Source organism: Nycticebus coucang, chromosome 12, assembly GCF_027406575.1.
Source record: "Nycticebus coucang isolate mNycCou1 chromosome 12, mNycCou1.pri, whole genome shotgun sequence".
NCBI lineage: Eukaryota > Metazoa > Chordata > Mammalia > Primates > Lorisidae > Nycticebus > Nycticebus coucang.
The window spans coordinates 105732592-105785202 of record NC_069791.1 but is presented as its reverse complement, the minus strand read 5'-3'; the positions used below and the strand labels follow the sequence as shown (position 1 = coordinate 105785202).

The 52611-nt window shown below is 48.3% G+C and overlaps 3 protein-coding genes and 1 non-coding gene across 5 annotated transcripts; 2 read left to right on the top strand and 2 right to left on the bottom strand.

Moving 5' to 3' along the window:
* The first annotated feature begins 1414 nt into the window (after positions 1–1414).
* CARHSP1 (calcium regulated heat stable protein 1) lies at positions 1415–16988 on the top strand. 2 transcript variants are annotated; one of them, XM_053557343.1, is made up of 4 exons: positions 1415–1519; positions 11859–12023; positions 12988–13110; positions 14817–16988. In XM_053557343.1, exons 2-4 carry the CDS (start codon positions 11866–11868, stop codon positions 14977–14979), a joined length of 444 nt encoding a protein of 147 aa, XP_053413318.1. In that variant the 5' UTR covers positions 1415–1519; positions 11859–11865; the 3' UTR covers positions 14980–16988. The 2 variants fall into 2 exon arrangements, with proteins under 2 accessions (XP_053413318.1, XP_053413317.1); XM_053557342.1 differs by lacking the exon at positions 1415–1519 and adding an exon at positions 9876–9940.
* Positions 16989–18964: 1976 nt separating this feature from the next.
* Positions 18965–46937, bottom strand: PMM2 (phosphomannomutase 2). The gene is made up of 8 exons (XM_053557341.1): positions 46806–46937; positions 40412–40523; positions 37500–37576; positions 36176–36267; positions 31735–31834; positions 31519–31594; positions 30173–30288; positions 18965–21471 (listed from the first exon to the last, which is right to left on the bottom strand). The coding sequence occupies exons 1-8, from the start codon at positions 46890–46892 to the stop codon at positions 21370–21372; spliced, it is 762 nt and encodes a 253-aa protein (XP_053413316.1). The 5' UTR covers positions 46893–46937; the 3' UTR covers positions 18965–21369.
* Positions 19535–19671, bottom strand: LOC128563001 (small nucleolar RNA SNORA2/SNORA34 family). Its single transcript, XR_008373678.1, has one exon. It is a non-coding gene; the product is annotated as a small nucleolar RNA SNORA2/SNORA34 family (small nucleolar RNA).
* On the top strand, positions 46221–49635 carry TMEM186 (transmembrane protein 186). Its single transcript, XM_053556662.1, has 3 exons — positions 46221–46292; positions 46737–47135; positions 48508–49635. Exons 1-3 carry the CDS (start codon positions 46221–46223, stop codon positions 49156–49158), a joined length of 1122 nt encoding a protein of 373 aa, XP_053412637.1. The 3' UTR covers positions 49159–49635.
* The last annotated feature ends 2976 nt before the right edge of the window (positions 49636–52611 follow it).

The window sequence follows — 52611 nt, the reverse complement described above, 5'->3', positions numbered from 1 at the left end:
GAACCTGCCACCCTCAGTATATGGGGCCAGTGCCCTGTCCACTGAGCCACAGGCGCCGCCCCTAATGTATGTTTTAACAATCTAAACTTACATCTCTATGGATTTGCTTGTTCCGGATATTAAATATTATTATAATATTATTGTGGATGGAATCATACAACATGTGTGTGTGTTTTTTTTTTTTTTTGTAGAGACAGAGTCTCACTTTACTGCCTTCAGTAGAGTGCCATGATGTCACAGGACTCACAGCAACCTCCAGCTCTTGGGCTTATGCGATTCTCTTGCCTCAGCCTCCAGAGCAGCTGGGACTACAGGTGCCCGCCACAACGCCCAGCTATTTTTTGGTTGCAGTTTGGCCAGGGCTGGGTTTGAACCCGCCATCTCCAGTATATGGGGCCGGTGCCCTACTCCTTTGAGCCACAGGAGGCACCCAAAACATGTGGTCTTTTGTGTGTAACTTCTTTCACTTAGCCTGTTTTCAAGGTTTATCCTCATTGTAGCATCCATCAATACTTCACTCCTTTTGGCTATTATGAGTAATACTAGTATAAACATCTTTGTGCAAGTATGTTTTTGTGCAGACGTATTTTCACTTCTCTTGAGTATGCCTATATACCAGGAGGGGAGTTGCTGAGGGGTTTGGTGACTGCAAGGGGTTAGAGGTCGTGCTGTTTTACCTTCTTCCCAGGCGTGTGCGAGTCAGGGGCTGCTTTCGACATGCTGTGACCGTGGGTCGTCACCTCTCTCACGGTTTCCTCTCCTGTAAAATAGAAGTAACATCACGTATCTCCAGAAACAGAAGATACAAGATGGGCTAGAAATAAAAATTAGAACAAAAAATAAAGAAGGAAAAAAAGAAATGAGAACTCCACAGGGCCCCTACTCTTTTTTTTTTTTGTAGAGACAGAGTCTCACTTTATGGCCCTCAGTAGAGTGCTGTGGCCTCACACAGCTCACAGCAACCTCCAACTCCTGGGCTTCAGCGATTCTCCTGCCTCAGCCTCCCGAGTAGCTGGGACTACAGGCGGCCCCTACTCGTTTTTTATGTTTTTGCACTTTTTCCTTTTCCTTCTCTCTGTTTTTTGTTCGTTTCTCTCTGTCTCTCTCTTTATTCCTATATCTCTTTCTGCTTAAGTGGAAGCACCCCGGGCTTATTCTGGAGCCGAAGGTAGGTGGGAGCTGGACAGATGCCGTTGTTTAGAGGAGGAATCTGCATGGGAGCAAGGTCTCAATTCTCTCACTTTCTGGGGGAGTTTTCTGATCGCGGGTTCAGGCACAGCCCTGAGCCCCTCCCCCGGTCCCGCATCCCGCGCTCCGGGCGTCCCGGGGCGGACACAAAGGTCCACTCAGGCTGTCCCGCCGCCCCGCCCCTGCCCGCCCGGCTCCAGCGCGCGGCCCCATTGGCCGGGCGCTCCAGAGGGCGGGGCCGAAGCGCCCCCGCCCCTCGGGCCACGCCCCTTCCCCCGCTCGCCTCTCGCAGTTGCAGAGAAGCAGCTGGAGGAGCAGAACCCATCGCCAGGTAGGTAGCCTTTCTGGGGATCCCCAGGAGGGGCGTGGTGGGGTGCCCTCGCTCGGAGGCCCCTGGGGATCCCCAGGAGGGCCAGGTGGGGCCCGGCCTCTTGCCGCCGGTGCCCGTGTTCAACCCCCTGGTGCGAGGTCTCCCAGCCCGGCGGCAGGGGGCTCCGGACTGAGTTTCTTTAGGCCCCTAGGAAATGCCCCACCCGCCGTGGCCTGTTTGGGAAGCGCGGGTTACTCATCCAGCAGGAGGGGTTTGAGGCGGACGTCGAGTGGCACTTCCCGCCTGGCCACCTGTTTTCTGCGTGCTTGGAGACCTCCCGGCTTTTACCAGGTGCCGCAGGCCGAGGCGCTGGGGGCGCCGCGCGCGGGAAGTGGGGCCAACACCCCGCCTGGCCTGGCCTGGCCGCGCCGGCTGTGGGCTCGGCGGTGGGACGGTGGCCAGGCCTGGCGGGGGAGCGGTGGAGGGACAGTCCTGGCGCCGCGCGATTAGCCCCATCCGGGGGAGGAGGAGCCATGGGCGCGCTCGTAGTGGGTGGCGGCGCCCGGATGAAGGGGTGGGGGCGGAGGGGAAAAACTTCACCCGCGCCCACAGGTTCCCTCTCCGCGGGCTGTGCTAGCGGCCCAGGTTTGCACACCGGAAATGCAACATTATTATTTTTTTGATTTTTCTAAAGGAAACCTCTGGCCCGACAGCTTTTTGGGGGTCGGAGTAGATGTGTGTTCCGGGAGCGGGGTGCCTGGGGAGGAAAGTGATATCGGCCCGCTCTAGGCAAGGCCCCTATGTTCATGGGTTGAGGTGTCCTTGCAAATTAAGAGGCCTCTGAAAGCCTCAGTTTCCCCATCCGCGGCAGAGATATAACTTTTTCCTAGGTTCAGGGAGGGGAGGCGTGAGAATGAACGGCGATGGCTAGCCCAGTGCCAGGACAAACATGAGCTACTATTTTTTTAACTTGCTATTTTGATATTTGTCAATCTCTTTGTGCCCCATCTGCCCCATTAATCTGTTTGCCACTCCTGAGTCAGAGAGAACTTGTAAAAACAATGGGTTCAAGTGAATCCCTGGCTTCAGATCATCCGCTGATGTCCCCATTGTATTTAAGTCCTGTTGTCTTCCTCTACGACCTGCTCCAGCCGCTCTCGGCCTCCGGTCTTCCCGCCCCGGCTCTGGGCCACGAGCCCTCTCCCTCTCCCCCGGGGGCGGCCTATCTGCCTCCCACCCCCACTGGCCGGGGAGCCCTTCCAAGGCTGAAACAGAGTCCCCGGTGTGTGTGTGTTGGGGGGGGGGGGGTTGGGAATGAGCTAGGAATTGATGCTTTGAGAGCCAATGAGCTGAGCTAGGCCCTGCACGGTGCGGGTGGGGTGTGCTCCTGGGGCGGGATGGAGGGTGGGCTCCTTTGGGAGGGAAACAGTCTTTGTCCCGCTAAGTGGCAAAGTCAGGACTTTTGGTTTGTGTCCCATCAGCATGGGCAGGAATGGGAGGGAAGGATTATCTCTGATGGCCCCATTCCTGACAGTTCCACCCTCAGCGGCACAACTATTGTTGGCTGAGCCCACCGCGTGCTTGGCATTGTAGCTGGCACCGTATACATCCGCGGCCCTGGAACGCTGCACCATTCCAGTCCCTTTGGTCAGATGAGGAAACTGAGGCTTGGAGAGACGAGGTTGCTTGCCAGGGATCACAGACAAGAGTAAAGAGCAGAGTCAGGCTGGAAAGTCCGAGTGTGACCTTTCGCATAGGAATGACTGAATGTGGGGAGGGCAGAGCAGGGTCCTTGTTAAGAGCGCTAGCTTGGGCTCCAGGGCCGTCAGGCTAAGGGCTGGGGCAGGTGCAGGGTCCCTGGGCGTCATGGCGGTGAGTGACTGTCTCTCTGCTGCTAGGAGCGGCTATCCAGGGGTGCTAAGGTCTGGGGGTAGAGGGTCAGGCGGCAGCGGCAATGTTGGAGCGGCCCCCTCGGTTTCCGGCCTTCTCCCAGCAATCCCGGCCCTCGAGGGCGGGAGAACTGTTCCGGCCAGGCTGGGTCTGGAAGGAGCTCTGGCCAGACGCGGGCGCAGCGGCTGCACCCTTCCCGCAGGTGCCGCGGGTCGCTAGCTGGGGCGGCTAGCCGGGCTGGTCGCCCCCGCCCTTCCCCTGGGCTCTCCCTTCACTCATCCCTCCCTCACTCCCTCCTCCCTCGCCAGACCCCGCTCTCCCCGGAACAATGGAGGGGAATGTGGCGAGGCCCAGTCCCAACGCTGCGTCAACCTCTGGCTGGTTCTAGGCCTCTGTCGCTTGCAGGACCCCTCTGTCCAGGCTCAGCTGACCTGCTCCGCCCTTTGGCCCACGTTCCCTCAGTTCTGTTTGGCTGGGGCTCAGTTACGCCACGGTGGGGGATGGGGGTGGGACCGGGTCTCTTGTCTCCGTTTACAGAGCAGAACCCAGGTGCACTAGGCTAACTCTGATTCTTCTAGAGCAGCGTCCCCAACCCCTGCCCGGTTTCCCTCGCATTCTCCGGCACTGACGAGCCTGCAGCTGTTAGGTGGGTAAGTCGGGCCACCGCCCTGCCTGTCCAGCAGAGGTCGCCTTCACAGGAGCTCCCGGGAAATGCAGAATCTCAGGCCCCACCCTGACCTGCTCAATCACAATTGCCTTTGAACACAATTGCCGGAGATTCCCGACACTAAAAGAAGCAGAAGCGCCTAAACCCTCTGTGCCTTAGTTTTCTCATCTGTGAAATGGGGACACAGACATCCTGGGTGGTGGGTATAGGGCAAGTAGAGGTTGCTCCTCCCTGTCGCCCCCTCCAAGGCTGGTCCTCCGCAGCCTGCCCTGTCTCCTGTCCCCTTCCCTTAGTGTGAGCTAGTCTAGCGGGCCTGGCCCTCTAGCGAGCTGTCCCAACACAGTGTCCAACCCTGGCCTTCCTCAGCCAGAAACCTGTGGAGGGCTCCATACCCCCAAATTGCACACCCCTTCTCTGTCCCTTCTCCGTCTTCAGATTTTTCTTTCTTTTTTTTTTGAGACAGAGTCTTACATTGTCACCCTCAGCATCACAGCTCATAGATTCTGTGGCATCACAGCTCATAGCAACCTCAAAGGCTTAGGCTTAAACGATTTTCTTGCCTCAGCCTCCCAAGTAGCTGAGACTATAGGTGCCTGCACAATGCCGGGCTATTTTTAGAGACCGGGCTCTCCTCTGGCTCAGGCTGGTCTGGAACCTGTGAGCTCAGGCAATCCACCCACCTCGGCTTCCCAGAGTGCTGGGATTGCAGGCATGAGCCACAGCGCCAGGTCTGTCTTCAGACTTTCAAAGAAGGGTCTGAAGCTACCAAGTATGGAGCCTCCTGAAATGCTTAAGTGGCCTGGGAGTGAGCTCCTGGCTTCTGGCTCCTGAGGCATCCCTGCAGTCCTGGAAGGCTTTCAGGCAAAGAGGTCAGGAGAGGTCAGGGTGGGGTCATCACAGCCTAGACAGAGGGGCTCTGCTTGATGGGTGCTAAGTGCCCACATATGGGGGTGGGCTGAGGAGGGTTGGCAAGGCCACAAACTGGTGCCCACTGAACTGGAACCTTCCAGGAGTTTCTGCAGAGCCTATGGAAAATTCCCAGGCTATTTTGGGCTGAGGCCCCTTCTCCCTCCAGTTCTCAGGCTGAAGGCCCTGCAGACACACCCATCCCTGGGGGCAGTCAGGGTGGGAATGGCTTCCTGCCTTCTCTGCCCTGGACCCCCTCCCTTGGCCTGGCAGTCAGCAGACAGAGGGGAGAGGGCACATGGCCAGCTACTTACCTTCTCAGCCCCCCTGCTTAAGAAGTGGAGCCCTTCTCCCTGGGCCCATCTCCCACTAGCATTCCCCACCACATGGCATTTCCATTGTCTAATACACAGTATTTCACCAGTTTTTTATACACTGGGTGACCCTGACAAGGTGCTTGACACTTTGTGTCTCAGTTTTCCCCTCCGTCTGGCTCTGGGAATAGGGGACTGCATTTGTCAGGGTCCTTTGGTGCCAATGCAGACCCTAGCTACATACAAGTATGAGGTTGTCAGATGCACAGCGGTGTGTGGGCACATGCATGTGCTCCCACACACACGTAGACATACCTTGTGTAAATGTATACATGGGAGCACACACCTACATACACGTGCACACACAACCTAGCCATCGTGATGTGCCTTGGGCATGACATTTGGTCTGAGTTGGTTTTCCTGGTCTCACCCAGGGCCTGCTGCCAGCCTAAGCTTTGAGGCCTTTTTTCAACCCTCCCCAACTGTGGGGAGTTGAGGGCTGCTCACAAGGGTGGACCCTGCCTTCTCTGGGATGCTCCAGGGCCATGCCTGGAATTGCTAGGAGAGCAGTTTCCAGCTGGAAGCCAGGCCCGTGCTGCTGCATGGGGCTGGGGCAGCAGGGGTGGGGTATGGGAGCATTCAGAACTGGCTCCTGGGATTTTACCAGCCCCCCCTTTCCCACGCTGAGACCATTTACTACTTCACTCTAGCACCTGCTCTGGCCACCCCAACTGCTCTCCAGCCCAGATGGCTAAGGGAGGCTGGCTAGGTGGTGGTTAAAGCTCCTAGGTCTTCCAGGTGGCACAGCCCTTGCCCACCAGTCACGTATGTTCTCTGTGCCTCAGTTTCTTTCACTGTGTGGTGAACATGAATGCAGCCATCTCCAGCAGCTCTGTGCAAGGTGCTTAGTGCACAGCAGATGACAGCCAAGGCTTAGATTCTAATACTGGTTAAGACATTAAGAATACTGGGTCATTCCCTGGACTGTGTCAGCCCCTGTGCTGGGTCCTTGGGATGTAGAGGGACCCTGTGCTGCCTCAGACCACCACCCCTGAAGGCCATGGGCTTCCATTGGCATCTCTGAGGGTTAGCGTCTGTGGGGTGAATTGAGGGGGCTGGAGTGGAGGGAGAAGGGCACTCCCATTTCGAACCTGCCTCATGAACCCCAGGGAAGTGGATGTTGTCAGGGATGTGCAGGCACAAAAGGAGGCAAATGGATGGGAAAAAAGAAAGACCTAATGGTGGTGGTGCAGCATAACCCTGGGGCTGCCTGCCTCCTTTCATCTCATGTCCTGTCTGTCAGCCCTCTGTCCCCGCCTCACCCCCCTACAACACACTTGCTGGCAACCCTTTGCATGGGCTTCTCCCCCACACCTGGAGCAGCTTCTCTTTGCTTTCCAAACGTTGACTTTTTCTTATTGTTGAAGGCCCGGCTGGCACCTTCATTAGAGCAGCACCCAATCCTGCTACTTCTAATCTCTATTTCTTTTTCTTTTTTTTTTTGAGAGAGAGTCTCACTTATTAACCCGCGGTAGAATGCCATGGTGTTACAGCTCACAGCAGCCTCCAAATCCTTGGGCTTAGGTGATTCTCTTACCTCAGCCTCCCGAGTAGCTGGGATTACAGGCGCCCACCACGACGCCTAGCTGTTTTTTTGCTGCAGTTTGGCCGGGGCTGGGTTTAAACCCACCACTCTCGGTATATGGGGCTGGCACCTTACCCACTGAACCACAGGCACCACCCTCATCTCTATTTCTTTTTATTTTCCCCAACTGAATCTTAATGATTTAATCTGTTTATCTTTAGTGTCACAGAAATAAAAGGCAGAAGATAGCTACCCTTACTTAGGTAAATGTCTCCTCTCAAAAGAAAGCATACTAAATTGCCACGTAAAATTTTATAATGCCAGAGATAAGATACTTAAATGGAAATTTAAAAGAAGGATCTACTAAAACAAAGTAGTTTTTAGTACTTTACCAGCTTAAGACTGGGTTAAGTCAGCAGCCTTGAGTTCTAGTCTTGGCTCTGCCACTTACTATCCTAGAATCCTGTGACTACTCTGACCTACTCCTCTGCTTACAACAGGACAGCCTAGGTACAGATGATCTCTAATGGTCCTTCCAGCCCGCAAGTAAAAATGACTCATCATCTAGGTTGCCCAGGATGCAGGACTTCCAGAGCTAAAACTGGGAAAGTTCAGGATTCACTAGCACCATCGCAGTGAAGAGAGAGTAATTTTCACAATACCTGAGAAGCAATACACAACCACAACCAGGAAAATTTGTTCAGAGTGAAAGGGACTAGAATGTTCCTACTCTAGTTGTACACAACCATTTACAGAATCAGTCTCACTAGATATTTCTGTGTCTCACAAAGTAATTATGAATATCTGGAAAGAAAGATATACTTTTATCAGTGGAGCTGCCGTTACAATGGCGGCGGCAGTTGCTGCAGCCACAGTTGTAGCCGAGTCAGTCCCACTGGGTGAAGTTCTAGTGTCTTGAGCAACAGCATCCTTTTCTGTGACTGCGTCTTCTAAAAGATGTACTTTTACTTCTTTAAAAACAGGCATGCTTTGAGCTTTTTGCTTTAAAACTGTTCTTACAGGGCGGCGCCTGTGGCTCAGTCGGTAAGGCGCTGGCCCCATATACCGAGGGTGGTGGTTCAAACCCGGCCCCGGCCAAACTGCAACCAAAAAATAGCCGGGCGTTGTGGCGGGCGCCTGTAGTCCCAGCTACCCGGGAGGCTGAGGCAAGAGGATCGCTTAAGCCCAGGAGTTGGAGGTTGCTGTGAGCTGTGTGAGGCCACGGCACTACCGAGGGCCATAAAGTGAGACTCTGTCTCTACAAAAAAAAAAAAACTGTTCTTACAGCATCCTTCTGTTCTGTTGTGTACTGAGAAAGACGTCATTTGCTTTTTGTCTGTTGCTCTCTTCTGTTCTATCCAAAGGTAATCCTTGGATTGCAATGTCTTTAGAAAAATCACTTTCTGATGCAGTGGGATTTTCTACCGGAGACTGGTGATAATTTCTAGCAGTAGTTAAGTCTGATGAACCACATGATGTTCCATTTAAGGTAGTCCTTGTTCTAACAGGAGATGTTTATATGCAGACAATGCTGGAGGAACAAAGGTCAACTCATCTTTCAGCAAAGCCAAATTATCTCCATGATTTGGAGAAACTACCTCACGAAGTCTTCTCGCTGGCACTATAACCCTTTTCTTTTTTTCCGGGCTAAACTCAGAGAGCCTTTCATAGTGTTGGTAACAAAACTAGTCTCACAGTTTTGATGGAAAGAACGTTCTTGTACGTCTATAAGACTTTGAAACAAAACTTCCTGCTCCTTGAGGACCGAGGGGGACAGCCTTCTAGATGTAACCATGGGACACCTAAATTCACCCCCGTGGAACTCCTGGACGCCCAGCAACCTCCCGGTCCCAGGTCTCATCTCCTCATTTTTTTTTCTTTTTCTTTTTTTTGTAGAGACAGAGTCTCACTGTACCGCCCTCGTGTAGAGTGCCGTGGCGTCACACGGCTCACAGCAACCTCTTAACTCTTGGGCTTACGTGATTCTCTTGCCTCAGCCTCCCGAGCAGCTGGGACTACAGGCGCCCGCCACAACGCCCGACTATTTTTTGGTTGCAGTTTGGCCGGGGCTGGGTTTGAACCCGCCACCCTCGGCATATGGGGCTGGCGCCCTACTCACTGAGCCACAGGCGCCACCCCTCATTTTTATTTCTTAAAATCCCTTTTGGTAATCTGGAATGATTTTCTTTTCTTTCTTTTTTTTTTTTTTTTTTAAGAGACAGAGTCTCACTTTGTTGCCCTCGGTAGAGTGCTATGGCATCACAGCTCACAGCAACCACCAGCTCTTGGGCTTAGGCAATTCTCTTGCCTCAGCCTCCCGAGCAGCTGGGACTACAGGCGCCCACCACAATGCCCAGCTATTTTTTGTTGCAGTTTGGCTGGGGCTGGGTTTGAATCCACCACCCTCGGTATATGGGGCCGGCACCCTACTCACTGCAGTGTCCTACTCACTGAGCCATAGGCGCCACCCCAATTTTTTTATTTTTATTTTTTTGAGACAAAGTCTTGCTCTGTTACCCAGCCTGGGAGAGTAGTGGTGTGATCATAGCCCTGGAACTCCTGGGTTCAAGTGGTCCTCCCATCTCATCTCTTGAGTAGCTGGGACTATAGGCAAGTGCCACCTAGTTGATATAAAGCATTTTTTGTAGATGTGGGGTCTCACTGTGTTGTCCAGGCTAGTCTTGAACTCCTGGCCTCAAGCAATCCACCTGCCTCATTGCCTCAGCCTCCCAAAGCTACAGTTGTGAGGCACTGCACTTGGCCTGTAATGATATTCATATGTTTACCTGTTTATTCTCTGGCTCCAGGCTCAGCCCTGTGTCTCCAGTACCATGAACAGGGCCTGTTGAGTGATTTTATGATGACAATTATAACAACAGTTACAGTGATGGTTATTGCTCACTTGTTTTGGGCAGATGGTATGCCGGGTCTTCGTGTATATTATCTCTTTTCTTTTTTTTTGTAGAGACAGAGTCTCACTTTATGGCCCTCGGTAGAGTGCCGTGGCCTCACACAGCTCACAGCAACCTCCAACTCCTGGGCTTAAGCGATTCTCTTGCGTCAGCCTCCCGAGCAGCTGGGTATATTATCTCTTTTCAACTTTGTGATGATAGTGTGAAATGGGGACTATTACAATTCCTATTTTCCAGATGTGGAAACCGAGGCCAGAGAGGTTAAATAAGTGCCCAAGATCACATAGCTGGCAGATGGTAGTATTTGAAATCAGATGTGCCTGACTCCAGAAGAAAAGGGGAACTCTGGGCAGAAGTGAGGAGGGGAGTACCCAGTCTCACCCTGTTGTCACCAGGCCCCCGTGGTCTCGCCTGCTGTTCTGGAGGCCTGGGTTGTGGGTGAGAGGGGTAGGTGGCTCCCCTCTCTGGGGCAGCCTCCTTCCCAGAACCCTAGTCCTTGGAACATTCTAGGACTCTATGACCTGGGCTGGTGGGTCACGCTGGAGCCCTGGCCCCCAGGTGAGCAGCTGGGGCCTTTATGAGCTGGGGGTTCCCTGGCCTCGCGGTCCTCCCTGGCCTCGGCTGCAGCTGAGACAAGGGTCAGGAGGTAGTTATGTCACTTCCTCTGGAAGGCCAGCCGGCCACCTCCCTTCCCAGCCGGACAGAATCAAGTCCTGACAGGGGAGTGTGGGGACACATGGGGAGAGAGGTTTTGTCTTTCTGGGGGAGGCGTTGGGCCTGGTTCTTGGGTGGTGGGGGTTGGAGGCAGAGGTGGCCCTGCTGGGTGCTGGAGGTGGAAGGAGCCCATAAATGAGGAAATTGGGGGTAAACTGGGGGGCAGGTTGCTAGAGTGTTTTTTCAAGAATAGCTAGAAACTTTGATTTTGAGGCAAACTCCTGGGATATTTAAAAAGATAGTTGGTATTTTAGCTTTGAAAGCTAAATCAAGTCCCCCCACAGTCACTTCTGTCCCTTACCATGTGAACATGTGTGACCTTCTGAGTCTAGACCTCCCCTTTGGCCTTGCTGGCTGAGCCTCCTCTGCAGCCCCCATCGCCAGCCCTGAGAAGGTAGTAGAGTGCCCACTCAGCTGCCCCACTTTGCAGGTGTGAAGACTGAGCCTGTACAAGGAAAGGACTCGCCTGAGGGACTTTGCCTCCAGCTGTTGCTCTTTCCCCTGGGCCTTGAGCGGAGGCTGTGTTAGAGCTGACACCTTCCTCTTCCACGTTCAGGGTTTGCTGGGCACAGCGCAGCGTCCTACTCCTGTAGAACAGGCAAAAGCTAGGCAGCAGCTAAAGAGTCCCTCCCTCCAGCCTCCAGCTGGGTCTCTCCCACATTCTGGGTCTCTCCCACATGCTGTGGGTCACCGAGGGAATTTGATTTCATAACAGTGACCGGAATTCACTGCAAGAGCCTGGATCCGTGGACTGGGCCAGACGGCCGTGCAGCCTTTGAATTCCCTTCTTCTGGGTCCTTCGGGCTTGCCCACCAGAGGCAGGCTTGTGACAGCCCGTCAGGGATCCAAACTGGGAGTTTGAGCTCTTTTTGGTGTGTGTTCTGGAATTTCCTAGAGGTAGATGCTGTGTGAGACTCATGTTTTTGCCCCTCACCCCCACCTTCCGCGTGGTGTTAGGCACGTGACACAGCCACGAAGTGTCTGTGGGGTGGCCAGCGTTAAAGGCTGTCTGGCTGATGCCTTCCACTTGTTCTCTAGCCCTGCCTCTCTCTCTCACAAGTGTTCACTTACTGTCCCAACTGTGCCAGGGTTTATGCTTTGGACTGGGGACATAGCGGGGACCAGTGCTGTCTTGGTTAGGGATGACCTGGCATTTTTATGTAGAGCTGTGAGCAGGGGAGACCCACAGCTGCTGTAGGAGCCCAGAGAAGGAAACTGACCCAGCTGGGTATGTTCCCAGACAAGGTGACCTCCCTGATGAGGGGATCTCAGGGAATGTTCCCAGATGGAAGACTCAGACCTGGAGGTTGGTATGCATCAGGGTCCTGCTTTGCAAGGCATGAGCCCCTGAGAGCCCCCCATCTCTTTCCAGGTCAGCCATGTCATCTGAGCCTCCTCCACCGACACAGCCCTCCACCCAGCAGGCTTCGGCCGGGCTACTGGGCACCCCTCATACCCGCGAGCGCTCACCATCCCCTCTTCGGGGCAATGTGGTCCCAAGCCCACTGCCCACTCGTCGGACAAGAACCTTTTCAGCGTGAGTCTGGGCTAGCCGGGGACAAGTCTCAAGATGGTAGCCTACCTGAAGCCAGAGATGCACCGTGTCCCTGGCTGTCAAATAGGGAGACTGGGGGCTGTGGTGAGGACTGCAAAGGCACCTTCTGAACTCTGAGGGTACTGCCCATGAGAACTTGTTACGTACGAGCTGGGAGTGGCAGTGAGTGGGAAATTTTGAGAGTCTTAAAATCATTGGGCTTTAACCACAAATAAGCTTCTTCCACCCTGATTAACTCAGCTATAAAACTGAGAGAGTATCAGGGTGGCCATGGGACTGCAAAGGACCCACACGATGCAGATCTCAGGCCAGTGAGTGTAGGTGCTGCTGTTAATAATAATTAACAATTAGTGGGCACCATGGCTCATGCCTATAACCCTAGCACTCTGGGAGGCTGAAGTGGGTGGATTGCTTGAACTCAAGAGTTTAAGACCAGACTGAGACATCGTCTCTACTAAAAATAGAAAAACTAGCCAGGCGTTGTGGTGAGCACCTATAGTCCCAGCTACTCGGGAGATTGAGACAAGAGGATCTCTTGAACCCCAGAGTTTGAGATTGCTATGAGCTATGACACCACAGCACTCTACCCAGGGTGATAGAGTGAGACTCTGTCTCAAAAAAAAAAAAGTAATAATAATAATAACAGTTAGTCTCTGGAGGCATGCTCAGAGATCTTTTACTTCAACTTTTCTATTTCTAAGCGGGAAAACAGCCCTGAGAAAATTCGGCAGGGTCATCCAGAGCGTCATTTTTGCCAACGTCTGTGTGAATGGCTCCCAGAGTTGTGCAGTACACAACCTGTGTGACTATAAATGATGACCCTGGCCAGGACTCCCTGAGGCACGGTTGTGGGCAGGGGCCAAGATGAGTTGGGTGTGCCCCAGAAGAGCGGGTGGCTGTCCTGGAGGGCTGATGGGAGCCCTTAACATCGCCTTTTCTCTGTCAGGACGGTGCGGGCTTCACAGGGCCCTGTCTACAAGGGAGTCTGCAAATGCTTCTGCCGATCCAAGGGCCACGGCTTCATCACCCCGGCTGATGGTGGCCCTGACATCTTCCTGCACATCTCCGAGTGAGTCAGCGGCAGGTCTGGGCGGTCTGGAAGTGGGGACAGCATGGGCCTGTGATGAGTGCTGGGTATGAGCCTTCGTGGCTGGACCTGTATACTCTGCTTTTGACCAGCGCTCTGTGATGGGATGTGTAGGAGGTAAGGGTGTAAGATGCCCCTTGCCTGTGTTGGGGTGTGTGTGAGGCTGTAAGTAACACTTATATCTGACTGATTGTGTCTTTATGAATGATTGTATGAAATTTCAGGTACACTGTACTATGGATGCCTATGAGTGTCTGGCCCTGCTTATGGGGGACAGGGTGGTGGCACATTGTGTGTGAGAGAGAGTTGAGTACTACTTGGGTGAGTCTAAGCACCCACAAGTACCTGGCCAATGGGAAGGATGCCCTATGAGTTGGGGAGCCTTGTTTGTTCTGGGGGCTGGTTTCCTGCCTTGCTTTGGGAAGTGCCTGGTGAGACTAGGGGCTGCCCAGCCCTTTGCTGCAGGAAGGAAGTTTGGGGAAGGAGCCCTTCTGCCACTTGCTCATTGACGTCCTTCCTTCCTGAGTGTCTGGAAGCCCTTGGGGAGCTCTGAGCAGGGCCTGTACATCTTAGGCCTCAGAGCTTCACCTTTGAGCTCTGGGGAGCCTTTAGATATGAGAGGACCCTTAATCTGGCACCCGCCACCCTTCCACCCACTTCTTGAGTCTAAGCACACCCCAATCTTCATTTCAGGCAGCAAACTCCTGCTCTGCATAGCAGACCTGTCAAACAGAAACCACATTTTTGAAAATAGGATCCTGTTGCACAACCTCTGCTGAGTTGCCCTTTCCCCTACATCCTTACTTATCAGGTCTACTGCAGGTCTCCTGTATAGCATAGCTGTGAGAAAGATGCCAAAGTTATGTGTTGTGTGTATATGTGAAGGCATATAGGGGCATGCAGATCTATTTCCACACAGCCTCTTTCCAGAAAGAATTAGTAATGATTTACAGAGACAGTAAGTTAGTAAGAGAAACATGGGGCAGATGGAGCCACTGTGCTGTCTGGTTCCTCTGCTAGAAGTAGGCTGCAAATTTATTCCTGAGCTTCCTGGTGATCAAATCAAAGAGGGAAACACTGCTCACCGTATGATTCTCCAATCACAACAAACCAGTTCCTGGGGCAGCTGGCTAGCCCAGAGTCTCAAGGGGATTTTCCTCCTGGGATCTCATGGAGGGAATATCAAGAAGCCAATCTCATGGTGAAATAGTGACTCAGGTCCCCTACAAAGTAAGGGAACCTTCCTGGGGGTGCTTACAAGGGAGAGGACTAGCTTCGTGCACTAAAGGGACTTTCTGAGAAGCTCACAGGGTATGTGGGAAATTTAAGAGCAGGCATAGCTTGGTTTCTGGGGCTCCTGGGACCTGGGGCTGCCCAGGCCATCTCTCAGCTCTGATTGTGATGCTGAGCCTCATCTCTCTGGCTCAGATTGGCCCTGCTCCTCTATCCACAAGCTCAGGCTCTCATGTTTAATGTCACAGCATTACCACCCACAGATGGCTGAGCTCTGTCTTTTAGGCTCAGCATCAAAAGTCCCAGGGAAGGAGCTGATTGGGTTAGGGGCTCCATGGCCAGGACAAGGGGCAGAGTGGTGGCACCCTCTTATGGATGGGCAGGAGGGCAGTTCCAGGTGGTCAGTGAGACCAGAAGGGTGCCAGGCACTGACTGCTTTCTTTGTCCTCCCATAGTGTGGAAGGGGAGTATGTCCCAGTGGAAGGCGACGAGGTCACCTTTAAGATGTGCTCCATCCCACCCAAGAACGAGAAGCTGCAGGCTGTGGAGGTCGTCATCACCCACCTGGCGCCGGGCACCAAGCACGAGACCTGGTCCGGACATGTCGTCAGCTCCTAGGAGACGCTTGAAGCGCCCCTTCTCCCCAAAGGAGGAGACTTTGCAGGGGAGGAGGAAGCAGGACCACGCTGGAGATGACTTTGTAGCACATGAGATGGGGATTCCAAGGGGGCAGGGGGCATGGTCCCTTTCAAGTACCTCCTGGAGAAAGGGGGGGCAGGTATGGGGGTGCTGTCGGCCACCAGCATGGCCTCTGACCATCGCAACAACCTCTCACCATCTGAACAGCATTAAAAGCATTTGAAAAGGGGAGGCGCCCACTGGTGGCTGAGTGGAGGGGGCAAGCCCAGCCCAAGGGGTGGGTGGAAGGTAGTGTTTCCCCAATGGCCCAGAGAAGCAGGCTCCGCCCAGAGTCTCTCTTCCAGCTGGATTTGGGGACTCCAAATCCCCAGATCTAGCCCCCTGAGGGGGTGACATGGCCCCAGTGTGACTTCTCCAGGGTGGATTTCTACCTGAGTGCCCCTTTTGGTTCTCTTCTGGGACAGGGCAGAACAGTCTTCTCATTCTTGGCTTGATTGGTTCTAGGGTGAACTGGCTTTAAGGAGGGTGGGCAAAGTTGGGGGGTGGTCTTTGGATTGGAGGGATGTTGCCTTTTGGTGCCTTTGCATGGGAGGTATCCTAGGAATCTGTCAGGGAAGACACTTTGTTTAGGAGCCTTGACCCCTGGGCTTTGTGGTCTTTGGTGCTGGGAGGCTGAACCCAAACTCCTCTCAGAACCTCGCCTGTCCCTCTGCTGGTTGAGTGTCCACTCAGCGGCCACTTTATGGCCTTTGTCCTCAAAGTGCTTCTTGGGGGGTGATGGATGCAGGTAGCAGAAGAGCTCACGGAGAGGGGGAGCTCTGGATGCATCTAGAAGAGAGTAGGTAGCTGGTTTCCTGACAGACTGGTAAAGTCAAAAGTTGAAGGAGAAAGACACCTTTGGTGAGGGGTTTTCTTTAAAACTGCCATTAGGAACTGTGTAGGGATTTTGTGTTTCCTCATTTTTAATAACTGAAGCTCTTGCCCTGGGCCAGCTCTGTTTGCACCTTGCTGCTGACACTGCAAATTTTTATAGGTATTTCTAGTAAAACAAATCCTTAGGATTTTCTTTGCTGTGGGCTTTGGTTTAGCTTTAGTTGTGATTGGAAAGTAGAAATAGCTGGGTGATGTTTTGAAATACAGGCATATGGCCTAAACATAGTCAAGAATTTGCTCCTCAACCACGGCAAACCCTTTGGAACAGTGGCTTTGGGGCAGATAACAACAGGGACTAGTGGCTTCATCAGGTGTCTTCACCCTGTGGATATGCTTTCTTTGAAAGGGGGTGGAAGGGAGTAGCTTTAAGACAGTGCATTGATTGTGTGTGTGTGTGGGAGAGTCATGGCTGTTCCTGTCGCACTTAAGTCCACGGTTATTTTTTTGCTGGCCTGCTGTGCACCTTGGGCAGCACCCCAGACCCTGCCCTCCCTGCCTTCCTGCCTCCGCCCCCTCTGGGTCAAAGGTGGCCTTTCCCCTCCAGCCTTGGATCATTCCCCAGGTGGCTCCCCAGGGGCCTCTGTGTTGGGTACAGACCACACTTCCAGAGCCACTTCTGAGGCTGAGAACCCTCATCTTCCCCCCTGGGCTGCCCTGGAGTCTCGGGCTTTGTTCTGGGCTCGCTGTGTCCCCACGTGCTGGGGCTCTAGCACACTGCCCGACAGCAAGCTCAGGAGTTGCATTCTGCTGTTCAGAGATGACCTTTGGATTCTCTCCATCCGCAGACTCCTTTGTAAATGGCTCTTGCTCTGACCTTCCTGTGTGACTACATTTTTTCCAATTGATGATTATTCCGCTGGGTGTTAGAGGGACATGGATTCTCAGTTGACAGGTGGGGAAACTCCTTGAGGCTCTGGGAGAGAGGAAACGTGCTGTTGGCTGGTGGCCAAGCTGGAACTAGAATCCAGGATTCCCAAGTCCAGGTCTTTTCTTCCACCAGCCACCTTTTTTCTCAATAAAGTTTGGTTTTGTGCAAGGCTGTGTTTGTTACTGTGGAGGCTGCTTGTCCAGGAGTGGTTCCTTTAAGCCAACAGGTAAGGGTATCCCCCCCACTGAGGCTGACATATTTTACTTTGCAGTCTGGCTTTTTTTTTTCAAGGGGTAGCAAATAAGATGGGATCATGGTTTTTTTTTTTTATTGTTGGGGATTCATTGAGGGTACAATAAGCCAGGTTACACTGATTGCAATTGTTAGGTAAAGTCCCTCTTGCAATCATGTCTTGCCCCCATAAAGTGTGACACACACCAAGGCCCCAGGATCATGGTTTTTTTAATCGTCATTCTCTATGGTAGGAAAGTTTAGCAGTAGAAAGTGGCTGTCTGGCATTTACCAGGAAGCTGTGGCTATGTGCCCTGTTGGTGTTTGGGACATGGTGGGAGCGTGGCAGGAAACTTGTTCTCCCACCAGGCCTGTGCTAAAGAGGGAAGGAGCTCCATGGTGTATCCCTGCCCAGGCACAAGAAGAGGGCTCCCATCTCTGTGCACTCAGATGAGGCTGCCCCCATCCTCAATGTCTAGGACTGGTAGGAGAGGGTGAGGACAGAGTATCTTCAAGGGTGTTCCCCAGCTGGGGTGGGGGCGAAGAGGGAGCTGACAAGCTCCAGGAGCCAGGCCCAGGGCAGGCTCAGCAGGGCCAGGAGCAGGGAGGCAGGAGAGCCCTTGTTCTTCATGTCCAGGACAGTGGTTGGAATGGTATGGGGGGTTGGGGTGATCATGACCAAAAGAGGCTGCTCTGGGAGGGACTTTGTGCCTTGCTGGGAAGGGTTTGCCCTGGCCAGTGTTTCCCAAGGAAGGTATTGGTGGTACAGAGATAGACACAATTACTGTTAGTAATACAGTGATTTTCAAAGTAAAATCGTATTCCTATGAATCATTATAGTAATTTCTGGGAATTACTATAACCAGCCCATCAAACCTGTTTAGGGAGTGGCCAAAGTTGGTATTTCGCACCAAGCAATAGGATTTGCTGACTTTACTGCAAATCCTATTATTGAGTACCGTACAGGTAGCACCAGCATGGCTTTGGCACAAAAAGAAGGGAGGCCCATGAAGGCAGCTGGGAAACCAGCCTTGGTGAAGAAGGTAGAATGAGTTCTGGAACTTGACTTTGGGGTGCTATGGAAGGTGGAGTGGAGGCGGGAGGCAGCCTGGAGGCCTAGCTGCCTCTCCTTGGGATGGGAGGCACCTGGTCTATTCTGGAGACTTGGGAGGGGTGGGAAGGAAGAGGAAGTGACTCAAGGACGCCTAGGCCTAGATTACAGCAACATCTACCTAACTGGCCACCCTGGTCACTTCCCACCCAGTAGCTGGAGAGGCTTTGGAAGGCCTCTCTCTCAGCCCTTCCCTCGGGACCAGATGCCTGTCAGGCTCTCTGGCTCGCCTCTCCCTCTGGGGAGCCCAGGCCTGCCCTCCACTCCCCTGCTGCTCAGGTTCAACTAGGGCGTTTCCCCCAAGTCTTATTAAACCCTGGATGACTTTGAGTCCAGGGTTAGCTTCTATATGCCTGGGTGGGGTAGTAACTGTCAACAGTGCTAGGCAGGCTTGGGTGCAACCTCAGCGGCCCACTTTGGCTCAGCACTTAAATCTACTGTATTTAAATTTCTTGTGATGGTATCTATCTTCATCCTGCCAACTCCCAGAGGCAGAGGGAATGACTGTACCTGCCTTACAGGGTACCTGGGGACAAGGGGGAAGGGGCTTGAATAGGTCACACATACTGTTCAAAGTGCTTTATAGACATTAAGTTGTTTAAATTATGTATGTAGTAAGGACAATCCCATTTGGCAGATAAGCAAACTGACGTCCAGATGAACTTGGCCTCCGTCACACAGCTCTTACCTGCCACATGCAGAACTTGCCTTCTGGGAGCATGAGGAAGGCTCTGGTACGTGCTGTGTGCATGCCATCAAGCCATTATTACCTGGTGTAATCACAATGGTTCCGCAGGAGCTAGATTGGGGCAATAGGATGACGAGATGACACAATGTGGTGGAGGAAATTTTTTTAATGACTCAGATTTTTGGTTTTTTTTTGAGACAAGAGTCTTACTATATCCCCCTCAGTAGAGTACCCTGGCTCACAGCTCACAGCAACCTCAAACTCTTAGGCTTAAGCGATTCTCTTGCCTCAGCTTCTCAAGTAGCTGGGACTACAGGAGCCTGCCACAACATCTGGCTATTTTTTGTTGCAGTTGTCATTGTTTAGCTGGCCTGGGCCAGGTTTGAGCCTGCCACCCTCAGTGTATGTGGCTGGCACCGTAACCACTGTGCTACAGGCGCCAAGCCTTTATTCTTTTTTTTTTTTTTTTGAGACAAGAGTCTCACTCCACTGCCCTGGGTAGAGTGCCATGGCATGGTAGCTCACAGCAACATCAAACTCTTGGGCTTGAGCAATCCTCTTCCCCCAGCCTCCAGAATAGCAGGGATTATGGTCACCTGCTTGCTCTTGCTCAAGCTGTTCTTAACTCCTAAAATCAAGGGATCCACCCATCTTGGCCTCCTGGAGTGCTACAATTATGGGCATGAGCCACTGCACTCATTCCAGATGCTTCTTTCCAATGAAATGACCATTACAATTCCAAAGTTCTGAAGTGGCCAACAAACCACAGAACAATAATTTTTTAGGCTCCTGCTTGAAACTAATAGCATCAGCAAGCTGCTGGGCTTTATTCAAGGCCAACCACATGGAGGAAATTCTGGCAGTGCAGAGGGAAGGAGAGGGGAATGGTGAGATGGGCTGAGGGGTTTGTGAGAGTCTAACGTGGCCACTGTGGGAACTGGGGAAGGATGGTGGCCCAGCCAGAAGTCTCAGGGCAGTGAGTTTCAGGGAAGGTTAAGACAGGTTTGAGTAAGACTTAGTGATCTTGATTTGACACAGTAAAGAAATGTCTAGGGAACTGTGGATGCTGATGTGAGTGCGCAGGAAACCAGTGAGGGGGTTCTGCGTGTCAGGAACAGGGATGTGAAACATGCGGACAGAGTGAGGGACTCCTAACAGCACGGAAATACCAGAGCAAAGAAAGAGGGGCTCTCGGATCTGGAAGGCCTTCCAGAATCTAAGATACAATTGCAAATCTTTCACTTGACCGCTCACTTGCCAATCAAAGGAGGAAAAAGGAATCAATTAGAGATAGGAAATAAAATCACTTTAGTGTGCTACCTTTCATTCTGAAAGGTCATTACAGTATCATTTGTGAAATTAAACATGGAAAAATGCCACTGGACGGCCATGTTTTAGGGATCCCTGAGATGAGGGGCTCCTGCCAGTCTGGCCAGTCCCAGCTGGGCTGCAGGTGGAGGGAAGTGCAGAGCAGCCAGGCTCAGGCAGGCAGCACCCTGCAGAGGCCAGGCCACCCCAGCACAGGTCTGCAGAGGGTGTGAGTGTCCCAGCATTTCCGCATCCTCAAAGCGATACGTCAACCGTTTCTTTAGTTCTCTTCCACTGTGTTCTGGACAAGGCCTGTGAACCTCCTTCCAGTTTCCTAAAGAGCTTGCAGAGCGTAGAAAGGAGTGAGGGCTGCAGGCCCAGCTGCAGTTAATAAAACTGGCTGAGGGGCCCAAGGTGGTTGTTCTTACACCTAGCCAGGCTCTTTCCCATACCTAAGCAACTAGGGGTGAGCGCCTCTGGGAAGCCCAGCTAGGTCTGATGAAAAGGTCCTTTTGGTGAAGTTTGAACTCCCAGCATGGAACATTCTGCCAGCGCCAATTCTCCATAGGATTGCTAATTTCCTATTTCTGCCCATCTTGATAGTCATGGAAAAGCAGGCCACTTGAAGTGCAGTGAGCACAGCGCTGGCTGGAGTTGTGGGCCAGCCACCTGTCGGGCAGGCCTTAGCCTTGCCAGTAGGAAGCAGCTTGGAAAATAGTACGTGTAGCCCCTGCTTCATTCTGCCTCCCACAGCAACAGCCCCCTCCAGCTGATGCAGGAAGGAGCCTCATTTCAGGAAGTGTTTCTAACTTTTGTCACAGGGTAGGTCACTGCAGATGGCTTGTCTTTTTTCTGTCATCACTAGATCTTCCTTTTTGGTGTTGACACTGGGGTCCAAACACTAACATCTCTTATGTTTTCACGGGCCCATAAACTGGGAGGGTCCGGGCACATTGTTTCTTTCTGCAATACCCTAGAATGGTGGGGAAGTTGCAGGTCTTAGTCTGGAGAGCTACTGGAGGTAGTCCTTTGAGCCATTCTCAAAGAGTATTTTCTTCTCTCTTCCAGCTACTCCTGGCAGTGGGGGTGGAAGGCAATTTCTCTGAGGCTTTGGAGGTCTAGACTATGTGTGATCAGGGGAGTGGCACAGCCCAGCTGGGGCAGAAGGGGGTGTGAACATGAGGGCCCTCAGCTTCAGCCAACAAGTAACCAGGACTCCCCTCTGCCCCTTCAGAAGAAGAGCTCCTCACAGATCCTGCGTGTGTCCTCGGGCACCTTCACGGTGTAGCCCACGGTTCTTGGGTCTATGAAGATCTCGTGGTCATTGCCACCCTGCAAAGACATGAAGTACAGGTGAAGGCTCCATCTTGTTAGTCTTGGCCCTTGGGGCCTAAGGCTACCAGAGAAATGATGAACTTGAGATTTTCCCGGGCATGGAGAATTTTTTCAGTTACCTACTCCTTAGTTTCTAGGAGAGGAACACCATGAGTGCGGTTATTATTGAGAAGAGATTTATAACCTTTTCTTGAACTGCAGTTTGATTTGGAACATGTAATTATGCCTATGAAAGAAATCACGACATTCCTGCAAAGATCTAAGGCTTATTTTTTTTTAAGAAAGGCAAGCACTGTAAGTGACAGGATTCTTACAGCCATCAGTCTGTTTTAGCCATGCCCAAACATCTCTAACAAGTCACAGGGAGCATGAGGAGGGCACGGCCTGGAACAGGGCTGCCGATGGCACTTCCTACGATGATGGACAAGCAATACCATGGTGATGGCAGCTACTGGCCACATGCAACTACTGCCCACTTGGCATGGCTAGTGTGACAGAGGAACTGAAGGGATTAGATTTAAATTTACACCCCCTCCCCACACCATGTGGCTGGTATCTGAGCTGCTGGCTGAGAGAAGGGTCTTTGGAATGAGTGGCCTGGGTTATGCCCTGGTTATACCACTAAGGGTGTGGCTGCAGAAACGCCATAGTGGAACCTCACCCAGACCCCTGTGGTGAGAAGTCAATGAGACAGGGGAAAGCCTCTGGAAGGCAAATGACCAAGCACCAACACTAGCACCTTGGCTAGGGCAGCTTTCAGGCATTTACAGGAATGATTTCACCTGGGGTGCCCCCAGGGGTTCAGGGCAAGGATGAGCCATACCTTGGTAAAAATGGAGAAACAGAGGCCTCAGAAGGGTGTTTTTCCAAGGGCCCAAGTCAACCTGAGGTCTCAGGCTACTGAATCAGGCTACCTGCCCCAAGCTGAGTCCTGTAGGAAGGCCTCTGCTTTTCTTATCATGGAATTTTCCATATTTTCCTCCTAAAACTGGATTAGCAGTCTAACTCAAAACTATGAAAACAATCAATTAGTTTATAATACGATGAAAATAACTGCAGAGGTAATGGATTTTTTTCTCGGAAAGCACAGAGAATAAAGCCAATATGGAGAAAAAATGTGATTCTGTAGGAAAATCTGGTATCTTTTTAAAGAATTAGGCTCGGTGCCTGTAGCTCAGTGGTTAGGGTGCCAACCACATGCACTGGAGCTGCTGGATTCGAACCCGGCCAGGGCCAGCTAAACAACAATAACAAAAAAATAGCCGGGTGTTGTGGCAGGCGCCTGTAGCCCCAGCTACTGGGAGGCTGAGGCCAGAGAATCTCTTAAGCCCAAGAGTTTGAGATTACTGTGAGCTGTGACTCCACAGCAGTCTACCAAGGGTGACATAATGAAACTCTGTTTCAAAATAAATAAATAAAAGAATTAATTAGGCCAGGCACAGTGGCTCAGGCCTATAATCCCAGTACTCTGGGTGGGTCAATTGCTGAGCTCATGGGTTCAAGACCAGCCTGAGCAAGAGTGAGACCCCCATCTCTAAAAATAGCTAGGCATTGTGGCAGTGCCTATAGTCCCAGCTAGTTGGGAGGCTGAGGCAAGAGAATTATTTGAGCCCAACAGTTTGAGGTTGTTGTAAACTATGATGCTACGGCACTCTATTGAGGGCCACAAAGTGAGTCTCGGTCTCTGTCAAAAAAAAATTAATGGGGCGGCACCTGTGGCTCAGTCGGTAGGACGCCGGCCCCATATACCAAGGGTGGCGGGTTCAAAGCCGGCCCCGGCCAAACTGCAACCAAAAAATAGCCGGGCGTTGTGGTGGGCGCCTGTAGTCCCAGCTGCTTGGGAGGCTGAGGCAAGAGAATCGCTTAAACCCAGGAGTTGGAGGTTGCTGTGAGCTGTGTGAGGCCACGGCACTCTACCGCGGGCCATAAAGTGAGACTCTGTCTCTAAAAAAAAAAAAAAAAAAAAAAATTAACGAATTAATCACTAATGATTTTACTTTTGAGGAATAACCCAACCAACCCTGAGCACAGCTCCCCTATGTGGGGGCGAAGTCCCAGACTCCACGAGGGGGGCCTAAGAGCACTGGGTGAGTCACGTTAGGAGGCCATGTCCCTGGGGCCATTCACACCAGCCCTGAGTTGTGGCCAGCATCAGTACCTGCACAAATATGTGTGAAATCAGGTCTAGTAATTCTTTTTTTTCTTTTTTAGAGGAGAGGGGAGTCTAATTCTTTTGAATCTGAATTTTCTTTTCTTTTTATTTTTATTTTTTGTAGAGACAGAGTCTCACTTCATTGCCCTTGGTAGAGTGCCATGGCGTCACAGCTCACAGCAACCTCCAACTCCTGGGCTTAGATGATTCTCTTGCCTCAACCTCCTGAGTAACTGGGACTACAAGCGCCTGCCACAATGCCTGGCTATTTTTGTTGTTGCAGTTTGGCTGGGGCCAGTGCCCTGCTCACTGAGCCACAGGTGCCTCCTGGGTCTAATAATTCTTATGACTAAAAAAATCAGGTTTCTCCCAGGAATGGCATCATGGGTAAAAGTCACAACTCAACAAAGGCAAAACTGACTCTTGCCCAATCTATCTGGGACACATGTGCCCCTGTGTCACTTACTACCTGAGATGACAACCTTCGTGGGGCACCTACTTTCTGTCAGCTGTGGTTTTGGAAGCTGGAGATACACCAAAAACCAAACGCACACCAGGGCTGCCATGGGGGCCACTCGGAAGACAGGCCATGAACACATGGCTCTGTGATACCTTGTCGGGCAAGGGGACCCAAAGTGACAGGGAGGGTTTCTGAGCAGGGATGTCAGGTGAGGGGCCAGATCATGTGACTCTCTGGGACAGCAGCAGGTAAGAACCTGTCCCAGGGGTGATGGAGGGGCCAAGCCTGGAGGGGATTTCCTGGGAAGCCACCAGAAGGCTGCAAGCCTGGGACACAATCAGATAACTTTATAACAGGCTCTCTCTGGAAAATGGACAGGACACGAGAATGACAGCTGAGCAGTCAAGAGGCTCCTAAGGCCAGCCAGGGTACAATGAAGGCAGAAAGCATGACCTAGGAGGAGACTCTGAGCGAAAGGGGTTGATGCACTCCTGTGTGACAGCTGCCAGGCCTGCCCCTCTGAGATGCCACCCTTGGGAGAGGCATGCCTGACAGAAGAGGCAGAATGTGGCAGGAGCCTCCCCTGGCCCTGCTAGGGGTGGGGCAGGGAGTTGTCTATGGAATGAGGGTGAGCTGTACATAAGTGTAACTCACTGGCACTTAATGGAGCCAGGTCCAGAGGATCAAAACACATTCAGGGAAGTGAAACCCTCAGGCTGGCTGGTCCCTTCTGGGTCCCCATACCCAGGGTCTCTTTAGAGGGACTGTCAGCAGCATTTGCATTACCACACAGCCCACCTCCACCTTCCTATCCCTCCAGCCAAGGGACCTATTTCCTCTTTTGTGATTCTTAAGCCTACATACTAGAGTAGATGCAGGTCAGGATCCAAACCCAGCTAGTGAAAGCCAGCTGGTCTCTAGAATAATAAGGCCCGAGAGAAGGAAGTTTCAGGCACTGGATTTGCATATGCACTAAAAGTTACTCAATGCTGGTTGGGGAAACTCTGCCACCCACACCTCCCAGAACAAAAACCCTATTCCTGAGAGAAGGATAAAGGGAGGGCAGAAGGGGAGGGATGAAGAAGGATCAGATTTCTGCCAATGGACCTGCCAAAGGAGAGGCCACAGCTCAGTGAGAGCAGCCAATTAATATTTAAATCCCTGAAAGGTCCAAGGTCTGAGGACAAAACAAGGTACAGTGACCATGTCCCACATCTGGGGGGCTGTGGAGTCTCCCCCAGCCCTTCTCTGCACATACTGGTGCTGACTCAGAGCTGAAGAAGGGAATAGGGTCCTGGTCTGTGTGCCCAACTGCCACTGGGTACTTGCTACATGCAGACATTTATTTCGGCCCAGTTTCACAAAAATTATCAAATTTCTAGGTACTATGGGTGCACAGGCCAACAAGACAAGAAGTTGCCCTCACAGCATCTAGAGCAGTGGCTCTCCCTGGTGGCAGAGTCTCCAGTGGAGACTTAAAAATGCACGTTGTGGGCAAGGCAGGGTCATGAGGTTTGGAAAATGATCAGGTGATTCCCACATACAGGGGGTGAGCAGCAACAGGAGAGGGGTAGAACATGACCCCCTCTGAGCACAAGCCCCTCCAGAGCTAGAGTCCAGAGGAGACAGCTAATATGCAGGAGATGCCAAATTTGCGATGCCAGTGCCAGTGCCAGGGGACTCGAGGGGGCTGAAGCCTGTGTCTCCCTGAACAGAAGAGCTTTGGCACAGAGGGAGGGATACTGGCCCAGTCAGCCACTACCCCATTCTCAGGACCAATGGGGCCATGGAGTCTGGGTTCAGGGGCAAGGCAGGTTGGCAGAGACCCCAGGGCACATTTGAAACTCATGTCTCCCCTGAGTGGCACCTATTTCCTGTCCTCCTACACAGGAGCCAGAGGAATAGCTTTCTGAGCTGGGCTGAGATGCCATAGTCTGCTTCAACTTTTTCTAGTCTGTTCAGGCAGCAGCCTGTGGGTGTAGCAATTCACTCAGGGTCCTTTCCAGAGCAAGGGGCTAAGCTAAGCCTGCCACTGGCCAAATAGAACACCTGGGGCTCTAAGAATTTTGACCTGGAAATGAATATGTAATAAGATGCCCACAGAGTACATTCCGTGGCCTCATTAGCCCTCAGGAGCCCTGAGCACAGCAGATGCCAGCAGCAATGAATAGTTCCGGATTACAAAGCCAATTCCTGTCCTAGGACAGGAAGACATAGTCCACCAATTATCAGTTCGATCTTGTAGGAAGGCGCTCACTCACAAGGGCAACTCATCACCCAGGGAAATTGGGCCAGCCCCACTCTCCTGTAACAGCCTCAATAACAGATGAACATCTTTTTTTTTTTGAGGCAAGGTCTCGCTCTGTGGACTGCAGGCACGTGCCACCATGCCTGGCTGATTTTTCTTACTTTTTTTGTATAGATGGGAATCTCACCATGTTGCTCAGGCTGATCTCAAACTCCTGGCCTCAAGTGATTCTCCCTCCTTGGCCTCCCAGAGCGTTGGGATGACAGGCGTAAGCCACCATGAACCAGCTTTAACAGATGAACATTTTCATAACTTCCTCACGAAGTTAAAGGAAGCAGGTTGTGGACTAGAACCTCTGCTAGAAAAGAGGCACATCCAGACTATCTTCCCTGAGTCAGGCCCCACAATGACCACTTTTCTCATATGACCTCACTTCACTCTCACACACCTCCTTCAAAAGAGGAACTGCACCTTCCCTTGGTTGATGAGGTCACCGTGCCTGTGAGTGGTGGGGTCAGATCTGGGTCATCTTGGTTTCAAAGCCTACTGCCTCTTGACTCCATGCTGATATGGACTTCTTTCTAAGCTAATTTAAAAGACACCTTTTGGCTCGGCACCTGTAGCTCAGCGGCTACAGCACCAGCCACATACATCAGAGCTGGCAGGTTTGAATCTAGCCCGAGCTTGCCAAACGACAACTACAACCAAAAAATAGCCGGGTGTTGTGGCGGGCACCTGTAGTCCCAGCTACTTGGGAGGCTGAGGCAAGAGAATCGCTTAAGCCCAGGAATTGGAGGTTGCTGTGAGCTGTGATGCCACAGCCCTCTACCCAGGGTGATAGCTTAAGGCTCTGTCTCAAAAAAAACAAACAAACAAAAAAAGATACCTTGTAACATTTCTGGAGAAAAAAATGCCACACAATTTAATATAAAAAGAAGGCAGGTCAGGGTGGCGCCTGTGGCTCAATCCATAGGGTGCCAGCCCCATGTACCGAGGGTGGCGGGTTCAAGCCCGGCCCCGGCTGAACTGCAACTAAAAAAATAGCCGGGCGTTGTGGCAGGCGCCTGTAGTCCCAGATACTCGGGAGGCTGAGGCAAGAGAATTGCTTGAGCCCAGGAGTTGGAAGTTGCTGTGAGCTGTGATGCCACAGCACTTTACCGAGGGCCATAAAGTGAGACTGCCTCTACAAAAAAAAAAAAAAGGCAGGTCTTAGCATTTTTAAATTTTTTTATTTTTTTTGTAGAGACAGAGTCTCACTTTACTGCCCTCAGTAGAGTGCCATGGCGTCACACGGCTCACAGCAACCTCTAGCTCTTGGGCTTATGTGATTCTCTTGCCTCAGCCTCCCGAGCAGCTGGGACTACAGGCGCCCACCACAACGCCCGGCTATTTTTTTTTTTTTTGTTGCAGTTCGGCCGGGGCTGGGTTTGAACCCACCACCCTCGGTATACGGGGCCGGCACCCTACTCACTGAGCCACAGGCGCCACCCAGCATTTTTAAACTTTGTTCTCTCTTTTTTTTTTTTTTGAGACAGAGCCTCAAGCTGTCATCCTGGGTAGAGTGTCATTGCTTCACAGTTCACAGCAAACACCAATTCCTGAGCTTAAGTGATTCTCTTGCCTCAGCCTCCCAAGTAGCTGGGACTATAGGTGCCCACCACAACACCCGGCTATTTTTTGGTTGTAGTTGTCATTGTTGTGTGGCAGGCCTGGGCTAGATTCGAACCTGCCAGCTCCGGTGTACGTGGCTATTGCTGTAACCACTGTGCTACGGATGCTGAGCCTAAAAAAATTCTTAAACAACCCAAATGTGCCTTTAGTATGCCAAGGCAGGAGTATTGCTTGAGGCCAGGAGTTTAAGACTAGCCTGGGCAAAAGCGTGAGACCCTGTCTCTACAAAAAATTTAAAAATATATGTATATTGGGCATGATAGCTCAAGCTTACAAGTCTTGCACCTAAGGGGCAGTGGTGGGAGGATCACCTGAAGTCAGGAGTTCAAGACCAGCCTGGGCAAGAGCCAGATCCATCTCTACTAAAAAATAGAAAAATGAACTAGTCCCAGCTGCTTGGGAGCTCAAGAAGGAGGATCACATGAACCCAGGAATTTGAGGGTACTGTGAGTTATGATGATGCCTCTGTGCTCTAGCTGGGACAACAGAGCAAGGCTCCGTCTGTCAAATACATAAATAAATAATTTTAAAAAGAAGAGTCAAATGTGGTGGTATGTGCCTATTGTCTTAACTACTCAGGAGGCTAAGCCAAGAGGATTGCCTGAGCCCAGGAGTTACAGGTTGCAATGAACTATAATCATGCGACCATACCCTATCCCAGGCAACAGAGCAAGATACTGTCTCTTAAAAAACAAAAGTATTTCTTTTTAAAAAGTAGGTAAGATTAAACAAAAAATAGAATCACAGAGTAGGAAACCTTCTAATTCCCAAATATAAAATTTCCCAAATGTATTTCCCCAAATTTCCCAAATTCCCAAATGTAAAATTTCCAAAGGTCATTTTCTGATTATCTAAGAACTGCATTCCATTCCACAAAGTCCCAAATGAAGCTTCTAAATGGTTATTTACATAAAGCAAGAATGTCATCATTACAGAAAAGTCTGCTGTAGAGTATCTTTTCTTTGGAGGGGGTGTGTGGTGGAGGGCACTTAAGAGTCCTAGCTACTTGGGAGCCTGAGGCAGGAGGATCTTCTGAGCCCATGAGCTTGAAGTTGCAATGAGCTATGATGATCCCACTGTACTCTAGCTGGGGCAACAGGAGGAGACCCTGTCTCAAGGGAAAATAAGGGAGATGGCCCAGAGATGCTGGGCCTGTGGCTGCACTATGAGTGACTAGAGCTGAGGATCCTCTCCAGCTGATGGCAGCAGTGGCTCTGCAACCTGCTGGGGACTCATCGTCCCAGAGAAAGCCACTTTGGTGCCTCTGGGGAAGTTTTTTCTATGTACTCCTTCTGTTGCTGCGGCCTTTTCCACTGGGCCCTGCTCTCAGTTTCCAAGGAAGATTTGGTCCTAGACTTGGGATTGTGACACCTCCCCCCAGGGAAAGTGCCCCTATGACAAGTGTGTACTGCCTTGGACTGAGCCCCACTCGAGTTTCAGAGTTGCAGGATTCACTGTCCTCTAATATGTATGACTTCTGTGCTTACTTTATAATGAATGTCTTGGGGAAAAAGTACAGTGGAAAAATAAAATGAAAACAGGAAGAGCTAGTTGGGTGCGGTGGCTCACGCCTGTAATCCCAGCACTTAGGAGGCCTAGGTGGGTGGATTGAGCTTGAGCTCAAACGTTAGAGACCAGCTTGAGCCAGAGCAAGACCTCATCTCTAAAAAAAATAGCCGGGCATTGTGGCAGGGGCCTGTAGTCCCAAATACTTGGGAGGCTGAGACAAGAGAATTGCTTAAGCCCAGGACTTTGAGGTTGCTGTGAGCTATGATGCCACAGCACTCTATCAAGGGTGACAAAGTGAGATTCTGTCTCAAAAAACAGAACAAAAATACCAGCAAGAGCTTTAAAACACAGAGAAGGTTTGACAATAGCACCAGGGACTGGTCTTCTGGAAGGCACTTCAAGCGGCCAATATTTAATTTAAAAGCCAAACAGAAAAGGATTGACTAACATGCAGTCTGATCCTCACCCCTGCTGAGGCGTCAGGTGTCTGAGCTCAGAAGGGAAGGAAGGTTCATCAGTCATAGGACAGAAGCCATCCCTCAGTTTGAGCTGGGCTAGTGGATAAAGTGTAGGTGCCAAGGAAAAGAGCACATATGTGAATTTTTCCAGATCAAGTCCAAATTGAATAACAAAACTGCATAAACACTTCCATACTTACTGGCATGGTTTTGTCTCCAAAGAAATAAATGGTCTTATAACCATCGTTTTCCACGTGTGTCAGGCAATACCGCTTGTCCCATCCATCAGGAAAGACATCAAAGCTGATCTGTCCTCCTGCCGGGTTGAGGGGAGACAAAAGCTAAAGGTGAAGAGGAGGCAAATGGCATGTCATTGAAAATAATTTGTAATTTACTCTTTGTCAGCACCTGTATTGCCAAGTTTGGTTTTTAACACCCTAATTTGCTATTATAATACTTTATGAACAGGTTCTCAAATTAATTCTACATCATGTTCTTCTCCAACATTACTTCATCTGAGTCTAAAACTCAGAGAATTCCAATTCAGAATGAGAAATGTATTTGCATTTAAGTGCTCTGTCAAGTAAGTGGTTTAAATGAAGTAGGCTTATGAAAAATCCAGTAATGGCTTTGTCCTGTCGCATTTGTCTTGAGCTTTAACACACCTGGGTGGGAAATGCCAGGAAGCAGGCTGCATCCAGGGTATTTTGCAGCTTTCATGAGCACAAACATCCTTCCAAACTTTTGTCGGAAAGAGGTCCACCTCGTCACCATTCAGAGATACTTAAAAATCCACCCATTCATCTGTTAATACATAAGTCCTTTGTACTTCTGGTTTTCCTACAACCTGTACCTTAATTAAAGCTGGCAAAATGAGAGGTCTTTGAGCAATGACTCATTAGCACTGACAAGAGAAATCAGTTTACAAAGCACTTGTCAGGCATATTCTACTAAGAGACAAGTTTCAGACTTCCATGCTGCTGGAAGAATTCTTCATTAGATGCCAGAAACCTTCACACACTGGCTGTCACAGTAAATAAAAGCTTTGTAACTTGGATAAGGCTCTTCTCCTTTCTGGGCCTTGGTTTCTTGACCTGTAAAAGCAACCCAACTGACTCCTGAGGTTCCTAGCCGTTGAAATACAATTCCAAAGCACAATCAGTAGAGTTTATCTAAGAGGTTCACACTCCACTATTCTCATGGTGTTCAGGTGTCTGAGCTCAGAAGGGAGGAAGGCACTTCTCTTCCATCCAAAGGTGTGAGGATAAGTTCTTACTCTTCATTAATCAAAGTGCCCCACTTTTGACCAGGAGAAGAGCAGGTAGGAAGAATCCTGCTAAGAACTTAGAACAAAAGCTAACAGTCTGGAAACCATCTCACTATGAACAATTCTGCAGAAGAGTGAGTGGTTGGTTCTCCTCTCCAGATCAGATTACTTGCTCAGCCCTCTGCCCACCTGAAAACAGATGCAGTCCAATCTCAACAGTTCACCAGCCCATAACAAACTCCTAGCAAATGGGCACCAAAACATTTGAATATACAATACCTATGGAAAATGTGAGGCCTTTTCCTGCAAACTCTTTCCGTAGATCAGCTACAAATTTTTGTCTTATATTTTCTTTCTGAGAAAAACAAAAAGATACCAATTGTGTATTATACTGCAATTTAGAAAGCACGCTTTAACTACTGGCTACAAAGTTGTACATCTTATCTTACTTTCATAAACCCAGCCATTCACCAAGGAAATTTCAGAAAGACTCACTTTATCGAGTTCATAGAACTCAATGCGTTCTTCCTGGCTGCAGCTCCTTCCAATAGGGGACACGTTTAACATCCCATTGCGGAATTCAATGAAAGTACCCCTGGGGAGGAAAGGGTGACAGAGGGTGCCCAAAACACATTATTTATTTGGGGAATATTATAGATAGATAAACAATCTAAGAGGTTGGGAAATTCTAAACATCAGAGACTATGTGACCCGTGTTTTTTGCGACAATGCTGTGCCATACAGTAGCTAAAAGTGCCGTTTGCGGCTGCCACACTGCACAGCACAATCTGGAAATGTAGCTAATTCAAATTGAGATTAGATTTGAAAGACTTAATATGAAAAAGGAATGCAGTCATTGGTCATGTTTTGTATGGGCCAAATTATAACCATTTTAACAAAAAGTTGGTATTTTGGAAGTATTGGGTTAAGGATAATACAGTTTATTATTAAAATTAATTTCACCTCTTCTTTTCTGTTTTTAAAGATGTGGCTATAGAACATTTAAAATTATACACAGCTCACATTATATTTCTTTTTTGAGACAGAGTCTCACTATGTCTCCCTCAGTAGAGTGCCGTGATGTCACAGCTCACAGCAACCTCAAACTCTTGGGTTTAAGCAATTTTCTTGCCTCAGCCTCCCACCCAAGTAGCTGGGACTACAGGCCCTCGCCATAATGCCTGGCTATTTTTTCTGTTGTTGTACTTGTCACTACTGTTTTCGTTTTTTTAGCAGGCTCAGGCCAGGTTCAAACCCACCAGCCCTGTGTATGTGGCTGGCACCCTAACCACTGAGCTATGGGCGCCAAGCCTCACATGGTATTTCTGTTAGACAGTGCTACTATCAGGCAGCGATTTTTACAGCTAGTAAAGAGCTTTGAAAATGATCTCCAGCATTACAAGAACAGTCAGACCCCTAAGGAGTTTGAAAATATATGTCCCAAAACCTACTTTGCTAGTGAGGTCTTGAACAGACTGATTGTACCAAGCAAAGCTACACAGAAAAAGGCTCTGAGAATTGTCTAGTGAGAATCAGTAATAACTGAGGAAATCTAATTTAACCCAGACTGCTACTAAAGGTTTGATTTGATCACAGAAAAGAACAACCTAACATTATTTTTTATGTATGTACGTATGTATGTATGTATGCATGCATGTTTTGAGAAAGAATCTCACCCTATTGTCCAGGCTAGAGTGCCGTAGCATCACAGTTCATACTCTTGGGGTCAAGAGATCCTCCTCCCTCAGCCTACTGAGTAGCTGGGACTACAGGTGCCTGCTATCACCACCACCTAATTTCCCTATTTTTAATAGAAACAGGGTTTCCCCCTTGTTCTGGCTGGTCTCAAACTCCTGAGCTCAAGGGATCCTCTCCACTCAGCCTCCCAGAGTGCTAGCATTACAGGTGTGAACTGTAATGGTGCCTGGCCTCTAACATTATTTTAATTCTTTTTTGAGACGGAGTCTCACTTTGTCACCCTTGGTACAATGCCATGATGTCACAGCTCATGGGAATCTCAAACTCCTGGGGTCCAGTGAATCTCTTGCCTCAGCCTCCCAAGTAGGTGGGACCACACACACCCGCCACAACGCCCAGCTATTTTAAGAGATGGGGTCTCGGGCGGCGCCTGTGGCTCAAGGAGTAGGGCGCCGGTCCCATATGCCGGAGGTGGCGGGTTCAAACCTAGCCCTGACCAAAATAAAAAAAAAAAAAAAAGAGATGGGGTCTCATTCTTTTTTTTTTTTTTTTGTAGAGACAGAGTCTCACTTTATGGCCCTCGGTAGAGTGCCGTGGCCTCACACAGCTCACAGCAACCTCCAACTCCTGGCTTAAGCGATTCTCTTGCCTCAGCCTCCCGAGTAGCTGGGACTACAGGCGCCCACCACAACGCCCGGCTAAGGGGTCTCATTCTTGTTCAGGCTGGTCTCCAACACGGGAGCTCAGGCAATCCACCCACCTCAGCCTCCCAGAGTGCTAGGATTATAGGTGTGAGCCACCAGGCCCAGCCCCTAATATTATTTTAGTTACTTCACATAGAGATGTCTAAAAACAGTATTTTCCCACTATGTTTCAAGTTTGAATCTCAAAACAGTTTCTTGAAAACTCAGCTTGAAGGTTAATCATTGTTGAAGACAAAATTTGTGATAAATTATGTAGTGCAAAGTGTGCTCTAGTTCTAAGTGTTGATGCCTGGGAACCCTACAAAAATACTTTTTCTGATCTCTTTTTGCTATTTCAACCAAGTAGCCTGCCGGGGGAGATGGCTCACGCCTGTAATCTCAGTACTCTGGGAGGCTGAGGCAGGTGGATTGCTTGAGCTCACGAGTTCAAGACTAGCCTGAGCAAAAAGCGAGACCCCATCTCTTCTAAGAATAGAAAAACTGAGGCAATAGTCGGGTGTTGTGGCGGGCGCCTATAATCCCAGCTGCTCGGGAGGCTGAGGCAGGAGAATCGTGGAAGCCCAAGAGCTAGAGGTTGCTGTGAGTCCTGTGACATCATGGCATTCTACTGAAGGCGGTAAAGTGAGATTCTGTCTCTACAAAAAAAAAAAAAAAAAAGAAAGAAAAACTGAGGCAAGATAGCTTGAGGCCAGGAGTTGGAGGTTGCTGTGAGCCATGACGCCACAGCACTCTACCAAGGGCAACCAAGTGAGACTCCGTCCCCAAGAAGGAAAAAAAAAAATCACATAGTCCTGCTCTCCAGTCAGCAGCCACCATAATACTGAGAGGCTACACGCCAAGTGCAGGGCTGAGGACCTGTTGAAGGCCAAGGTGGCCTCTTACTAGGATGTTTGGCTCTGGGCATCTCTCCAACCCATCATTCATTCACTTATATAAGAAAGGCCTATGGCACTTGCTCTGGTTACCTCTAAAAGGTCTTATTAAAATAAATTTACCAGTTTATGTAAAGGTATTTTGTAAACTGGGAATCCATAAATGCTCACTGAGTAGGGTAAAAACAGCAAAACTCAATCAGCTGGACCCTTTTCTTGCTGTGCTAACTTACAGAGGAGGCAAATGATTTAACAAAATACACATGCCTCAAAAACCTTTGGAAAATCTCATGTCCAGCTAGTCCAGAGTTGGCAGAGATCCAGCCCTGTCCACTGCATCTTCGGCACGTGCACAGAGTTGACAACACGCTAGGGCTATGGGTCAGAAACAGGGCTCAATTTCTTTCCCCCCAACTCAAGAATGTATTATTACTCTCATTCCCAAGGCACAGAGGGTAGCTAACGCATTAGCAAGCTTCTCAAAAATAAGGATTAGGGTGGTTTATCAAGCATTCACATTTTTCCTGAAGACCTGGGCTCTGCAGTCTTACTGCACCTGCCCCTGACCTACACCGAGCATGTGGTTTGTACTGATGCAAATATGATCAATCACTGCTTACGGCAGGTCTGAGTTTTGCTTCCTGGGTTCACTGGGGATCTTATACTATTATGGAATCACAGCTTTGCATGTCCCTCTCCCTCATTAGAGGATAAACTGTTTGAGGGCAGGATTGTGTCTTGTCTCTTTTTTGTTTTTTGGAGACAGGTCTCACCCTGTTACCCAGGTTAGGGTGCAGTGGTATCATCATAGCTCACCCCCACCTCACACTCCTGGGTTCAAGTGATCCTCCTGCCTCAGCCTCACAAGTAGCAAGGACTACAGGTATGCACCACCACACCTAAGTAATTCATTTACTTATTTTTATTTATTTTTTTGAGACAGAGTTTCATTATGTCGCCCTCATAGCAACCTCCAACTCTTGGGCTTAAGTGATTCTCTTGCCTCAGCCTCCTGAGTAGCTGGGACTACAGGCGCCCACCACAACACCTGGATATTTTTTTGTTGTAGTTGTCATTGTTGTTTAGCAGGCCCGGGCCAGGTTTGAACCTGCCAGTCCCGGTATATGTGGCCGGTGCCCTAACCACTGGGCTACAGGCGCTGAGCCATTTTTTTTTTTTTTTTTTTTTGATAGAGCCAGGATCTTACTCTTGCTCAGGCTGGTCGCCAACCCCTGGCCTCAAGCAATCCTCCCACCTCAGCCTCCCAAAGCACTAGAATTATAGGCATGAACCACTGTGCCTGGCTTTTTATGGTCCCTTAACGCTTAGTCAAAGTAAAGACAGAACTAACTTCAGATATATGTGTATTTTAACTTTTTACTATGGAGAATTTCTAACCTATGATTAAAGGCAAACAGAATAAGATAAGGACCCCTCATGTACCCATCACCCATCTGCAATGATGACCAGCCTGAACTTCTGAGCTCAAGCAATCTGCCTGCCTCGGCCTCCTAGAGTGCTGGGATTACAAGTGTGAGCCTCTGAGCCTGGCCCCAGCCCACGTGATTCTTATAGTTAAGTCAGATTTGGAGATGACCCACATGAACCCACCAAATGACATTACTCTACATTCCAGGGGAGCTTTCCTAAAAGCAAACTCACCTCTTCTTTGGGAGTTTAATTTTTGCAATGTAGCTCAGACAGTAGTTGATTAAATCTTGGATTAAAGCCTCACCCAGGTGACCTTGAATATTCTAGATAAAGAAAACACTACAGTTATTTGATTCAGCAGGAGGCATTTTCAAACAGCTTTGCAGTAAACCCAGGCCTTTGGCCACTGCTGTCCGGAAGCCGCTAGGCTGATACGGACAGATACTGACAGTCCCCGCTCGCTTTAATTCTTTCTCTTTTTACTCTGGTTAAAAACATCAGACAGACCAGAAAGGCTTTAGTCAGAAGCATTTTCTGCTTCATTATTCAAGATTTTTGTATTCATTATTTTTCAGACGCTTTCTGGAAGGTCCAAAATGTTTACTGGAGCTGCTTTTATTCAATTAAAATGTTTACAAATGCTGATAGAAAATGTATTTGTTCCACTTACTACTATTAAGAGCTACACAGCACCTCTTTTTTTTTTTTTTTTGAGACAAGAGTTTCACTTTATTGCCCTCGGTAGAGTGGCATCACATTTCACAGCAACCCCCAGCTCTTGGGCTTAGGCAATTCTCTTGCCTCAGCCACCCAAGTAGCTGGAAATACAGGCGCCCGCCACAACACCCGGCTTTTTTTTTCTTGGTTATTGACGTCACCATTGTTGTTTGGAGGGCCTGGACTGGATTCAAACCCGCCAGCTCTGGTGTATGTGGCTGGCGCCTTAGCTGTTTGACCTACAAGCGCTGAGCCTACATAGCACCTCTTAAAAATGCTTAGAGTGAGGCAGCCTGTCCTAGTTTGTGCTATCATAAGTATTAGATTTAATATCCTTAAAAAATTATGAAAACTTAGTTATCAATTTAGATTTGCAATGGTCACATGATTCTAAGTTCAGATTTAAATTAAAGTTCAAAACTGAAGAAAAGAATATAGAGTGAAGATTCATTCCTATCCCTGTTCCTCAGCTTCCCAGGGTACCTCTCCAGAACATCCAATGCCAAATAAGCTTATAGAAAGCAATTTAACAGGGTGGCACCTGTGGCTCAGTGGGTAGGGCACTAGCCCCATATACTGAGGGTGGCAGGTTCGAACCTGGCCCCAGCCAAACTGTAACAAAAAAATAGCCGGGCGTTGTGGCAGGCACCTGTAGTCCCAGCTACACGGGAGGCTGAGGCAAGAGAATCACCTAAGCCCAAGAGCTGGAGGTTGCTGTGAGCTATAACGTTACAGCACTCTACCAAGGATGATAAAGTGAGACTCTTGTCTCAAAAAAAAAAAAAAAAGAAAGCAATTTAATAGTAGTATATAGTGGTTCAGATACTGAAGAACTTACCTGTTTACACAAGAGCGTCCCATCTTTGAATGCTACCAAACCATTTTCTGGAAACACGTAATCATATTTTTCAACCACTACAATCAAAGCAAAGAAAGACTTAAAATGCAATGAATTAAAACACGTATTTCTATGTTTTTTTTTTTATAGAGACAAGTTCTATGTCACCCAGACTTGTCTTGACTCCTGGCCTCAAGTAATCCTCCTGCCTTGGCCTTCAAAAGTGCTGACATTACAGGCGTGAGCCACAACACCCAGCCCTGTTTCTACTTCTTTTTTTTTTTTGCAGTTTTGGGCCAGGGCTGGGCTTGAACCCGCCATCTCCTGTATATGGAGCCAGTGCCCCACTCCACTGAGCCATAGACACCGTCCCCCTGTTTCTACTTCTTTGATTAATAGTACTTTTAAGGACTGTGAAAGACTATCTCATCTTAATGGACTGAGAGAAAGCAGAAAAAAGCTCCTTATTTTTTAAAAAAGGCTCTTTGGGTTACAAATTTAAATGCTCGCCTGACAACAGGGCTGGAGACTGGAAACTCAGTGAGGGGTTATTTCACGTTCCTGACTTTAGTCTGCCTGTCTGTAAAGAAGATGCTGCCGGGGTGGTGCCTGTGGCTTAAGGAGTAGGGCGCAGGTCCCATGTGCCAGAGGTGGTGGGTTCAAACCCAGCCCCAGCCAAAAAAAAAAAAAACTGTTTGGGTGGCGCCTGTGGCTCAAGGAGTAGGGTGCCGGTCCCATATGCCGGAGGTGGCAGGTTCAAACCCAGCCCCGGCCAAAAACCACAAAAAAAAAAAAAAAAAAAAAAAAGAAGATGCTGCCTTTAACGGCTCCCGAACCCCAAACCAGTAGCACCAGGGCAGTGAGTGAAAATGTATTATAGATTTCCAAGCTCTGCTCTCAGGCTTTTTGAATCAGAATTAGCAGGAGACAGGCTAAAAATCAAACTAAAAAAAAAAAAAAAAAAAAAGTTCTTTAGGTGATTCTTTTTTTTTTTTTTTTGCAGTTTTGGCCAGGGCTGGGTTTGAACCCGCCACCTCCGGCATATGGGACCAGCACCCTACTCCTTTGAGCCACAGTCACTGGCCCATCTTTAGGTGATTAATCACTTAATCTGGAGACTACTCACATAAACTTTAAGGAAGGGATTCTCACTTTAGGCAATAGAGTGCAGATTCCCCTGTGTGGTGGGTGGGGCCCCATGTGTGTCTTTTAATAAGTTTCCCAGCTGATTCTGATTCAGGTGGGCCTTCAGCTTTCTTCTAGCTTGTCAATGTTTTGATTCTATTGTTGTACATGCTCTGGAAGGTACAGACACTATGCTATGCAGACAAAAACTTCTCTGCGTGTGTGGTTAAATATCTGACTAGGGGCAGAAAGGGCAATCATAGTTAGGAAATATGATTTCCAGGGCTTAATGTGCCCCATTATATTGTTTATAGCATTCCCAAGCAGAACACTTAGAAGGAAAATTAAGTGTAAGTGGAATAGAGGAATTTCAAAGGATTACAAAACCTACTCTTCCAGTAATGGAGATCCGTATTTTAAGATATTGTATCTACAACAGTAGTTCTCAAATGTCAGTGATTTTACTCCCAGATGACAGCTGGCAATGGCTGGAGACATTTTTGTTTGCCAATACAGGGTGTGTGTGTGTGTGTACGCTGCAGACATCTAGAGGATAAAGGTAAAGAATGGTGCTAAATCCCCTACAATGCCCAGGAAACCCCCCATAACAGAATTATTTGGTCCAAAATGTCAGTGGCTCTGAGGCTGAAGAATCTTGCTCTAGAGGAGTTGGTTCCAAGATGTGATATGCTGGTAGCACCTGGAGTCGAAAGATCAATTCATCTATCTCCTCACCTACTTTATATATATATATATATGAGTGAGACAGAGTCTCACTTTGTCACCTTTGGTAGAGTACTGTGGCATCACAGCTCACAGCAACCTCAAATTCTTGGGCTTAAGTGTTTCTCTTGCCTCAGCCTTCCAAGTAGCTAGACTATAGGCGCCCACCACAACGCCCGGCTATTTTATTTGTTGCAGTTGTCATTGTTTTAGCTGGCCTGGGCCAGGTTCGAACCCGCCAGCCCTGCAGCCACCCTGGGTGTATGTGGCCAGCGCCCTTCCCACTGAGCTACGGGTGCTGCCCTACCTACTTATTCTTATAGGCCAGGCACCCCAGAAGCTGCGGGGCTATGCAGATGTATAACCCTAGACCTGGTCTTCAAGACGAGCATATAACCAGATAGTTTTCAACAGTTAAGAGACTGCTACATCAGCAGTATATTAGAATTTCTTCCAGGTGGTTGCTAAAATTCCATTTCCAGGGTCCATAGACCTATCAAATTGAAATATCCAGTGAAGGGGTGACTAAGATTTCCCAGCTTCCCAAGGTCCTGTGCTGAAGACTCTGTTTCAGAGTGTGTGTGTGTGAGTGTGGTGGGGTGGCTGAGTCATGATGATGGAACTCGGTGAAACACTGTGTTAGGGCAAAAGGAAGGAGGCACGTAGACACCGAGGGCACCTCCACTGATGGGTAAGAAAGACAGTCAGGACATGGGGCCTAAAATGAGGCCAGAAGGGTAGTGAACAGGGACAAGTAAGAAGTGTCCCAGGCAGAGATTATCTTGTATAATCACCTAAGTAAATCTAAACACACATCTGAGTACCAAATACTCCATCAACAACTCCAGAAATTTATAGAATTAAAAGCAGAGGAATTGGGAATGATTGTATGTGGGATAAAGAAAAAAGAAGCAGAGGAAAAGCAAAGGTAGAGAAAATGTTTCCTCAAAGAAAGAAGCAGATAGAGAAAGGTTTCAGGTTGCTTATGATACTTGGCTACAGTCCCAATATTCTCATAAGAAGTTAATCTTTTACCAAAATGTAATCAGTAACATATCATTTACCATCATCTCCCAGCTGCTCCTGTACTTTATCAAAGTCCGACCCGCCTACCACTCCAACTTTGATCTTCTGCCTCAATTTTTGCAGAAATTCATCCATTTCTTTGGTAATCTTCTACATTTCAAGAAAAAAAATAGTTATGAGCCACAAAATAATGAGAACACTAAAACTGCAAGAGTAATCCAAGCCTCATTTTCATGTAGGCCAGTTCAGCTACTAAGTCCTTAGATAACTTCAAATATTTTACTTGTAATTTTGGGGCATCAACCTTTTACTACAATAAACTTGTTAAATGTTACTTATTTTTACCAAATTTTATCATTTTATTTTATTTTTTTGAGATAGAGTCTCTTACTTTCTTGCCCTTGTAGAGTTCTGTGGTGTCACAGCTCACAGCAACCTCAAACTCCTGCGGTCAAGCGATTTTCTTACCTCAGCCTTCCAAGTAGCTGGGACTACAGGTGCCCACCACAATGTTGGCTATTTTTAGAGTTGGGATATCACTCTGGCTCAGCCCGGTCTCAAACTTGTGAGCTCAGGCAATCTATTCACCTTGGCCTCCCAGAGTTCTGGGATTACAGGTGTGAGGCACCTGCCCAGCCCACAATAAATTTTTTAAAGTTTTAATATTTCAGCACTTTGAGCAATCTTTTTTTTTTTTTTTTTGAGACAGAATTTCACCCTGTTGCTCAAGCTAGAGTGTAATGTCGTCAGCTCAGTTCAGAGCAACCTCAAAACTCCTGGGTTCAAGTGATCCTCCTGCCTCCCCAGTAGCTGAGACTACAGGTGCCCACCACTATGCCTGGCTGATTTTTTTTTTTGTAGAGACAGAGTCTCACTTTATGGCCCTCGGTAGAGTGCCATGGCATCACACAGCTCACAGCAACCTCCAACTCCTGGGCTTAAGCGATTCTCTTGCCTCAGCGAACCGAGTAGCTGGGACTACAGGCGCCCATCACAACGCCCGGCTATTTTTTTTTTTTGGTTGCAGTTCAGCCGGGGCCGGGTTTGAACCCGCCACCCTTGGTATATGGGGCCGGCGCCTTACCGACTGAGCCACAGGCGCCGCCCATGCCTGGCTGATTTTAATAGTAGAGACTGAATCTCACTCTTGCTCAAGCTGGTCTGGAACTGCTGAGCTCAACTGATCCACCTGCCTATCCTCCCAGAGTGCTAGGATTATAGGTGTGAGCCACCACGCCTGGCCAACAATCTTAATTGCATTTTTTTTTTGTAGAGACAGAGTCTCACTTTATGGTTCTCGGTAGAGTGCCGTGGCCTCACACAGCTCACAGCAACCTCCAACTCCTGGGCTTAGGTGATTCTCTTGCCTCAGCCTCCCGAGTAGCTGGGACTACAGGCGCCCGCTACAACTCCCGGCTAGCATTTTTTTTTTTTTAGAAACAGAGTTTTATTTTGTGGCCCTCAGTAGAGTACTGTGGCGTCACAGCTCACAGCAACCTCCAGCTCTTGAGCTTAGGTGATTCTCTTGCCTCAGCCTCCCAAGTAGCTGGGACTACAGGCGCCCGCCACAATGCCCAGCTATTTTTTTGTTGTAGTTTGGCCAGGGCAGGGTTTGAACCCACCACCCTTGGTATATGGAGCTGGTGTCCTACTCACTGAGCAGGCGCCACCCTCTTATTGAATATCTTTACAAAAAAAGTTATTAGACGTTTGAAAACCCACAAAAAAAGTATTTAATTCAATCTCAGTATATACATCTGAAATTCAATCTTTTTTCTTTAAAAGCTTTTTTTAGGTTAGTATGTGCACATAACTAAAATAAAATTGCATATAAGGGTTTATAGTGTAATCTACACTGGGCATGGTGGCTCACGCCTGTAATCCTAGCACTCTGGGAGGCCAAGGTGGGTGGATTGCTTGAGATCATGAGTTCGAGACCAGCCTGAGCTGGTCCCCATCTGTAAAAATACCGTTTCCCTTAAGGTGTGCTCCCAAAGATGCGCTAGGTCTTATTTTCAGGGGATGTCTTATCTTTCCTGTAAGTAGGTCTTATTTTCGAAGGATGTCTTATTTTCGGGGAAACAGGGCAGCTGGGGATTGTGGTGGGTGCCTGTAGTCCCAGCTACTCCAGAGGCTGAGGTAAAAGGATCTCTTAAGCCCAAGAGTTTGAGATTGCTGTGAACTATGATACCACAATACTCTACCAAGGGTGACAGAGTGAGATTCTGTCAAAAAAAAAAAAAAAAAAGAAAGTACGATCTCTTCTACATTTTACAGTGGACTCTCACCCTATTAGACAAAATTTAGAATTGCACTAATAGCCTCTAAAAGTCTGTGAAAACTGTAAAAATCAGTCCCAGAGTCCCAGAATAGTTTGCTCAGACCTAACATGAGAATGCAAGGAAGTGAGGAAGGAAGATATAAAATACTAAAAATGCAAATTATAAACAACAGCAGCAATACTTCCATCTTCAAACGTAAATGTAAGGGTACAATTTATCTTTTCTTTATTTTATTTTATTATCATTTTTTTTTTTGTAGAGACAGAGTCTCACTGTACCGCCCTCGGGTAGAGTGCCGTGGCGTCACACGGCTCACAGCAACCTCCAACTCTTGGGCTTACGCGATTCTGTTGCCTCAGCCTCCCGAGCAGCTGGGACTACAGGCGCCCACACAAGGCCCGGCTAACAATTTATCTTTTCACATGCAAATTTTTTTTTCCCCCCGCTGTTGTCCAGGATGGACCAGGATTCTTGGGGTCAAATTATCCTCCTGCCTCAGCCTCCTAAGTTGCTGGGACTGCAGACATGCACCCCCTTACTCAGCAAACAATTTATATTGTATCTTAACCCTTGTACATGTTCATGAGCTAAATGGTATTGTGGTCACGCATCATGACATGTTATTCAAGGTGAATGGATTGTAGATGGCAACTTTTTGACTCTAAATGGAAGTAAATATTATTTGACAGGAAATAAGACCCAGATGCTGGGGCAGTGCCTGTGGCTCAGTGAGTAGGGCACTGGCCCCTTATACCAAGGGTGGTGGGTTTGAACCTGGCCCTGGCCAAACTGCAACAAAAAATAGTAGGGCATTGTGGAGCGCCTATAGTCCCAGCTACTGGGGAGACTGAGGCAAGAGAATCGCCTAAGCCCAAAAGCTGAAGGTTGCTGTGAGCTGTGATGCCATAGCACTCTACTGAAGGATGACAAAGTGAGTCTCTGTCTCTAAAAAAAAAAAAGACTCAGATGCTGTAACTACAACAAAACATCTAAACTGGCCAGGTGAGGTGGCTCACGCCTGTAATCCCAGCACTCTGGGAGGCCTAGACAGGTGGATTGTTTGAGCTCAGGAGTTCCAGGCCAGACCAAGGAAAAGCAAGACCTCGTCTCTACTAAAAATAGAAAAAACTGAGGCAAGAGGTTAGCTTGAGCCCAAGAGTTTTGAGATTGTTGTGAGCTATGCCACAGTACTCTATCGGGGGGCGACAAAGTGAGACTGTCTCAAGAAAAAAAAAATTCACTTTCTGGAAAAAATGCCAATTATAAAAAACTTTTTTTGAGGGGGCAATTAAGAAAATTTTACTATGGAGTAGAGGAGGAGTCACCAAAGTAGGGGCTATGAGCCATAATCAGGCCTGTGGCCTGTTTATGTTAAGTATTATTAGGCACAGCCATGCCCATTCATGTATATGGTGGTGTCCATGGCTGCTTTGACGCTCTAACAGGGTTGATTGGTGATGACTAAGACCACATGCCCTGAGAAGCCTCAAATATTTACTATCTGATATTTACCTTTTATAGAAAAATATCTGCTGACCTGGACTATATACAGTATGAAATACTAAGGACTATTGATAATTTTCTTAGGTGATAATGATACTATGGTTAGAAAACTGAATGTCTTTGTTTCTAAGAGGGACAGTTTAAAATTCACAGGAACGAAGGACAGTACTGTGATGACTGCTGCTTAGGAAGTTGTTCTGTAAAAGAAAAAATGTCAAGACCAAGTTAATATAGTCACATGTCAACTATTTTTGAATTTAAGTCGTGGAGACAGGGGTGATTTGTGTAGTATTTTTTCAATGATTCTGTGATTGTAATTTTTCATGATACAAAGCTGGAAAACGATTCACCTGTTTCTGCCCCTCACTCTTTTTATAGATTTTTGTTCTAAGTCCCAACTGTTTTTTAGAATGGCATTTGTAGGAAAGGACTCAGCACAACAAACTTCTACTAAAACAGTGAAATGTCTTCATAATGGAAAGAATTAAAAAAAAAAAAAGTAAAATGTGCAAATCTTGGGAGTCCGTGCTAATCAGATTTTATTTGTTTAGGTCATAGCAATTCAGCAACTGCAAGAGAAGATAGCCATTATTCTGTTTCCAGATTGTATGGTGATTACAGTATTTGAGAATGCACATATATTGAGGAGGGGAAAGGTTACATAACAAATAGATCTGTTGCAAAAATTTTATTTTTTACCCAGAGTACCGACCACACAGAAATAATTCCCCTTTATATTTTTCTTTTTCTCTAATAGATCCTGAATCCTTATTTATTTGAGACAGAGTATTATTGTTGCCCTGGGCAGAATGGAATGGCATCATCATAGCTCCCAGCAACCTTAAACTCTTGGGCTTACGTGATCCTCCTCCTGCCTCAGTCTCTTGAGTAGCTGGGACTACAAGGGCCCACCATGGTAAATAGCCAGTTTTTCTATTTTTAGTAGAGATGGAGTCTTACTTTTACTCAGGCTGGTCCTGAACTCCTAAGCTCACCAGGATTACAGGTATAAGACACTGCACCCAGTCAAAAATTCGCTTTTAAATTATAGATTTTCTTTTGAGCATTTGAGTGTTAAAATTACTTATATTCATTGCAAAAAATATCCTGTTTCAAATGCTGCAAGGGAAAACATTCTGGGCCATCTGGTTTCCTTACTATTTTATACTTTATGCTTATATATTCTGATTCTTTCTGGGAATCTGAAGCACCTTCCTGAACAGCATACCCAGTAACTAGAAGTTTCTACCTTAGCTCACAAACTTGATAAATACCCTGAGTCCAGGGACTTGTATCAGGTCTGCTGTGTGATAGTGTGATAGTGAGGAGGTCAAGGCTTCACTGTGTCTGAGTTTCTTTATATTTAAAACAGTAATAACTATCCTATCTGGGATGAAAGATAAAGGAAGGCTGACATGGACCAATGATACCATGCAAAAAAGATTTAAAATGTAAACCCTAGAGGGCAAAATTGAGTTACTGTTTCTTTTTGTGATAGTTTTATTGGAATATAGCCACTCTATGTTTGCATATGGTCTCCAGCAGCTTTTGCACTAAATTTGAGTACTGTAGTTACTGCACACCATATGGACTACAGAAACAAAAGTATTTACTACATGGCTCTGTACAAAAAACGAATTACTAAAAAAACAAAACAAAAAACGAATTGCTGACCTCAGCTGTAGACCACCTGAGCTCTCCACAACCAACAAGTATGTGTTGATTAATTTCAAAGTCAGAAAGGACCTTTGACAACTTGGGAGTTGAGTGTGGATGAAACTCATGGCTGAGAAGAGTATAATGATGTCAAAGGTCACACACATTTGACACGGTCTTTTGGAACACAGCACTGCTACCATCAGCCACAACTAAGGGAGGCGGAACAGAAGATGAACATACTGAAGCCTTCTGGGCCCTGTCTCACGTTTGAATGGCTGGCGTTTAGCAACCAACTTGTGAAAGGTGGACAAAGAGAGCCTCATAACTGAAACTTATGTGTGCCTGTAATGACCTAAAACTCCTCCATCACCCTGGTCCACCGCAGGAGCTGAAAAAGGGGGCGATGGAGGTGTGCAAGATACTTTCAGGAACTTGCATCATTCCATTGGATTTTTACAAATACTATATGGAACAGGTAATGTCCCCACGTAAAAGTGTATATGCTGGAGCTTAGAGAAGTTAATTGCCTTGCTCAAGGTCACACAGCTGTCAAGACGTGAAGCTAGGTCTGTCTGACCCGGAAACTTGTGGTTTTAATATCGTATTACATGGCAAGCCCCTTGGTAACAGTACCGATGAGGGCATATAGCTGGTAAGGAGGCCTGAGCTGGGGCCTGATTCATCAGTCCCTAGGGTTTGCAAGAACAGTACAGAACTGCATTTTCCAAGTTCGAACTTCCAAGAGTAAGTTTTCTGCTCTTAAGTTTTTCAGCCTTGTCTCACGTTTCTGCGCACACTGAAGTTCTGAAGAGCTGGGTAGGACTCCCGTCTCGTTCCTCTAGAGAAAGCCAGAGTAGGTTCGGCACCCCGGGCGGAGATGGGCGGTCCTTAGCTGCCCCTTGAATCCCATCCTGGGCAGCCGATAGGCTCATCTGGGAGCACAAGGGACTCCGCACAGGATGCCACCAGCCCTCCGGGCTCCACCTACCTGCCGCGGGGCTGTCAGGGTCCCATCCACGTCAAAGAGGCAGAGCGCTGGGCCCGGAGCCGCCATGACCGCGGTATCCGCCCTCATCTGTCTGAAAGTACTCGTTGGCACCAGGAAACTCAGCCCGGAAGTTCCGGTTCACCTCCTACACCCCAAGACACGTCGGGAGGGAATCTCCCACAATGCCTGGGATTAGCGCCCGCTAAGGCCTCTGGACCACAATTTCCGGAGTGCGACGCGTGTACGCGCGCTTCGTACTCCCGAGCATGCGCCCTTGGAGGTTCCGGGGGCAGCCGGGATTTACTTCCGGCAGCAGGCGGCGGGGCCATGGTGAGAAAGCCGGCGGTGGGCCTAGAGAGCGTGACGCGTTTTGGAAGTTGGGTGGGGCTGGGGTCGGGGTTGGGGCAGGCAGACAGGACGCATAGGTTCTAACTTGGAGAATCACGGCGGGAAGCTCGCTCGTGGGTTAAAGTTTGCTATTCCCTATCCTCCCTCAAGGCTCGTGGGCCAGCAATCGTGATAGCTACAACTCGCTCTGAAACCTCGCTGTGCTTCAAGTACTAAGTTGAGGGCTTTATTTATTTTTATTTTATTTTATTTTATTTTTTTGAGAAAGAGGCTCACTTTGTCTCTCTAGGTAAAGTGCTGTGGCGTCACAGCTCACCCCAACTTCAAGCTCTCTCTTAGGCTCAAGCGATTCTATTGCCTCAGCCTCCCAAGCGGCTGGAACTAAAGGTGCCCGCCACAACGCCCGGCTATTTTTAGAGATGAGATTTCACTCTGCCTCAGGCAATCCACCCACTTCGGCCTCCCAGAGTGCTGAGATTGCAGGCATGAGCCACCGCGCCCGCCTAAGTTGAGGGCTTTAAAACCATCCTCTCGTTCAGTATCTTTTGAGTCTCCGTTTTGAAAGGCGGGAAAACTGAAGCTCAGAGAGATGGAATAACTTGCCCAAGGATCCACAGCTAGTGATTGTTGGAGCCAGGGTTGGAACCCATATCTAGCTCCAAAGCCCAGAGCTTTTTCCACTTTACTAGTCACCTAATAAAATCTCTGTGCTAGGAGTTGGAGCCTCCCAGCCTAACTGCTCCTCTTCTGCTGTTCCTTATTCCCCAAACGAGACTAAGAACAAACAGCAGTTTCCTCTAGCACCCAAGATAACTAAAAAGGTTTCCCACTGGAACATTGATGATTTAGTTTTCTGCTTGGTGCTTTGTCACTCAGCCTTGTGGATCAAGTGTCCAGCCCAGAGTTGGCCCTCCCTAGGTATTTGTTGAGTGAAGACTGCACCTTCTTTCCTATAGTTACTTGAAACTACCTAGAATAGCGTTTCTCAACCTGTGGGTTACCACCTACAGGAACTATATTAAAGGGCCGACATTAGGAAGGTTGAGAACCACTGGCCTAGAAGAATAGAGGACCAGTTTGAAAGTCAGACTATGCTATACTCACTGGCTGTGTGTGCTTGGGTAAATTTCTTACCCTGTCTGGCTTAGTTACCTTAATGGTAAAGTGGAAATGCTACCTGTCTGGAATAGCTTTTGGTAAAGTAAAACATCTGGTTTACCTTTCCTTCCTCTGTTCATAATGGTGACCTTGAAGGATTGGGGGAATCCTCTGGGTGCAGTGCTTTGCAGATGTTCATTGTGTGATTAGCATGTTTGAGTTTCATGAGAAAAATGGTCTCTTATCTCCCTTCTAGGCTGCCCTCCTGCGAACTGTGCTGAGGTTGCAGGGGCCAGGGCCAGGGCCAGCTGCATGGGGAAGGCCTTTTCATGAGCTCTGGTACTTCAGTAGACAAGAGCATTCCAAGAGGTGGGTGGGGAGCAGGTCGCCCACCTCAAAGGAGAAACCACCAGGCACAGAGACGGAGAAATTCCACATGGTCTACCGTTTTGATGCCATCAGGTCCTTTGGGTTCTTGTCTCGGCTAAAGGTAGCACAGACTGCCCTGACAGTGGTGGCCTGGCCACCGGGCTTCTACTTGTACTCCCAGGACCTCATAACTTTCAACTCTCTGTGCTTCATGAGCGGGATAGCTAGCTTTGCCCTGGCTATGCTGTGCTGGATGAGCTATTTCTTCCGGAGACTAGTGGGCATCCTGTATGTGAACGAGTCTGGCACCATACTGCGAGTAGCTCACCTGACCTTCTGGGGCTGGCGGCAGGATACATACTGTCTTGTGGCAGAAGTGATACCCCTGACAGACACTGAGGAATGGTCACAGGATGTGTTTGTGCGTATCAAGCAGTACAATGGGAAGCAGACCTTCTACCTCACTCTGCGCTATGGACAGATCCTGGACAGAGAGCGTTTCACAGAGGTGTTTGGTTTGCTGGACAGGTCCAGGTGAACTACTGGAAGCTGGGCCACCTGGATCTCTTGACAGGGAGGCCAAGGGTATGGGCTAGGCAAAAGAAGGGGATCGAATTCCTGGAAAGTTTGCCATGGACCTTAGGAACGTGTTTTAATGGATGAAGCAATTTATGAGGCAGCGCAGGTAACCAGATTTAAGGAAAAGACTCCTCATGCAGTTTCCTACTATGCGTGTATGTGACATTCAGTCAGATAATGACCAGAGGTTTCTTCTAAGAGCCAGTTCTTAGAAGAAGCTTTGCCAAAACCACCCAGACTGTTCATTGCTGTGAAACTGGAAGACAGAAGTGTGGTGGGGAGTGGGGTGTAGGGTTTGTCAGCTCTCAGCTCCCTGTCCTGGGGCAGGTTATTGAGAATGACTGAACCTTGGATTTCACGTCTGTAAAGTGGAAAGTGCTGTCTCACAGGATGGGTATGAGAATCAAAAATAAATGTCATGTGTGTTGCAAGCTCAGCTACCCAGAGCAAATATGCATTTGGTCAGAGGTTATGGTGTGGTAACATGTTTCTAAGCAGTGATTTCTGGAGCCCTGTGCTGTGCCCTCTCCTATCCCCAGCCTCGGAAGGGATTGGGATGAAGCCGAGATGGGGGCCATCTCATCCTGACAGGATGCAGGAATGTCATTCAAGGGTGCATAACACCCAGCCAAGATTTTGTTCACTACCCAGAGATCTAGGGGTTTTCATGTTGGCTTTGCTGAGGCTGAAAGATTGCCTGAAATTAGGCTTTCCAACCTGGGTGGCAGAGTAAGACTCTAAGTAAGTCTCTACAAATAAATAAATAAAGCCAGATGGACTATATGCTGGTGCATTATTCTATAAACTAAAACCAAGCTGGGCATAGTGGCTCACACCTATAGTCCCAGATACTCAGGAAGCTGGGGCAAGAGGATCACTTGAGCCCAAGAGTTTGAGGTTGCTATGAGCTGTGACACCTTGGTACTCTACCCAGGGCTTCAGAGTGAGACTGTGTCTCAAAAAACCCACCCCAGTTATGTCCAGTGCCCTCTATAGTTAGTAACATATGTTTATTCTACAGTTGGTCGCAGTAAACAGGATGGAAGGTATGAGCTTTATTATTTTGCTACTCAAAAATCAGTAACTAGATTTTTTATTGGGTAGCCTTCCAGTTTTTTTTATTATAGTAAAATATACATAACAAGTTTATCCATTTAACCATTTTTAAGTGTATAACTCACAGACATTAAATCCATTTATAATGTATAACCAGCACCACTATCCATTCCAGAACTTTTTCATCATCGCAAACAGAACCTCTTAATCTAGGCTTTCTGTCTCTCTGGATTTGCCTATTTTGAATATTTCATATAAATGGGATCATTCAATATGTGCCCTTTTGTGTTGGCTTCTATCTCCTGGCATGATGTTTTCAGGCTGTATCCAAGGGATAGCTGTCAGTGAGTCATTGCTTTTTTTTTTAAAGACAGAGTTTAACTTTGTCGCCCAAGGGGTAGAGTGCTATGGTGTCACGGCTGTGGTATGGTAGAGTGCTGTGGTGTCGGCGATTCTCTTGCCTCAGCCTCCCAAGTATCTGGGACTACAGGCTCCCGCCACAACGCCTGGCTATTTTTTTTGTTGCAGTTTGTCCGGGGCTGGGTTCAAATTCCCCACCCTTGGTATATGGGGCTGGCACTCTACCCACTGAGCCACAGGTGCCGCCGAGTCATTGCTTTTATGTACTTAATGCATTTTGTCTATCCATTTATTTGTTGATGGACATTTGGGTTGTTTCCATCTTTTGATTATTCGCTGTTACTGTGACAGTGGTGTACAAATTTCTGGTTTAAGTCTCTGCTTTCAGTTCTTTTGGGTACATACTGAGCAATGGAATTACTAGACCTTTATGGTAATTCTTTGTTGATCTTTTGGAGGACCTGCCACTTCCTACAGAAGCTGCAGCATTTGACATTCCTACCAACAGTGTACAGGGGTGCCGGAGTCTCAGACATCCTTGCCAATGGTAGTTAATCTTCCATGTTTTCTTTCCTTTTTAAATATCTTCCTTGATGGATGTGTAATGGTATCTTAGTGTGTTTTCAGGCATTTCATTTCACAGATATTATACTGTACCTGAGATTGTCTGGGTTTTGCTTCATTTTTTTTTTTTTTTTTTTTTATTGAGACAGTCTCATTCTCTCCCTGGGTAAAGTGCCGTGGCGTCACAGCAACCTCAAACTCTTGGGCTTAAGTGATCCTCTTCCCTCAGCTTCCCACGTAGCTGGGACTACCACTATGCCTGGTTAGTTTTTCTATTTTTAGGAGAAATAGGGTCTTGCTCTTGGTCAGGCAGGTCTCCAACTCCTGAGCTCAAGGAGTCACCCTTCTCAGCCTTTCAAAGTCTTAGGATTATAGTTGTGAGCCACTGCCTCTGGCTGGGGTTTTGCTTCATCTTATAACACAAGGCTATCTCATATCCTGAATTGCAGAATATTCCACTGAGTGGATGTAGCTTGTCCTTTTAACCTTGAGTATTTAGATCATTCCCATTTTTTCATTGTTATAAAGAATATGATGAATATCAAATAGTATACATGGTGATACCTTTCCTCTGTGGAGACTGAAAATGACATTTTGAGAAAAGTGACTTATAATCAAGGTAATTTTTATTTCATTTCTGAGAAGCAGCTACAGCTTGTAATTGGAGAAGTTTTGTTTGTGCAGGCTTCCAAATCATTCTAATTAATTGCACTTAAACCTCTTGAGTATCTGCCTGTGCCAGACACTGCTTGGTTAATAACAGAGGTTCATAAAAGGCAAGATTTGTCTTTTTTTTTTTTTGCTTGTTTAACCCCCACTTGTTCTTTGTTTGCTTATTTATTTATTGTTAAATCATAGCTGTGTACATTAGTGCAATCAAGGGGTACAATGTGCTGGTTTCATATACAACCTGAAATATTCTCATCAAACTGTTCAACGTAGCCTTCATGGCATTTTCTTAGTTATTGTATGTAGACATTTGTATTCTGCCTTTAGTAAGGTTCCCCTGTATCCATTCTAAGATGCACTGTAGGTGTGGCCCCACCCATTATCCTCCCTCCACCCTAACTTCCCCTCCCCCCTTCCTTGGCCCTTTCCTCGTAGTCTTGTGCTATAGTTGGGTTATAGCCTTCATGTGAAAGCTATAATTTAGCTTCATAGTAGAGCTGAGTACATTGGATACTTTTTCTTCCATTCCTGAGATACTTTGCTAAGAAGAATATGTTCCAGCACTATCCATGTAAACACGAAAGAGGTAAAGTCTCCATCTTTCTTTGAGGCTGCATAATATTCCATGGTATACATGTACCACTATTTGCTAGTCCATTCGTGGGTCGATGGGCACTTGGGCTTCTTCCATGACTTAGCAATTATGAATTGGGCTGCAATAAACATTCTGGTACAGATGTCTTTATTATATTGTGATTTTTGG

Excerpts from the sequence above, each read along its gene's own strand:
- CARHSP1 (XM_053557343.1), top strand. The coding sequence starts at position 11,866 with ATGTCATCTGAGCCTCCTCCACCGACACAGCCCTCCACCCAGCAGGCT. Across the intron at positions 12,024-12,987 it reads CGGACAAGAACCTTTTCAGC|GACGGTGCGGGCTTCACAGG; the intron begins GTGAGTCTGGGC and ends TTTCTCTGTCAG. Across the intron at positions 13,111-14,816 it reads ATCTTCCTGCACATCTCCGA|TGTGGAAGGGGAGTATGTCC; the intron begins GTGAGTCAGCGG and ends GTCCTCCCATAG.
- TMEM186 (XM_053556662.1), top strand. The coding sequence starts at position 46,221 with ATGGAGGTGTGCAAGATACTTTCAGGAACTTGCATCATTCCATTGGAT. Across the intron at positions 46,293-46,736 it reads ACAAATACTATATGGAACAG|CCGATAGGCTCATCTGGGAG; the intron begins GTAATGTCCCCA and ends CATCCTGGGCAG. Across the intron at positions 47,136-48,507 it reads CAGCAGGCGGCGGGGCCATG|GCTGCCCTCCTGCGAACTGT; the intron begins GTGAGAAAGCCG and ends TCTCCCTTCTAG.
- PMM2 (XM_053557341.1), bottom strand. The coding sequence starts at position 46,892 with ATGAGGGCGGATACCGCGGTCATGGCGGCTCCGGGCCCAGCGCTCTGC. Across the intron at positions 40,524-46,805 it reads CCCTGACAGCCCCGCGGCAG|AAGATTACCAAAGAAATGGA; the intron begins GTAGGTGGAGCC and ends CTTGAAATGTAG. Across the intron at positions 31,835-36,175 it reads ATTAAACTCCCAAAGAAGAG|GGGTACTTTCATTGAATTCC; the intron begins GTGAGTTTGCTT and ends TTTCCTCCCCAG.